This window comes from Oryza brachyantha, chromosome 3, assembly GCF_000231095.2.
Source record: "Oryza brachyantha chromosome 3, ObraRS2, whole genome shotgun sequence".
NCBI lineage: Eukaryota > Viridiplantae > Streptophyta > Magnoliopsida > Poales > Poaceae > Oryza > Oryza brachyantha.
In genome coordinates, this window is record NC_023165.2 from 12303194 (window position 1) to 12366609 (window position 63416).

General features: G+C 40.5%; 7 protein-coding genes across 9 annotated transcripts; all 7 read left to right on the forward strand.

Moving 5' to 3' along the window:
- The first annotated feature begins 4654 nt into the window (after positions 1 to 4654).
- Positions 4655 to 8901, forward strand: LOC102722099 (SWR1 complex subunit 6). Its single transcript, XM_006650054.3, has 4 exons — positions 4655 to 4876; positions 6222 to 6327; positions 8028 to 8131; positions 8202 to 8901. The coding sequence occupies exons 1-4, from the start codon at positions 4763 to 4765 to the stop codon at positions 8403 to 8405; spliced, it is 528 nt and encodes a 175-aa protein (XP_006650117.1). The 5' UTR covers positions 4655 to 4762; the 3' UTR covers positions 8406 to 8901.
- A 3869-nt stretch (positions 8902 to 12770) lies between these two features.
- Positions 12771 to 17916, forward strand: LOC102722379 (pyrrolidone-carboxylate peptidase-like). 3 transcript variants are annotated; one of them, XM_015835714.2, is made up of 6 exons: positions 12771 to 12959; positions 14013 to 14323; positions 14626 to 14730; positions 14826 to 14873; positions 15524 to 15782; positions 17722 to 17916. In XM_015835714.2, exons 2-5 carry the CDS (start codon positions 14057 to 14059, stop codon positions 15770 to 15772), a joined length of 669 nt encoding a protein of 222 aa, XP_015691200.1. In that variant the 5' UTR covers positions 12771 to 12959; positions 14013 to 14056; the 3' UTR covers positions 15773 to 15782; positions 17722 to 17916. The 3 variants fall into 3 exon arrangements, with proteins under 3 accessions (XP_015691200.1, XP_006650120.1, XP_006650118.1); XM_006650057.3 differs by lacking the exon at positions 17722 to 17916 and adding an exon at positions 15879 to 15994; XM_006650055.3 differs by lacking the exon at positions 17722 to 17916 and having other exon boundaries at positions 12774 to 12959; positions 15524 to 16002.
- A 7360-nt stretch (positions 17917 to 25276) lies between these two features.
- LOC102723031 (peroxidase 2-like) lies at positions 25277 to 26482 on the forward strand. The gene has a single exon (XM_040522720.1). The coding sequence runs from the start codon at positions 25324 to 25326 to the stop codon at positions 26299 to 26301; it is 978 nt and encodes a 325-aa protein (XP_040378654.1). The 5' UTR covers positions 25277 to 25323; the 3' UTR covers positions 26302 to 26482.
- A 10121-nt stretch (positions 26483 to 36603) lies between these two features.
- On the forward strand, positions 36604 to 37857 carry LOC102699481 (peroxidase 2-like). The gene is made up of 2 exons (XM_040522482.1): positions 36604 to 36819; positions 36910 to 37857. The coding sequence occupies exons 1-2, from the start codon at positions 36604 to 36606 to the stop codon at positions 37657 to 37659; spliced, it is 966 nt and encodes a 321-aa protein (XP_040378416.1). The 3' UTR covers positions 37660 to 37857.
- A 6868-nt stretch (positions 37858 to 44725) lies between these two features.
- On the forward strand, positions 44726 to 48342 carry LOC102713615 (peroxidase 2-like). Its single transcript, XM_040522514.1, has 3 exons — positions 44726 to 44743; positions 46695 to 46895; positions 47380 to 48342. Exons 1-3 carry the CDS (start codon positions 44726 to 44728, stop codon positions 48142 to 48144), a joined length of 984 nt encoding a protein of 327 aa, XP_040378448.1. The 3' UTR covers positions 48145 to 48342.
- Positions 48343 to 50449: 2107 nt separating this feature from the next.
- On the forward strand, positions 50450 to 52131 carry LOC102713890 (peroxidase 2-like). Its single transcript, XM_040521606.1, has 2 exons — positions 50450 to 50674; positions 51133 to 52131. The coding sequence occupies exons 1-2, from the start codon at positions 50450 to 50452 to the stop codon at positions 51895 to 51897; spliced, it is 990 nt and encodes a 329-aa protein (XP_040377540.1). The 3' UTR covers positions 51898 to 52131.
- A 6054-nt stretch (positions 52132 to 58185) lies between these two features.
- Positions 58186 to 59705, forward strand: LOC102699759 (peroxidase 2-like). Its single transcript, XM_006650058.2, has 2 exons — positions 58186 to 58551; positions 58649 to 59705. Exons 1-2 carry the CDS (start codon positions 58333 to 58335, stop codon positions 59423 to 59425), a joined length of 996 nt encoding a protein of 331 aa, XP_006650121.1. The 5' UTR covers positions 58186 to 58332; the 3' UTR covers positions 59426 to 59705.
- Positions 59706 to 63416: the final 3711 nt, after the last annotated feature.

Below are 63416 nucleotides of genomic sequence, written 5' to 3' on the forward strand. Positions count from 1 at the left end.
GGGGCCAGGTCGTCAGCCATCCCCTCTAGACCGTGGGCCCCACATGTCATTCTCTCCACCCTCCTCTCTGTCACTGACAAATGGGCCCCAGCTGTCAGCCGACATCCTTTCTCCTCTGTGCTGACGTCATCGTCTCCAATTAATTGCGCAATAATTCATTAAGATTTTCTGTTTAGCTTAAAAACACATTTAATCTTCTAAAATTGATAACTAATTCATCTAGTCTCTGTTTAAGTCCATTCAAATTTCATTAAATCCAGAAAAATGTCAAGAATCCATTAAAATAGTTTCTTTCTCTGTTTTAGTAGTTTTATAGCCTGTTTTTCTTGTTTTGCTCTGTTTGTCGTAAGTTTTTCGCCCGTTGAAGCGTCGTTCGTTCTCGAAGTCGTCGCCAAAGTTCCTCATGGGTCTGAGCAAGGCAAGTGGCACCCTATCCTTGAAGATATTGATGCCGTGATTATAAAATCCCCGTTCTACATTCAAACATGCATCGATTTTAAATGTATTTACTTTATTTATCTATTGGGAAATTACTTTTATATCCATTGATTCCCGCTCATTATTATTGTCATCCCAGAGTTAATTTGACTTGAAATAGGATTAGGCAATGCTTAGCCATGCTTAGTTCAACTAGCTCACAAATTATTATTTAATTATTGATTAGACTTTGATAGATCTTTAATGGTTATGATCATTATTATCTCCCGATGTGGATTAATATAACTAAAATATTGCTTATCTAGGCTGTGGGTGCATGGTTTTGAGAGTCATGCTCATGGCAATTAAGGACCGGTTCTTAGGAAACCCTGGAAGTCTTACACGTACTAACCATTGAAGTCCTAGGGAGACAGCCTAGAGGGGGGTGAATAGGTGTCCTAAAAAATTCATCGAAATCCCAGCGGCCAGTACAGGGGCCGGACCGTCCGGTCGGCACTCTCAGGTTGGGCCGAGAGCTCTGACTGGACTGTCCGGGTTAGAACACCGAACTGTCCGGTCAGTGAGAATAGCAGACGGGAGGTCTCCTTTTCCCGTGAAGTTCCTGAGAACGTGAGGTGATGGTGTGCAGAATAGACTTAGGAAGGTCACAGAAACAGAAAGAACACCAAAATCACAAAAGTGAAGACTCAAGAGATTTATCCTGAAGTTTGGATCTTTTGATCCTACTCTCCGTCAAGACGCTCCTGTGAGCGGGATCTCTCTCGATCCTTTCCCTCTCTTGGCTTCCTCCCACAAGGCCAACACGGGTCTCCGGATTCACACCTAAGTACTAGCAACCCATTCGATCGACCACCAAGGTCAAGATCAATGCGGCTTACTCAGCCCTAGGTTGCAATCCGCTCTACCCTGTAGCCCTCTATGAGAAAGCATAAGAATCCACTATCAATATTACCCTTTTCCTTGCGGAGGTTAGGCAACAACCTTCACAAACTTTCTCCCAGGCGATCCACACGGATTGGAGACTCACGGGCGACACCTATCTGTCTAGGAGATCAATCTCCAAGAGTAATAGGTCACCTTGACTCCACATGCATCCATCAATGCCCAAGAACAACACTATCACTCACTAACCTAAACACTCTCCCTAAAACATGATTCAACGATTAATCTCTCTAGGAAGAGTTTTGGGTTAGTGGGGAGGCTTGAGAGGTGCTAAACTTGCCCAAGCAACCAGTGAATTCGAACAGAAAGCCTCTCCAACGGCTAGATCTCAAGGGGCCTTTAAATAGGCTGGTAGACGTCACTTAGTCGTTGGAAAAGAAACCTAACCGGACTATCCGGCTAGGGGGCCGGACCGTCCGGTCGACACTTAGCTCACTCACTCAGAGCAGGAGCCAGACCAAGGTCTGGACTGTCCGGCCAAGGGTCGGACCGTCCGGTCCCTGTTGCTTAAGCAAGGCAGCAACTAACCTTCCACTCAACTAAGATTCAACCCTAATATCCTTGGATGCATGTTGAGCTCTCAGTGACCCCTCTTGATAGTACGGAGTTCCTATGACTCAAAAAGAAAAGTAGAAATTGTCTTCGAACATCTTCGTCTCCATAAAGCTCTCACTTTGGGTCACTCATGCTCCAAGTGAATTGAGTAATCCTTCAATTGAGTTTTATCCCTTTAACTTTTCTGCAATCACAACTCATTAGCGCACACATACTTGGCTAGTATTGTCATTAATCATCCAAAACTTCGTTTAGAGGCTAGATGCACTTTTAACCACAAGCCAGAGTGGGCAACAGTGAGACTTGTAGTCTAGCTTGTCCCTATTTGACGTACCTAGGCAAAGGTGGGCGTGATGGAGTATGGATAAGAGTCATGGTGTAACGATGGCCTATTGTAGGTAAAGTTGTACACCTCTGATCAGAGTAAAACTATTCGAATAGCCGTGCCCGTGATTATTGGGCAAACTAACAGATTCGGTATGATTAGTTGAACCTTTAATAACTTGATTAATTTTGGATCTGGTTTAACCCTGCGTAATGCGGTGTAACATTGGGCAGTGGTTTGGGTCTGTCGCAACGTGGTGTAACGTTGGGCAGAGGGTTGACCCTGTCGCTAAGTGGTGTAACGTTTGACAGCGGTCTGGGCCTGTTGCAACGTGGTATAATGTTCAACAGTGGATGATTACTTTAAATCTTTACTTTACTTGTTTTATTCTATTTTATCTATCTGTTTTGCTAATTACTGTCGCTTTGTGCAAGTTAACCTTAGCATATCCTTGATACTTTATTACATTTATTATTCTTCCTCTCTTGGGTGTTACTTGTTGAGTACGGTGGTTTGTACTCAGCCTTGCTTAATTTTCCTCCACCAGAGCAAGTGCCAGAGTTCCAGTCAGAAGGTTGTTCTCAGGGTTGAAGTGAGGTTCAGTCCACCGTCGAGAATGCCTATGGTGTGGAGCCGTCATCGCCAGCTAAAGCTGAAGATTAGATAGTTTAGCTTTGTTCCTTTTCCGCTGCATTTCGATAGATAATTGTTTTTATTTGTTTTTAAGTCGTGGAACTGTGTATTAATTTGTCATAGTATGTACTCGGGCTGATTCCTAGACCGAGATTCAATACATGTTATTGTTTAGAAATTGGTGTAAATTTCTGTGCGTGACATTTAGGCTGCGTTTGGTTGGTGGTCAATGTGGGATGGAATATGTCCATCCATATTTTTAGGGATATGGTGATACGGTTTTATGTTTGGTTAGATAGATGGGATGATCCAATTTTTTGTTTAGTTGACGGATGAGGATGGATGAGATGGACATATTGAATTACTAGTAAATAATAATATAAATTAATCATCATAGATCTTATCGTAATTAGTATAAATTATTAATAAAATATATCTATCATTATTAATAACACTAATTTAAACTTTTTAATTACTAATTAATGCCAAAACAAGCTAATTATCACTAAACAATCACTAATGATCACGATAAGTGAGGGTGGATGAGCTCATCCGGCCAATTTGATCGGATACACCCATCCAAGATCTTCGTGGAATATTCCCTTTCTGGGTCACCATATCCAGTTTTGCCCACGAACCAAACACATCAAAAATCTAGACGGCCATCTCTCATCCAGGCATATCCCACCTACCAAACACACCCTTAGTCACCTATCGGCTCGACAACCGATCGGATTGTTTTACTGTTCATCGTGTCAGTTGCACAATCAAACTGACTGGCACGCCCGCGCACCTTCTAAGAATTTAGGTCCTGCACTGGAGCATTCTAATAAATGACTCCTAGGTCTTTATGTGTGACACGTCAGCAAGCACATTTTTGACGTCAAAAAGCTCAGAGACCTTACCTATGCAGGCTTGAACGGGAGAAGAGAGAGGTCGAGAGACATTGGTGTCGGTGTCAGCTCCGGCGAGGTCGAGGTTGAGCAGCGTGTGCGCGCGGACCGCATGGCGCCGATGCATCGCGTGCGCATAGAGGGGGACGTTGGAGAGGGCGCCCTGGCATAAACCATTTCCTGCTATCCTCTCTGACGTTCGAGGTTGGATGCCGCGTCGGGGAGGTACGTGTCGGCATCCCTGCTACGGGAGACCGCGATGTTGAGGCGGCCGTCGGGGACAGCGAAGTCAACGCCCACCGCGGCTGAGGTACCTGGCCGCATCCCACGCCACTTAGGCGATGATTTGGCGCAGAGGCGACCGTCGATGACGACGCGAAATTGACACGGCGCAGCACACCCGAGATGCTAGAGTGGCAGAGGAAGCTCCCCACCCTCAACGCTCTCACCGCTACGGCGCGTAGGACGCTGGTAGCTCGTCAGAGTGGCACTAAGACGGGGGCCTCTCCCCAGACGGTGGGTCAATGGCGACGTAGGAGGGGAGAGCGGAGGGAGTTTTTATTTTTATTTTTTTATTTGACTTACATGTGGGTCCTACAAGCTGACCAATATGCCACATAATCTAAACCATCCTCGCATACTGCATGGAGATCTCTTTTGCATGATTTTTATGAGTTGGAGGTCTAATATTTATGGTATTGATGTTGAGTGAGATTTTGAAACTCGGTGCCAAGGTGAGGGATCTAAAATGAACTTATTCCATTCGCGAAACAGATAGGGACGTTGCGCTGATTGATGGGTCGGACAAGCAGGCCAGCCCAATTTATTTCTCCTCGAGCAACAGCGGCCAGCCGGCCCATCTCGATCTCGACCTTTTTCCCGTTCGTCCTCCTCGCAAGGGGCGCTCGAGGATCTCGACCTCTCTCGCCGGCCGCGCCGCCGCCGCCGCCGCTCGCCGCTCGCCACCGCCGCCGAGATGGAGGGGGACGAGGAGGAGAACGTGGGGCCGTTCCGCCGCACGAGCGCGCGGACGCGCCGGATGGCCACGCGCATGGCCTCCGCACTCGCCAGCTCCGACAACCGCGCGCAGGTTCGTCCCTCCCGAACGGGTCCGAGCTCGTCGTCCGATCCGTTCATGCCCTTCCCTCGATTCGAACTTTCTGGATCTTGCTCCCCCTTCTAGCAACAGCACTTTCTTGCTTGTTAGTTCTAGAGCTAGCTATTATTACCTCCTGATTAACACTGTATTATCTCCTTTTCTTCCTTCCTTCCCTATGTACATGCGTACTCGATTGCAGAGTGCGAGGAGCATACATTTCTCTAGCCATTTCATTCTTGGCAGGGAATCTCATATTCATCAAAGATTTCGTCATATTCGATTTTACAGCCATTCTGTTCTCACTTTTCACGGCTCTTCAGAAGGCAACAATATTAGCTCTAGATTAAGAAAATAAATAAATTGGTTCATCCTAGGCTTCGAAATGTACCTGTTTGATCTTGTGTCTACTCCTTATCGTTGCCTTCATTTCTCTGAACATTGTGTTTCTCTTCTTGCAATGAAAGCATGTAATGTACCATTTTCTTGTCAAAAGAGATTGAAACGTGTTAACATGGAGTATATTTGGAGTCATTGGACACCACTAGTTTATCCTAATTATTTTACTTTGATGTGAAAGGTGAAACCCCTCCAAATACGCTTCATTATTATTTTGAGTTATAGATGCAGAGTGAGTAAGTGTATTGAACCTTAACAGTAACAATACGTCTGCTCCATAGCTGGTTTGATTATTACTACCTCTGTTTTATAATGTAGATGTTTGATTTTTTTGGTCGCAACGTTTAACCATTCGTCTTATTCAGAAATTTAGTACAAATATAATAAATAACAGTTAGTGTTTAAAGTTCTTTTGATAATAAACTAAGTCACAAGAAAAATAAATAACATTTGCATAATTTTTTGAATAAGATAAATGGTCAAATATTGCAAGCAAAAAAGTCAAACATCTTACATTATGAAACGGAGGGAGTACTACAATATTAGGTACCACATGTTACACTTTTTATTTATGGTATAAAACAGAGCCATTGAAGGGATTGTGTCATTGTGAATGGTGGTAAATGAGCTCTGCAAGTGTCTACATGATGAGGAGTTGCGGTTAGAATTTATACTGCATATATATGTTGGCAAATATGTTTTGAATGAATTGTACCAGAAATTATGTTTTTCTTGGTACCCTTTCCCAAATAAGGAATTGTACCAGAAACTTATAGCTTTAATGTTGTTTAATTTTGTTTTTTCTCAGCTTCTGTTGAGAATAGAACATTTTCAGTGCAAAAGAAATTTTCTTGCTGATACATAGATGCTTCTAATTTGCTGATTCTCGTTTGTTTAGTTTCTTTAATTTGTGTGTATCCATTTATGTGATGGCATGCAGGCTGCACTAGCTCGTCTTGAAGCTCTTGAGAATGATAATGCTGGGCCTGAGGTAGTAGATCTTAATGATGATGATGAATATGGATCTGCAGATGAAGAAGATCATGGTGAGTTTCTCTTTATCCTTGTTTTTTGGTAACTATGAATCTACAAGTGTTACGGTGTCCTTGAGGATATTATCTATCATCACAGTCTGAAAGGGGTAGTGAATACAATGCTAGATGCACAAAAGTTACATCTTGCAGATGAATAAGTAAATTCTTCGGAACTACATTACTTGCACATAAAATTGATGTGTCTAAGTTGCTGTCAGAACTTCAAGTACTAATATTTCAGAAACAATCATCATTCTCTTTTTTGTTCTTGCAAACAGATTAATAAATAGGATCAGGATGATATTTTCATATAACAGTCTTCTGAAAACTATTTATTCATATCTAATACATAAGACAAATTTTGTGTGATGTGAGCCATTGTAGTCACTTTTTTTATGGAAGCTGTCTCTAATTGTCTTAAAGTCTATCATATATAGAGATTTAAGTACTCTCTTCATTCCATATTATAAGACTTTCTGGATTTACCTAGATTTATCCATGTTTTAGTATATATTTTTTTATATATGTGTCAAGATTTATTAGCACACATGAATCTAGGCAAGACCAAAAAGTCTTGTAATATAGAAAACGGGGAACATTAAATTAGAAGAGTAAAATACTCTGGCAATCCTTTGAGTTGTATGGGTGTCATCCAGGTCCATGCACTTGAAAAACACATCTTTAGACCCCTAAACATGCTTACCAACCCTAGTCCAAAATCCGACGTGGAATGCCACATAGACACTGACACGGCATTCCCACCAACCCTGTACTGACTGACAAAGAAAAAAGAAAAGGAAGCGGAGAAAAAAAGGGAAAATAAGAAATTTTGTGAGCAGGGACCACTTGTCAGTCGATGTAGTTTGGTGCTAGTATGGTGTGCCACATCAGATTTTGGACAGGAGTTGGTACATTAGCAAGTTTAGGGGTGGTCTAAAGATGCATTTTTGAAGTCTATGGACCAGATGACACCCACTTAGAAGTTCAAGGACTGCCAGTGTATTTTTACTCACATTAGAGTCTTTAGTTTTTTGTTTTTTGTAGAACTTCAAAAAATGCTATGTGCACATTAATATGTTACTCATAAAGCTTCGAAATTGGATATAACAACATTGTACTATTTCTACCAAATATGAAAAATATGGAAATCATTTAATTTGATGGAATGTGAAAACATAAATGTTCTATCACAGATTTTGTGCATGCAAATATTGGAATAGTCAATTAACTTAACTCTCCTATACTATCCCTCTTTGAATTGATGAGTATTTAGTTTTAAACATCACTTGTTCTTCAAGAAAATGTAAAATAATGAAAAAGTACCTATGATGTTGCGAAAGCTAGCTACCACGATATAAGATTTTAGCCATACATCCTTGATACATCTTATTTCACAGTTGCTGGTTTAATGTTACTTGTATTCTTCTTTTTTTGTAGCATGCGGCATCACCTTTTCCTCTCATGTAGCTAGAACACAGCGAAGCAGTCTTGTGCTCACCGATTCTGCAAACAACGCTTTCTCTATTTAGACTAGTATTGGCATATTGGAACTTTGGAAGGTCGATGAGTGTGAAGCCATTTGGATTTGTGGGCTTTTGTTCAATTAGAGTGCTCGGTAGTCCAGAGAACCAAAATTTCTAAAAAAAGTTTGATGTTGTACCGATCCAGTGTTACTGTGGTGATCTTTTGTTTTGTTACCTGCCTTTCTACAGTTCTCATGCAAAAGAAGCAGTCAAAGAACATGAAGCGCAAGACGAGGCAAGGGAAGGCGTTGGAGAAGAAGGCAGCAAGATCTTTCCTGGATGTGTTACATGAGGTACGCACAGCGCCCTAGATGAGGATGGGTCTCTGCCTGTTGCGTGTGAAACATTGCTTCTACTGACCAGGCGAGCCTGGAGCCTCCGCCGCCCCACGTCCCGACGTACTCCAGGGCGGCCGTCGGCCCGCCGAGCACGTCGTCGCGGCGGCACTACTGCTCGGTCTGCGGCAGCGCTGCGAACTACACCTGCGTCAGGTGCGGGACCAGGTTCTGCTCGTGCCGCTGCCAGGCCATCCACAACGACACCCGCTGCCTCAAGTTCGTGGCTTGAAGCTTTGATCGACCTGCGTTTACTTCTTCTGCACAGTCTGCACTCTCCCCTCGTCATGTTGGTAGGTTAGGTGTAGGGTCGTCTTGCTCGGTGCCTGACTGCTTCTGATAGCTAACGACGACAACGACAATCTTTGCTTGTCAAAGATGGGGACGATTTGTTGTTTGTACATATCATGTATGTACGAGGGATGGGGTCTGGAGATTGTTCGAGGTGAAGTTAATCTGTTGGCTGTAGCAAGATGAACGTTGACGGGGCTAGGTAGGAACCTTTTCCCTCAAAAAGCTTGATTCTGGTGCGAAATGATCGATATGTAGAATCCAAACAAGTAATTGTTGAGACTTGTGCCGGAACGTCCGGTTGCAGTTTAAAAGAAAGGGTAAAAAACATATTTATTCCGAATCAGACGGGAAATACACTAATTGTTTATCATGTGTCCGAATATCAATATAGTAATCTTCGTCGATTACTAAAAACAAGCCGTAAAAGAAAGGAAAAACATATCATTTTTCTTGCGACATGACCATGACAAAAAATATTTATGAACAAAAAATATGTACTCTTAACGATTTAAAGATTTAAAGGCATGGGGTAAAAAATAAATTATGACAAAAAAATTAATATCAACTCTAAATTTAAATTTAAGGTTAATAATTTAAAATTTGGTTTATAAGCATAAACAGAAGTGAAAGATGGGATGGACGTAATTAAGCCATGTATGACCATGCATTGGACCTGTGTCTACGTGTTAAAACCTATAAACCCAAAAGACTAAAGAAACCTAAGAAAGTCTGAAAAGCCTGAAAATCTCCAAAAAGTCCGACCTGGCCCGAGAGACCCAGGGGTCAGGCCAGGCCTGTGCTTTGATTTTTATGGAATTACAGGGCTTGAGCCGGTGTTTCTTGGCCAAGCTTTTCTAGCCCTGGCCTGAAGCCTGGCCTAGCTTGGGTTTGAATAGGCGTATCACTACAAAACGCAAATTAGGGCTCATAATAATGGTGGACAACATAGTTAGAGATGATTGATAAAGATAGTTGAACACAAAACTATACCATATTTATATTGCAGTCATATGAGAAAAGAACAATATATAAATCAAGGCATATACTAATATCTAAGATGGTATCTTATATTTAAAAATGAAGGAATGCCATATAATAAATAAATAAAATTGCATAAACTCTAACCGCTCACTATGTGTTAACGCCAGATTTTGGAAATTGCCGTTATGGATTAATGCATGATTAAATACCGAATCAGACGGGAGAAATGAAATCGGCTGGAATAAAAGATTGAAAACAATACGAGTTCAGCCGATAGAGTCTGAATCGGACAAAGATTGGAGTTCGATTGGGCCTGGGAGATTAGAGATAGGTTCGGTATTAATCATAGTTCGTGTAATTTAGTTTGTTTTTATCTTAGAGTTTATTTAGGATTTCATATCTAATTAGAGTTCGAATGTAATAGGTTAGTTATTAGCACATATCCTTATCTGGTTAGATTAGTTAGATTTCGGGATATAAATAGACTATCTCGCGGTCTTGTACAAATCATCAATCAGATCATCTACTCAAATTCGGCTCATCGCCAACATTCTCGACTGCATGAGCTCTCGGCGCGAGATTTGTCAGCTTCGTAATGTCAGTTCATGTTCGTCAAATCCATCGATCGGCCAGAACCGGATTGTCTCGATGAAGTTCAATCTCCTTCCTAGCTGGTCGACGGTTTACCGGAGTTCTTATTGTTACTTTGATCTATTCATAGCTTGAGGTAGTGGTAGGTTTTCGATCAAGTCTTCGCGAGTCACTTTATTCGAATTGTCAACATGAATCTGTTCGACTTGATTCTGTTAGATTGGATCTAGTTGACTGGTTTTGCGTTGTCAGATTGGATCAAGTGCTCGTGGGGGCTTATCGCTGGAGTTCTAGCCAACATTATCTCAAGTAATTTATCGGTTTGTTTATTAAACCCAAACGTTTGGTTGTTAATGTTTTGTACTAGTAATTGCTATATTAGTCTAGTTTACATTGAATTCCATGTTTAGCTTCCTATCGGTTGCTGACGGCATATGCGGTAAGCACCAGATCGGTTCGATCAGCTGATTAATCTTAAGACTGTCTCGGTTAGGTCTGATCTCTTAAAAGTAATTGGTTGATTGAATTATCTGATGGTTATCCTACTCTTGATTCAGTCGATCGGGCATATTATTATCTATCCTTATGAAATTGCTGTAAGCCGATCATCTAGTTCATCGGCTAGGTCCTAACACGGTATCAGCTATTCGGCCGATAGCGATTTTGGGTTTAACTGCTTTTTTCATGTTATATCTTGTCAGTTACAGGATCAAACTGATTGGCACGCCCAACGAATTTAAGAATTTAGGTCCTGCACTGGAGTGATCTTAGAGTAACTCACAGACCTTTGTGTGTGATACATTGTTGTTATTTTCAGCGTTAACACTATGGCACCGACGTCATGAACAACACACCACACAAGAATTGAGTAAGTAGCATGGACAAAACAAATTGAAAATATGTTAGGCGGGCAAGATACAAATATTTACAAACATGAGACGACGATCAATATCTTAGAGCAGGTACAATGGAGGTGCTAAGCTGACTTCAAAAAAAATACTACTGAGTTGGCAAAAACAAAGAAGGGGAGAGAAGATGGATGGATACTTAATTTAAAGCCAGGCTGCACACACAAACCAAGAAAAAGTACCACTTACAAGATAAAGAAAGAGATGTGATAGGGTACATAAAGAATATAATATTATTGTCATGATAGAATAAGCTAAAAATTAGAGTCTCGTATTATATGTGTGAGCTACAAAATTACTTGTGTATAACATGGAATGAAATTAGAGTAGACAACTCATGCTACTATTGATCTTGCTCTTATGCTCGTAATACTTCATTGCCCCGATGGGTTGATGGTAGACTGGTGACTAATGTGCTAGGGCCAAGATTAGTAGGGTGGTTGTAGGGCAGCATTGCCAGAGTTGAGTTGGTCGCCCCTTATACCCAATGGGTACGCATGTCTCTGTTTCATAATCAGATTTGGTTCGTCAATAAAACAATTTTCTGGAAAAGGATTAGCACGAGAAATTAGAGTTAGAGCCAAGCGAACAAAGTAACGCAATAACATCCCTCATTATTCTCGTTTCTTGGGAAATTTCAAAAGAGATAAGATTTTTTCGGCATGTCAAACCAACACTAAAGTTACTCCTTTGATAACAACACACATGCCTAAATATCAATAGAAACGTTACCTTTATAGCCCATAATAGTTAGCCAATACAAGCCCAAAAATCCGCATAACTGATATATGATTGATGCCTTTTGTTTTTACACACTTCTATGCATGGCGATTTATTATCTTCCTATAATTAATTAATTTTTAGCATTTTTCCATAAATTGTTAGAGCAAGTTCAATAGTATAGCTAACTGCTAGTTTCAATTCATCTATAGTCAATCTAATAGCCAACTCATACAATAGCTACATACAAAACATATATCATCATATCCCACATGTCATACACACATTGTGTATTGGAGTTCGTGCTGCAGCTGGCTACAAATTAGTAGCCCACTCCTCTTGTCTCTTGTCTCTTATCTCTTTAAAATATGTTTACAGTTGGCTTATAGCTTGCTATTGTACCTGCTCTTATGAATGAACTAGGAATACACCATAATCATTGGTCTATGCCAGCTAAGAGAATTACCGTGAGTTTTTTTTTAACACAAACTCTAAGATGTCATATATGATTAAATAATGAGTTTAAGGAGAGAAGATAAGAGAGAGGGAATGAGCCACCACTCGTACGAAGGAATAGAAAGATTAGTCTAGCTAATCAATGGTTAAAATTAATGTACTGGATGTAGTGTACATGTAATATGTTGATATTGTATATGTCAATTGCTTACTTGGATAAAATTAAAGTTGATATCCACCTTCATGGTAAAACTTGCTCTAAATAAACAAAAGTTCTATACCCATAGACCCATCTACTTACATCCAGGTTCAATCCCGGACGTATGACGCAGCACCGAGCAGAAAGACGCGGCGGCGGTGCACCCAGCAACACCACCAAAGCGGAGAGACGGAAACCGCAGCAGCAGCAGCCATCCGGGTTCTCTTCGCCGCCCAAAACCTGCGATGCAAAACCGACCCAAAAGCCGGAGGCGCCGCGAGAAGAAAAAAGACGACTTTGGCGACGCGACGCAGCCGTTTCCCCTCGGCCCGGCTTATCTCCTCGCCTTCCTCACGAGCCACGAGGCCACACGCCTACAGGTGGGCCCCGCGTCACTGTCACGTGGGCCCCACTCGCCTCCTCTCAATCGTCTCGGCCGATGAGTTAAGCAGGCCCCCGGCGATCTATTCCGGATTGCAGCCGCGCCTTTTAAGAAGAGGAAGACGAGGAGGCGGAGGAGGTCTGCGTGTGCCTTGCCTCTTCGATTCCTTCCGGTCTCTTCTTCTTCTTCTTCTGCTTTCTCGTTCGGAGCGCGAAAGGAGGTTGCTTTGCGTCGCTTCATCTCCGTCGTTGCAAGGTGAGACCGAGAGAGAGAGAGAGAGAGAGAGTTCAGGGCCAGCTCCGGGGCGGTTCTTGCCGCTAGGAGAGGGAGGGGGATGCTTGAGTTCTTGGTCGGTTTGGTTGATTCTTGGAACAATTTGGAGGGGGTTTCGAGAGGTACAAAGGTACCGCCTTTGGTTGGATTTTTAGTTTTTGTTCTGGGATACTGTTCTCCTCCTCTGCCGCGATTTGGCTGCTACAATCGAGCCTTGTGAGGGCGGTTGCGCGGTGGAGCGAGGAGCCTTTCTTGATGCTGCCCCTGCTACGAATTTGGCAAAAGTCTTTGCTGTGTCTACTGTGGACGGATTGAGCTCATCCGAACTAGCTACAGTGGTGCTGCATTCTTGTCGCGGCTTATGATTCCCTCTGCACTCTTCTCAGCTGATTTCTACTGAGAAAAATCTTGTCAACTCCTTGGGTTCTAGTGCGCTGTGAAACTCAGGTTTCGGCTGTTCCTTACAACCAAAACACTTTCAGTATTTTTTTTTTCGTACCTCGCAGCAGTCTTTGCCAAGATTAGTGTTTTTCTTTAATCCTTCGATTTACTCCAGAATTTGGCCATCCTGTAGACGCGATGCGATTGATTCTTTGCTTGTCCAACTTTTCTATTTTTTCCCTGCTGAGAGCGACGTCTGCTTCAATCGGTTTCAGAGAGTCTAAAAACGTGGTTTGGTTGCGCTCCGCGGCGTTGTGCCGATCACACAATTAAACAGCTGCTCCAAAGCACCTATTTAATTTTATTTTAAGACAACGACACCGCTAAATCGTCAGCGTTACTAACTGCTTACAAAAGTAGTACTACTTGCACTTGCATGTTGTATGTGTGCCAATGTCGTCTTCTTGGCTGTTGGGAGGTCAGCACTGTCAGCAATAATCTGCTGTACATTTTGTTTAACACACGACATTCTCCCATAGCCTCATAACAAGCATGTTTCCCTTTTCTGGTTTTAAGGCTATATTTATTGTCCTTATGCATTGATGAATTGCCAGGGAACTGCTTGCTTTACTGATATAAGCTTATGCATTGCAGGTTTTGGGACTGCATATTTTCTTTGGTAAACGATAGTTGGATAAATGGGTTCCGAAGGACCTTCTAGCGTTACTGTTCACATTACTGGATTTAAGAAGTTCCATGGAGTCGCGGAGAATCCGACTGAGAAGATTGTGAGCAATCTCGAGTCGTTTATGGAAAAGAGAGGGTTGCCGAAAGGTCTAATACTTGGAAGCTGCACTGTTCTTGAGACTGCTGGTCAGGGTGGGCTTGGTCCATTGTATGATGTGTTCGAGTCAGCTATTGTAGACAAAGAGTACGGATTGTCTGATCAGACGCAAGTGATTCTGGTCAGTTCTCATCTTTACAGCTTTATTCAATAGTACATTATTAGAAATTTAATCATGTTATCCTGAGAGGTCCACAATAATGACTTTACAAGCTTTATTATTTGTTCTTAAATACAGTTTGGATTCTTTAGTGAAACTTATTTGCACCTAGTTTACTCTTGATAAGAAATTATGAAAGTTTTTTGTATTCTAATTTTAAAGATCCATCAAGTTTCAATCTTAATATCTCTGCAGTGAAAAGAATTGCTTTTTAACTTTTTATTAGTCTGATTCAAACCCATTACTTTATGGAAATTTTGCAGCTCCATTTTGGAGTCAACAGTGGCACAACAAGGTTTGCCCTTGAGAACCAAGCTGTTAATGAAGCTACCTTCCGTTGCCCTGATGAGTTGGGATGGAAGCCACAGGTTACCTCAATTGCAGTTTCCCTTTATTATTTCCCATGGATACACATAAAGCCCTTCCATTCTTATCTGTTCCTTTCCCCTTTTCAACTTTGCAGCGGGCCCCTATTGTGTCATCTGATGGAAGTATCTCAAATACAAGAAAGGTAGAATTTTACAGTTGTTTCATGAGAATATTTTGTGTTCGAGTTAAATTCTCCGTCCTGTAACACAACTCCAGATACTGCTTGTCTGTTTTGGCTTTTGTTAATTTAGCATTGACTGATTTTGTATCATGTTATATTACTATAAAAACAAATTATATAACATGATAATATTGTGCAAGAAAAATCCAATTTGAACTAGTCACTATACTTTAAAGCATATATTAATGGTACACATTTTTCTACATTCACATGGATTCTTGATGAACTTTATTGGTGGATAGAGCAGTACCTTTGTTATTCGGTTACTCCTTGCCATTCGACAATCTTTGCATTCAAGGATTTTCAATTATTGTGTTATAATAGGTTATGCTTGGTTCATAATTCAGCATTGCTAGCCAAATCTTTTGAGTTGATTTTTTTCAAACAAATTTCGGTGTTTAGTTAAAATATTTTTAACTTGAATTGAAGAGTTTGGTGGCAAAGTTTTTCGTGCACAAAATGTGTGCTAAAATTGCTTATTGTGAGTGGCTTCTGTAAGGCTGTGATGGCCACAATGGCTTGTTCTCTAAAGTGCTTCTGCTTCCTACTAACTTATCTTAGCCTTTGTCATCTTAACCACATCTTGACCTAATTTTTTTATGAGCAAGCAGACCACCCTGCCCGTGGATGAAGTGAACAAATCCCTACAGCAGATGGGCTTCGATGTGGCGCCTTCAGATGACGCTGGTCGATTTGTCTGCAACTATGTCTACTACCAGTCTCTTAGGTTTGCAGAACAGCGTGGTATCAAGTCTTTGTTCGTCCATTTCCCCCTCTTCACGACAATTCGCGAGGAGGTTCAGATGAACTTCGTTGCTTCCCTTCTCGAAGTTCTTGCTTCCCTGAAATATGCACAGTAATATAATGGAGGTCAGCTCCTACTTTCTGAAGCTTCTTCTCCCCACCATTTTATTAGGAACTGCAAAGTGACAGACCTCTAGTGCTGTGTTTGTTGTCCGCCTGTAGGCCGCCGCATTTGCTGTGAAGATAAAGTTGGCGAGAATAAGATTGTAAAATCATTCATGACATTATCTCTTCTCCAAACTGTGTATAAAAAAAATGCTGATTAGAGCGTTTGATCTTGTGGTGATGTGGTCCAGTTGTCCAAATACTCGTGCCTTTTTTATGGTGGTGGATGTTGCACTCAGAACATTGGATAATACTCTTCTAGACCACTGAATACAGCTCCTTCCACTTGTTAAATGAAATGATTTTGCACAGGAATTAATTTTCAATATCACTACATAAAGCTGCTAGTAGTTGGCTCTTTACGCCCGTGAAATGATTTTTTTTTCCATAAACAGTCTGCTTTATGTCAAGTATGTAAGATGCGATCCTTCTCAACAATCTCTTCACTCCAGAATTTCCTGCATACTGCATTTTCTGTAGAGGGCTGGCTCTGCCACCGAGTATATGTGATTTCATCTGAATTTAGGAATTAGTGAGAAGTCCATATACCCTCGTAAATTCGGGCCCGTTTAGTTTAAAAAAACTTTTTTTAAAAAAACATCACATCAAATCTTTGAATATCTAAATAAAGCATTAAATATAAATGGAAAACAAAACTAATTATAAATACAACATTAAATATAGATGAAAAACAAAATTAATTACATAGTTAGGGGGAAATTATGAGACAAATCTTTTGATCCTAATTATGTTATAATTAACTATAAGTGCTACAGTACTCATATATTTTAATGACAGATTAATTAGGCTCAAAAGATTCGTCTAGCGGTTTCCGGATGAGCTATGAATTTCGCTTTTTCATTCGTATTAAAAACTCTTTCCATTATTCGGTCAAATATCCGATGTGACAATCAAAAAATTTTGTTTTCGTGAACTAAATAGGGCCTCAGATGAAATGAATATGACATTTAACATGCTGTAATTTTGTATATTTTGCAAGTTTGTCCTGTGTCACTTTAGTTAACAACTCGTAGAAAACAATAAACAAAATTACAGGAGAATTTGGTTGACTAGGAAACAATAAAGAAAGCTAGGCTGCTGATAAATAGCAAAGTAAATTTTATATCTTATATTTTTATTCCTTAATCTAGTAATAGTCTGATTGCAATATTTGTGACAAAATTTTCTTAGCTTTATGAAGCACCAGAATTCTGCTAGAACACTTCGAGTAAAAAAATGCAACATGGTAAATTTTACTAATAAATCATGATTACAAATCTTTTGCTTCTACGCATGTAACTTGGGTCTACAAAAGGTATCGAGATCCGGTGCTTTTAACCTTTTGCCACTCTTTATTAAGAGGGTTTAATCCCTCTGATAATATTTATGAGAGGAAAGTATCAATCTGTTATCACTCACCCATAAGAGTGCTAAAAGTTAAAATTTTTAAATTTCTATTGAGATCTTATGCAATTTGAATAGGAACGACAAGTTTACTAGTCTTAGGCCTTCACTGTCGTTAGATGAAAGATTCGAACGGTCAGGATTTACGGAGAGCACTTTTTAGCAGAATTTGCTATGGTGCGTGCTGGCCGTGTTTGCTACAGTAGTTCAGTGAAAACTACTCTTATGCCATCTAAGCTACTAGCACCGTTAAAGATATATTTCTCTCCGTTTCAAAATAAACCGATTTTTTATTTTTTACATTTAATTTTTAACTCTTCGTTTTATTCAAAAAAATTTTACGATTGATATTTTTGTTCTTATTAGATGATAAATCATAAATAGCACTTTACGTGTGACTAATTTTTTTTTCTAATTTCTTAAATTTTTTTCAAATAAGACGGATGGTCAAACGTTGGACATGAAAACTGAAGAATTCATTTTTTTTTTTTGACAGAGAATACCTAACTATTGGTGAGGTCAATCCCAAATTCCCAAGGAAAGGTACGTGACCAAGCTGTCCCGGCTTCAAGTTGGAGAACTTTCCACCATGCTTGCCTGCCTGTAGAGCACATTTCTAAGGAATGTGTCTAATGGTATCATACAGTAAAAACCAATTCTCGGTATGTCTGGAATTTTTCATCCGACCCTTCTGTCTCCCTAAGACTTGCTTGTTTTTTGGTATACCTCTGAGTTTTTATTTATATCATTTACATACATATTCTACTAGTTGACTGTTAGTTTTTGTATAAATAATTTTTTGCCCTCAGTATATTGCTAAAAATTAGAAATGTTTGACATATAAATTATTTTTGTTGTTAAAAATAAGGGATACATTACTAAATATTATTTTATAAATTTTAAAAAGAGAAACAAAATTTCATTAAAAAGATTCATTGTAAAAAAAAGCTTCCCAACAAATCTGAAAATCAATTTGAACAAATATGTAGTGAAGAGGATTCGTTGTCAAATAAGGGATGTAATTATTTTATCGCAAATTTAAAAGTGCACTAAAATTTTTAAAATAAATTTCAAATCAAATTTGATGAATTTCAAACATCTTCCTACAATTTAAACCCAAAAACAAATAGTTTTAGTTCTCATTTTCCTGGTGAAACTAATGTATAGATTTAATCATAATTTTAAAAAAATCAAAAAATCAAAATTGTTTTTCAAGTTTGGCAGTAAAATAACAATTCTATCCATTTATTTTACTATAATTTAACCTTTTCACGTGCAAATTATGGATTTGTGGCAATATGGCGCATAGCTATGAGAGGGGTAATATAGTCTTTTTAGAAATATTTAATGGTCAACTAGTTCTGTTGAACCCCACGTGGTTGCCAAACGAACATTGAGGTGTCATCTCACTCTATATAACTGACAATTAAGGCTAATCAGGTTTTTTTATTATCGTTCATTTCTTTTTCTTCCTTCTCCTCTTAATTTTCCCTTTTCTATTACCTCTCTCCCTCTCCCCCCCCCTCTCCTTTTTCTCTCCTTTTACCGAGGAAGATGACCACACGGTATCGCCAAGGAGGAATGGGACGACGAGAGCAACATGGGCCTCCGCCACAAATCGTTGCCCACGAGCTCAATTGCAGCCACTGCCCTCGAGCTCTTTGATATGGATTTTGTTAGGAGCTCAAGAAAGATTGTGGCAACAAGAGCGGAGCTAAAGTCTGGTTGGCACAAGCCGCTATTACGAGGTTGATAAAGATTGAGCCGACAGCCTCCAGATCAAACAACAGAGGGGCCGAAACAATGACAACCCGGCGAGTGGAAGCACATCCAAGTGGCGAGCTAGTCCCACGGACAGAGTTGGACGACGACGTCAACATGCCACTGGGAGGAAGACGCCCATGAGTTTGCCATGCCTGGGGGTCAAGTAACGCCTCGATTCTAGGGTTGTTAAAAACTATTTTAACGAAAGCTATACACGAAAATCTCAATTCTTTCTGTGTAATTAAGGATTAAAGTGCCAAGACATCGAGTTTCACTCTCTTTCTAAACCTCCAAAACATCTCTAAATTCCAATTCAAGTTCGAATCTAGGAATTTGAATTTTGTGATTCGAAATACCTCCAATAAATACTACCAAAACTTTTCCAAAAGTTCTTCAAAAATTCCTCCAAAAATCTCCCAAACTCAAAGTTCAACATCTAGGATTCAAATTCCAACTCCAAAATACAATTCTCCACAATCCCAAAAGTTTCCAAACTCTTTTCGGCCAAATATAGTCTCTTCTCTATTTCATTTTCCTCCTCCCTTCCTGTACCTGGCCCATCATCACCCTTTATTCCCTTTCTTCTCCTCTCCTTTCCCCTCTCGGGTCATTAACCCATAGTCGCAACCCACTGTACATCATCTCCCTCACGGCCTGTTTGGCTTTCTTTCCGCTATGCCCACCCATAGCCCACAACTACACTAGCCCACCCCCTCACCACTGCCGCTTGTCGATAGGGTTAGTCCCGCCTGAGAACACTCACTCGCCTAGGGCCCACCCGTAATCTACCACCCCGTCGTCTCCTTCCCCCCTCTCTCTCACGTCTCTTTGTCTCACTTTCTCGAGCAAGCCAAGGCCGACTGCCGCACCGCCGCGCTTATGCGGCTCTACCATCCCCCGCTATTTTTCGCCCACCTCACCGCCATCACAATCGCCCAATATCCTCTGCACATGACACGTTGCAGCATGTCAATAGTTGTGCCACCGCCTTAGCACACCGCCTCTTGGCCACCACCATACATTGACTATAAAAGCAAACATTCTCCACCCCTATCGTGCCACACCCATCGCCGAGCCAAGCTCAAGCTTGAGCTTCGTCGTTCACCATTGATGCCACTGCATTTCCCACTCGTGTGGTGAGCCCCGCTCAATTTTTCCCTTCCCTTTTCCAACTAACGTTCACCGCCCTCTGATTTCCCCACTCCTGGACCCCTTTGACCGCTTGGTTGCTTCCGTGGTTACCATCGGTGACTGCATCCTGCCGCTGCACCCGAACACACCCACCACTCGTCCCTAGGCCCCTCCCATCTCCTTTTCTTTCATTCAGGCCGGTCATTAGCTTCGCCCTCTCCTCCACCACCTTTTCCCCTGATGCCATGCCATCCCCCACTTCGCCACTGTTCACCGGTGCCCATGCGACCATCATCGGCCATTGATTCTACTCGGAAGTCAACCCTAGCTGGCCCTCTTTGATGTGGCATGCCATGTAACTGCCATGCCAGCCGACCAGGACCTGCTCCGCCACCTCACTTCCCCCGTGGATGAAAGCATTTCACGTGAATTGATTGAAAATACATAACATGATTAAAATGTATTAGCGAGCATTCATAGCAATAGCTGCATGAGATTTGTGTAGCAGCACACATTGACGATGACACGCCACAATTAATGAACAAAGACGCCGCCATGGTGGATGATGTCGAAGGGGACTGTTCCAGAAACATGCTATCCCAATTCGCTGAACTCAACGGGGTAGACAATGTGCAATGGCGTAGTATAGATGAGGTGACAAAACCCTAAGTTGTTCTTCGTGTGTGCTTTGTCGAGGTGATAACTTGATATTTATAGAGAGATCATGATGAATGTCTTATCTCTGCAACGCATAACCGAACCGGATTAGTCACACATAATCTTTCCGAACTCCATTTGGATCAGATAAAGAAGAATAAATCGAGCAAGATTTGTAGTGAAACATGTTTATACAAGAAAGTTGCGTCCGTGCAAGCATGAGCAGTCCATTTGGTGGAGCATTCACATGCATATCGCGTGCGCACGTCCTTGTGTGAAACGAGGCGAGCGTGCACATGTGTTTCTCTAGTTATTTTTCACACCATTGCTCAAAATTGTTAGGAGAGTATCCACTTTTTTAAGGAGGTCCCTTCTTTTAGGATAAGTAAGGTAAGATTAAAGTTCATATGTATGCATTACAGGATGGACTTTTAGGATTTTCTCAAAAAATATTTCTCTTAGAAGCTAAAGCTCATTGCCCAAATTCCAATAAGGATTAGTTTGTTGGAGCACCAGAGCAAGAGGGGCAGGTTGGGAGAAAAGGACAATAGAGAAGAGAAGGAAAATGGAACGCATAAAAATAAAAGAAGAAAAGGAGAGAAGGAAAAATAATAAAAGAGGAAATAAAATTTATGTGGTGCCATGCCACGTCAGCACTGGATTCTAAAAGGCCCGTGATAGTCTGGGCACCAAATTATACACTTTAAAAAAATCAGGGACCTAGGTATATATTTTGATATATTGTATATATAAAGACCTATGTGACATGGAAAAAGTTTATAGACAAATCATTGCACTCTACTCTAAAATAAAAATAAGATATATGCAGAATCTCTAAATTCTTCTTAAGCCTTTGTTACCCATTTAGAATGATATATGGGCCTACCTTTCTCTCTCTTATGAGGTTGAGACTTGAGGGCTGCTACTTAATTAGGCCCGTTCGAAGGTGCCGATCATCATAGCTAGCTCATTAAAGAGGTAATTACAGCATTACACAACGTTCCGGTGATAATCTAGCAGCTAAAGTTAACCATTTAAGACATGGCGCAAGCAAACCCCCCCCCCCTCCGGCGCAAAAAAAAACACACACACACACACTGGCAACGGAAAATTCATCTTGAAAACTTTTACAGAAGGTCGAGTTTACAATCCATTTCATTCCAAATATTTAATGAAGAAAAAAGTTGATTGTCCTTGCCTCTATCAAAAATATAAGTATTTCTAGGTGATTTATTAGGGGTAAGGTCGAGAGAAAATGACTGTTGTGCCCCTTAATAAATGAGGAGTGGAGAAACCGATTAAATGTGGTTAATTTTGAATAAAAGGTTATTAATATGACAAATAATAAATAGTGTCAAAAATACTTATTTTTCAGTAAAAGATTTAAATCCCGAGAGAATAGTTTGGTTATTAAGTTGCACAATATTTTAACTATGGAGTTGTCCAAGTTTGCATTTTGGGAGAGGAAACATAATTCGAAGTTTAGAAAGCAGCATATGCAGCATCCTGCGCGCGCATAAGTCTTTGTCTCAACAAACACACCGTGGTGGGTTGATGTCTGACATAGTATATCATAGAGAAGTAAATTTAATTAGTAAAAGACATTGGACCATTTGTGTTGTCAGTTTTAGAGCTGTTCTACTCAAAATTTATTTGCATTGCAAGTGGTTGCTATCTCTTTGACCATTTGTGTAATGACGTGTGTGCATGCATATCTTACTCGGAATCAAAAAGGTACTTTTTATCACACAAATTAATATATTTATTATTATTGGAGCCCTTTAAGATGCTCCTCTTACTATCATAGAGGTAAGAGTATTTCCGGTTGATACTTTATCCCATCCACTATTTTAAAAATATAGTATATGGGAAAAAAATATTACTCTAGCATATACTTCACTTCATCCTCCAAATAGAGTCCAGGTTGAAAAGAGAAAGTGTCTATCTTATAACTTCATATCTCAACATCTAATCTTAAGAGTAGAGATAAGAATAACACGGGGGAGGCGGTGATAAAATTTTAATAAAATATATATGGAGGATATAATGTGGATGTTCTATTAGAATGGTAACTGAGATGAATAAAAAAAATCTATTTTAGATGATCATCTAAATAATAATATAGATGATTTAGGAGGTTTACTAACAATCTAGGACATTGATTATTCACGAGTATTATACGGTGTAAAAAAATTACGTGCCCCTTCATTAATACACCACGGTAAAAAGAAACAAGTAACAATGGCAATAATTATCCATCCAAAATTAACTTTGCATGCAACGACGAGGCAATATCTATTACAAAATGGGTGCATGCATGCCAATGAAATAACTGAACATATAATGTTAAATTTGAGTATTTAATCAAACCATGAATGATGCATGTTTTATATTAATATTTTAGAAAAGTAATGACATAAATTTATAGTTGTAAGGAAATTATTTGTCATTTCAAATCTCAAATTAGTGCCCTGATAAAAAAAAGCTAAATATATGATTTGAAAGTTGTACTATAAAATGTAAATAAAACCAAAATATTTTCAATTTCAATCTAGTGATGCAATATAATTCAATTCTTTTACAACTTTAGCACTAGGCATCTATTAAATTACGAATTTCGTATCAACTTAGGAAAGTTTGTTACGGAGTACTTCCTTAATTATATGTACTAATTGCCATAAAAAGGTTAATTATATGGATTAATAAATGAAGTTAGCCATTGGATCAAACCTGAATGGACTAGCTCCAAAAAAGTTTTGGTGCACCTGATCGAAAACAAAACCAAAAATATATATATATATCTTTCTTCACGTTGGATCACGATTCAAGCGAGCTAGAGAGAATGGACTCCGCGCTGAATCTTTACTTCATGCACCGATATGCATGCATGATTCCTGTCTTCTCCACGTGGTTGGTTTGGTGAATCCGATGAATTAAGATACTGACCTAGTAGTAGAACTAATGAAAACTCCAACAACATGACCATGTGTCAAGGACCAAACTGAGTTTTCAGCTCGAAAACTAGAGGGACTAATTAAACTGACTAGTACATGAATTTTTATCCTTAACAAGATGCGAGCTTGTGGAGGACACGTTCTCTCGACGAATGAATTATTTTAAGCAAAGGATCAGCTAGCCAACGACCTCCTGATTTATTAATTAATTAGGAGCTGTGTGAGCTAAAAACCACACGCTAAACGATGGTACAAGACAGCCTCAGAGTGCCCATGAAATCCCAGCTAGGACATGCATGAATGAATGTTGCTGTGCCATGCCAGCTATATATAAACTAGCATAGAGCACACAATTAGCTTCTAACGACCTGCTCTTGTCTTTTTCCTCTTTAGATAATGAGATTTGCTCTTAATTAGTTCAATTGTGCTCTGCATTAGCTAATAGTTAATCATTAATCTGACCATAATAAATGAAACGTTCCAGAGACTCGGGTCGTAGAGTCTGATGAGCGGTTTGGACCAGTTAAGATGAACTCAAAGAGACAACTAATTGAATTGGTAGTAATCATAATTTGCAAGAATTTTTGCCAGAACATATATACACTTTCAGCAATTAGCTCAGTGCCAGACTAAACGCCGAGAAAGCTATTCCTATAGGGATACTTTTTTTTTTGGGGTTCATGTCGATATTTTGACTTTATGCATCCAACAGTGAGCAATAATGCTCATACGTATACAGAGCTCCATCAAATTAAGAAAACAAAAGAGTGAGAAAACTATTCATAAGTACATGACTATTCTGACTTTGCAAATCCAATAATTTGCAAATTGCAATAATGCTACAGTACAACCTAAGGGCGCTACAGCTCCATTCGAAGAAAACAACGAGCAAGTTGCCTTACATGCAGCAAACCATGCGATGGCGGCACTTTCTCTCGAAGAGGAAGGGAAAAGGGAAATTAATTCAGTATGCGCGCGCGTATACAGTTCACACAACGAGAGAATAAACTTGTAACTCCATCTTTTCGCTTTTGTCTATATTTATAATACAAAATTTAAATTATTAATCTTAAATTTAGAGCTGATTCTAAGGTCTTTTTATTGAACTTTATTTTTCAGTGTTGGTTTTTACATCGATAGAAATACATTTATACAACATTTTATTTATAAATTATTTTTTGTTTGCGAATATGTTGTTTATCTTTCTTTCTCACCCCTTAATTAATAGAATCACAAAGCGGACTACATGCATATCACGCAGCTAATTCGTTAGCCGTGGGCATGCATGGACTGATGGACCCATGCATGTTCATGCCAGCTAAGCTAATGTAAGATGTCTCTCACCACAAATGATTGATTGATTTCTCAATACAGCCACCAATCAATCAATCGGTATATCCAACGAATATATTAATTGAAGTAGCAACATCGAATCAGCCATCCTAATTAAGTGACCATATGATGTAAGTTCTATCTCTATAAATACAGCCATTCGGTCGAGCCTCACTTCATCGCCATTCACTACACTCCTAGCTAGTGATCTTCAGAGCAGAGAGCAGTAGCAGCTGACAGTGAGAGTAGCTTAGCTAGTAATGGCAGCTGCCGCCATGAAGGGGAAGCTCGCGGTGGCGGTGACATGCGCGCTGCTCCTCGCGTCGGCGTGCCATGGCCTGGAGCTGGGCTACTACAAGAAGTCGTGCCCTCGCGTGGAGGCCATCGTCAGGGACGCGGTCAAGAAGTTCGTCTACAAGGACGCCGGCATCGGCGCCGGCCTCATCCGCCTCGTCTTCCACGACTGCTTCGTCGAGGGATGTGATGCATCGGTGCTGCTGGACCCAACTCCGGCGAACCCCAAGCCGGAGAAGCTCAGCCCGCCCAACATGCCTAGCCTCCGTGGCTTCGAGGTCATTGACGCCGCCAAGGACGCCGTCGAGAGGGCCTGCCCCGGCGTGGTCTCGTGCGCCGACATCGTCGCCTTCGCCGCCCGCGACGCCGCCTACTTCCTCAGCAGGATGAGGGTCAAGATCAACGTGCCAGGTGGGCGCCTCGACGGCCGCCGCTCGCTCGACTCCGACGCGCTCAACAACCTGCCACCGCCGTCCTTTACCGTCAGCCAGCTCATCGCAGCCTTCGCCACCAAGGGCCTCGACGCCGAGGACATGGTGGTGCTCTCCGGCGCCCACACCGTCGGCCGCTCCCACTGCTCCTCCTTCGTCTCCGACCGCCTCGCCGCCCCCTCCGACATCAACGGCGGCTTCGCCAACTTCCTCAAGCAAAGGTGCCCGGCCAACCCGAGCTCCAGCAACGACCCGACCGTGAACCAGGACGTGGTCACCCCCAACGCGTTCGACAACCAGTACTACAAGAACGTCCTGTCGCACAAGGTGCTGTTCACGTCGGACGCGGCGCTGCTGACCTCGCCGGCGACGGCGAAGATGGTGTCGGACAACGCCAACATCCCCGGGTGGTGGGAGGACAAGTTCGCCAAGGCGTTCGTCAAGATGGCGTCCATCGAGGTGAAGACCGGATACCAGGGCGAGATCAGGAGGCACTGCAGGGTGGTCAACTAATATGGTCAAATTAATCAACGTGTGTTAATCATTTCCACTCAATTTTTTTTCACAGCTACCTTCATTTTTCGTATTTATTCATTCTTTTATCTACTATATTATGTCTTTCTTATCATGTGTTCTACAATGTAATTGTGTAATATGACACTGTATCGATCACGTCGTGATAACATTGGGAAACATTCTTTTTAATTGCCATGTTGGTAATAGGATATTTGCACTCGATCGTGCTTCATTTCAATGCAAAGAAAAAACAAAGAAACACAACTCGCAAAAACCTCCTTTCGATATACCATCACATGAAAGTGAAATCAACGTTCAAATTCTCGTGTCCATAAATATGGCTATATGGGTTTTTTTTTTTTGCACGGAGAAAATATCCCAATCACACGCAAGGCTCTCCTCCTACCATCGTAATCTAGGCATATGCATGATTCTGTCTCGTGCACTGTGTTTATGGGCAAGCATGGGGGAGGGCCCTCCTCGTATAGGGCCCAAGTCGTATTGGACATTGGGTCATCAACGGTATAAATACCAAGGCCTCCAGAAGAGAGGCCATGAGATCAAAATTTAGACAATCCAAACCGGAAGCGGTTTTTTTAGCACAGTTTTTTGAATGTCATCTAAATAGTCATAAAAATATAATAAAATTTAACAAGATAGATAAATATAAGTTATATCAATCTACAAACATACAAATTTAAATTTAACTTCTATAAATTATAGAAAAAATAACAAAAACAATTATATCCACGTGCTAAAAACTGTTTCCAATCCAAATCACATAAATTCAGTCGTTAGGATGATTTTGCTTGTAACCGTCGACTACGGTCGTTGACCACAGCTTCTCAGTTATTAGCTACTTGTTAGGCTAGATTAGACCCTAACTGCATATTGTACTTTAGTGTGGCCTTTTTGTCCATAGTACATATAAACTAGATCGGGCCTATAGGCCTACAGTCACCTTAGGCGTCTGAACCAATATAACATCTATATCACTTTCTTATTTACACGTTATCACAAATATCTTGGTACCATACAACCATATGTTCCTTAAATAGCATAATCGGGATACCACTTCTCGATAATATTAGTAATAAGCTGTGGAGTATTTTTTTTTTAAAGTTTCAGTTCTCTAAAAAGTACCATTTCAGTGCAGAGACTGAATTTTTAGCTACTTATTTCGTATAGTTCTAATGGCTTTTTATTTCAGTGAGAACTCAACGCCATATTGTCCAGTAAGTGATTGTTTTTACTACAAGAATTGTATGGTTTTTGGACGTATTTGGTATGACAACAGGATATAATGTCACTATATAATTCGTTTTATGGCATTATATAATACACATTTCAATTTAATGACAATAAAAAATCATATGTCACAACAAATATCATATAGGTATTGCAATATCACCCGGTGACGATATTTGCTTGTCATAAGGCCTATTTGGTAATTTCATAAATATATGACAAAGGTTGTGTGTCACAAAATACTTAATAAATTCTTGTTATTTTTTTTTGTCCATGTTGGCATCACTATTGCCACGTCAGAAGTTGTTTTTTCTTTGTTTTTTTTATTTATTTCAGCCCAACTTCGCTAACACCTATAATGTTCAACCACATGAGAAGTCAATGGGACGACATCCGCCACAACGCGGATCAAAAAATTAAATGATAATTTAAATCTAGAATTTATACTAAAGGTTAAAAGAATTAACAAGTGAAGGAAATACAAAAAATATATTTTTCGAAAGACAATTATGGTTGGATTTATTTAAATAACCAGAAATTATAAAATGATAATATAATATAATATAATATTTATAAAATTAATATATCACGACCCAAAAAATATTAATTGACAATTTATTTGTTTAATATTTTCTTTCGAATAAGTTTAAAATGCAAAAGCAAGGATAGGTTAAAATTTATAGAAACTTTTCCACGTGAAAATAGTCAATATAAAATTTTTTTAAATACTTTGTGTGCTCATCTATTTTCTAGATTTTTCTGGGAATTATTTGAGCATGTGAAGTATTCTTAACAAATAAAACATCATTCCAATGTTTAAATTAAATCTAAAATGTTTAAAAACTTTCCCATTTCTTTGGGCCATTTTCAGCCCTGCAACTCTCACCCTCTCCCCTCTTTCGGCCTGGTCACTAGAGCCCAACTCCCAACTCCCCTCTCTTCTCCTTGGTTTCAGCCCAAAGGAAGTCTATTCCTCGTCCCTCTCTTGTTTTCTTTTTTAGTTATTGCACCATTATATGAATAACACATAAAAATTTTATCTTATATATATCATTTTATTTTTCATATGTAATAGACTATGTATAATTTGTCTCTTATAAGTTTCAAAGAATTTCAGAGTTGATTTACTATTTTCTATATGTTAATTGAATTTCTACATGATTATGGAAATTAATTCAAAATTGAACTACAAGTGCATCTAATAAAATACCAAAAAATACATAAAAATAATATTTAGGCTCATATGTTACATTATAGCCCATGTCCTTGAGATAGATGAAAAATTAATTTGTCTTGGGAGTACAATTCAATTTTTTATCCCTTAATAAACATATAATAATTACAACAATACGTATATTTGGTCAGAAAATTATGTAAAATGACATGACAATATATTTTTGGTTCATAAGCTTACCATAAAAAATTAAATGATTTTAATAAAGTGAGACCATACATTATTCACAAATAGATACATTTGTCTTCACTTGTAAGAAACAACATGAGTGATCTATCAATTTGTGAACAATGTATGCTTCGATTTTATTAAAACCATTTAAGTTTTTTATGAAAAGATCGTGGACCAAAAATATGGTGTCATGTCAGTTTGCATAATTTTCTGACCAAATATAGATACTACTGTAATTACTATGCATTAATTTAGGGACAAAAATTGAATTGTCCTTATAAGACAATTTAGTTTTTCATCTATCTCTAGGATGTAAGCCAGAATGGAACACATAAGCCTAAATATATATTTTTTTTGCAATTTTTTTATCTTATAAGATGCACATGTAGTTCAATTTTAAATTAATTTGGATAATCGTGTAGAAATTCATTTAATGTATAGAAATTCATATGATGTATATAAAATTGCAGAAAAATAATATTTATGATCATATGTTCCATTATAGCTCATGTCCTACTAGGACATTATAGCTCATGTCCTAGAGAAAGATGGAAAATAAAATTATATTATGTGGACAATTTAATTTTCTAACCCCAAATTACAACATAATAATTACAATAATACATAAAATTGGTCTGAAAATTCTACGAACTGACATGACAATAAATTTTTGGTGAATAAGCTTTCCATTAAAAAATTAGTTGGTTTTAATAAAGTGGAACCATACATTATTCATAATTGATACATCTTTATTTGCTTGTAACTCAAAACAAATGTACATTTTGTGAACAATATTAAAAACCGCTTTGTCAGATGAAGAAATGACCCAAATAAAAGTTATAGATCTTGACGAGATATAAAACTTTGATGTTGATAAATTTTTCAGTTGAAATCATTTAGTATTTGAAAATATTGTTTGAAGTTGTCATAATTTGAAATTCAAATTTAAATTATTGAAACAGAGTCGTATAGCAAAATGACCAAAACAAAAGTTGTAGATATTGATGATTTATACAACTTTGTTGCTGATGACTTTTTTAGTTGGAATAATTTAATATTTAAAAATATTTTTTAAACTTGTCATAATTTGAAATTCAAATTTTATATAGTTTAGTCAAACTCGAATGGAGAAATGACCAAAAGAAAAATGGTAGATCTAAATGAGTTCTACAACTTTATTTTTTACAATTTTTTCATACGAGTTGATTTAGTGCCATAAAAATCAATTTAAAATTTTCAATAAAATTTTCCCTCCTCACCACATCAAAATTATTTTCTTTCCTCCCCCTCTCTCACTGATATTTAGTGGCGGCAGCCCAAAAAAATTTGCTGCACTACCGCCACCCCAAAAAATTTCCGAGTAGATTGACGCTACTACCCGTCCCCATCTGAAAAAATTACTAGATTCTGTTATACCATCCACCAAATTAGAAAGGGTAGCTTGGTCATTTCGCACCTGCTGTGTTCGATAACCCCCCGAAAACCTTAGGTCAGCCATCTCTCCTCCAGTTCCGTCGCCGCCTCACCCCCATCTCCTCCACCTCCACCCACGGCGCCCCCATCTCCTCCTCCACCTCCGTCGGCCGCCGCACCCCCGCGTCCGGAGGAGGTGGCTGCACCGCGCCCCCCCCCCTGGTGGCGGCAGCGGTTGCTGCTCCCTTGCACGGTGGCAGTGGCGGCGGATACTGCTCTCCTGCGTGGGGGCGGTTTCTTCCTGCACGCGGCGGCAGTTCCCAGGCAATGGGACTACTCCTATGCAGTGGCATCGATGGCTGCATCTGCACGGTGATTGTTTCTTCTTCACCCAGCAACACCACTCCAACTGCTTTAATGGCAGGCATATGCTCTTTCTTTTCTCTATCTCTCATCTCAGTAACATGCAAATGCCAAACCAGAAATCGTTGAGCGTAATTCAGAATTTTACCCAGTAATCTCAGTAACGTGCAAATGCCATACCAGAATTTTCTGTATGCTCTTCTCCGTTATTTTGCTTAAACAAATTTGTAAATCATTGTTTTGTTCCTAGCTAATGCAGGGAATCCCTTCAAATTACTGAAGATAAATGGCATCTATTTGTTCAATTAAGTTCGAGCAACAGTGGTCTTTATGTGTTGTTAAAATACCTATATGTAATACGGTGTACAGCCATATATATATATATTGATTAGCAAATGCATTGACTGAACTGGTACTGTTGACAAACTGATCTGTTTAAGTAACAATGAATTTGGATGCACCTCTGCATCTCTATGTTTCGGTAACATCAACAATATTAACAAGACTCCTTTCAGTATCGTGAAAGTCGCACATCACCTGGAGATGTGAATGGTGTTTTGGTCATCTGTTGTCGATCTGCCACTACTTCGTGCTTGCTGAATTGAACTGAGTTTTGCCTAGCTCCAATCCCTATAGCTGCTTGCTCTGAAGTTTGAACTTTTGCATGCATAAACAATTTTTTATCAGGATGGATTTCTCCTATAGGGAACTATTTGTTTAGAAAGAAATTTGTACGGTCTATTTAGGTGAAATTGAACCCTCAACTTTCAGTTTATACAAATTTGGAATGTACAGAGGATAGCATCTTTCCATGAGGCGTCTTTGCAAATTACATATATTGTTTTGAATTTTTGTTTACCTTTTTATGGAAGGAACCAGAATCCTAAATAAATGTAGGACTCCATAAGTCCCACGAGTGAATGCTTTTTTCTTCTTTTTTATAGGTTAGTTATATGATACTATGCTACTTGTGAAGGTCATAACCTGCAACCATTTGTCAGTAATTGCATTATTACTTGATTTCACCAGTTATATGATACTACTATGCTACTTGAATGCTGGAAGCTTTTGGCTGAAATTAAACCTTTCTCAGTTTTGACTACAATTTCTACAAGTTGTGCTGACATCCAGGCTGTATTAGTAGATCTATTTTTACAAGGGACATAATTGGCATCACGTTGTTTTTATTGAGTATGTTCATTTTTTGTTTTCCAACTCTTGTAACTAGTTTATTGCCTTTTATTCTATGAATGCCTGCATTGCCACAACTATGAGTATTGCCTAAGCTGTGTCCAAATTGCCATTCCTAATATATAAGGATTATGGCTCCACATATTTCCTATTTACTGTTAAACAGAATCATAGATTTTAACTAATTTGTGTACAGCTGGAACTTATAGACATGAAAGGCGAGAACTTTTTTATCCAGGTTTGTAGGTTCTGTGGAAATATTGTTCGAAGCAATCATTCTGAATGTGTTTGTGAACACGCCGTCTTTCTGATAGTTTGATATTGTATTGCAGGTCTTGCTAGTGTGGAGGAAACCTGAACCTGGACCTTCAATTTTTTCTGGTGCTGCAAGTGTTTTCAGGTGTTTGTTAAACCAAAACTGCAAGTGTTTTTAGTTGGTAGCTTGGTTCTGCTACACCATTTTTTGTTGCTTGATGTGGAACTATTGTTTGATTCTTTAAGCAGAGTATCTAAGACTGTATACGTTATTTGGTTTAATCTGAGATGAACTATTGTTTGAAATCCGTTGTATTCTGATTGTATCTGTTATTAGGTAAATCTGAGACGGTATGAAAAATTGGATTGAATTTGGTAGGTTCAAATTTAATGTGCCTGTTTGGTGGGCTTTAATTTGATTGTTGACAAAATGGGTCAATTCTTAAATGGGCATAGTTCTAAAATGGGCCTATTTTAAAATGGGCCAATTCTAAAAAAAAATAATGGTCGCCATTAAATAATTAATGGATCAATGTAAAAAATTAATGGGTTTTTAAACAATAATGGACTGTTTAAAAAATAATGGGCTGCTAAAACTAATGGGCTGTTTAAAAATATTTGCTGACGTGAGCTGTCACGTCATCAGTGACACGTAATTGCACATGTGTCAACGACCATGTCATATAACCTGCCAGCTGTTCGTCACGTGGCGAACCATATGTGAAGTTTAACTTCGTCATAAAGCTTTAGGATTTTATGACGTTAATTTTCCCTGCCATGTCAGCTTTTCATCCTACGTGGTATTTGTCTATGTGAAAAGGTCTAGGATTTTATGACGTCAATGTCACAGTACACTTCATATAGACGTCACAAAATAAATTTGTGACCGTGATTTTTAGACGTTTGGATTTTCGTCAACTAGATGTCACAAAGTTTATATTATGACATAAAAATTTTATGTATTATGACATAAGTACGACGTCAAAAAACCATACATGTCTTTGTAGTGTTTGGTTATATATTCTCCTGTTAACTCATGTTTATCAGTAACTGAAAGTGTAGCTAGCTGTAGAAAGTTGTCATAATTTTTCTTCGGTTCACAACTTTGATACAAACATAATTCTCCTAACGACAGTGACCTGTGTTAGGCTGTCTTATTTTGAAGGCTGCTTGGTTTATAAGCAATGATGGCTCCGTGCTCTGCTTTGTTTTCCAGAAAATAATATACACACCATTCTTTTCTCACATTCTGTAGGCAATTGTATACCAGGGCTGCATTTGTTTTGAGGAGAGATGGGTTAGTTATCCGGCATAGAAAACGTGGTAATAGATTAGTACATGATTAATTAATTATTAATTATTAAAAAAATATAAAATAGATTAATGTGATTTTTTAAAATAACTTTTCTATAGAAAACTTTTATAAAAAATACACCGTTTAACTGTTTGGAAAGCGTGCGACGTGAAAAAAAGAGAGAGGAATTAGATATCTAAATGGCTGGCCGAACACGGCCCACGTGGTTTCCCGGCCTGTCGGTTTATGTCCGCAATATCTCACGTCCTTGTGAGCTAGCAATGTCTCCTTTTGCAATTTCCCCAATCTAAAATAGCTCAGATAGCTGAGTTATTCTACCTTGAATTTGCTTGTAGGATATTTCATTTAAGTTTGAAACTTTTGGCTTGGATTTGGAATGTAGTGCTTGAAATTGTGAGTTTAATTATGGCTGAATTTATGTATTAGAAAAAATTGTCTTTGAATTGTCGTGGTGTTAAACTATATGTAAACATAGAGCTAGCGCGCGTATATGTTAGTTAGAATAGAAACGGGAATTAATGTGGCTGAGAAATAAGGGTTGTCGTTAGAATTAGGGTTATTTTTTCTTACTAATGCAGTCATGATTTTTATATCTTTCATGTTACAAGAAAAAAAAAATACCAGTCTTACAATACAAACACTATTTAATGTTACACATCTCTCATCATATTTTAGATATTATGCAGAAATTATTTCACATGGTTTCATTCTCTTTCTTCATCTACTCCATTGCCATATTATTTTTATCCTATATAACAACTTATTTAATTCTATGGACACAATTTTAGTAATTGCATTAATGTGAATATCCTGAACGGAGATAGTTATATTTGGCTTTTCGGGGCTCTAAAATGGAGGCTAGAGCTGTTTTTAGAGAAATTTGCAATTTTGAAGTTCAGTACTGAAATGGTATCAGTGGTATCATACCTGCCATGAGTTTAGTACTGAATTGTAGAAGAGTTCACCCTGTCCTTTGTGTTTCCTTGCAAGTCCCGTCAACTGAAAGGCCGCGTTGATCACTAGGAACATGGCAACATGCATGCCCAAAGTAGTTGATTAATTAGGCAACCGCCTGGATTAAGATGCTAAAACCATTTGCTAATTTCCGGCGCAAGAAGCAGAACAGCCAGCGTTGTTGTTGCCAGCTGCATGCAGTACGTTGTGGCTACAGTACAACCAACCTCTTCCACGTACTACTGTGTACATATATACGTATATGCTAATCCCAACTTGACACTCATAATTCATCTCATTGGACCGTATTGTGTAAAGTCAGAACGCAATGGAATGTTGGCTGGCGATAGCCGTTGACGGAATTTGGTTTATCGGAAATTAATTCGGAAGGGTCAAACACCGAGGCATTAAACACATGCCGCTGCTCCCTTCGCCCCAAAATAAGGCCCTGTTTGTTTCTTTCAGGCTGAGATTATTATAATCTAGATTATTGAGAGTAAACTGAAAAAAACAGACAACTTACTAAATTAGTTTATTATAATTAGAGCCCAACTTATTATAATCTGATAAGCTTAATTAGGTGAGCTTTTTCTAGCTTATTGGATAAAAAATTACCCACCATACCACCCACTCCTTCTTTAGACATGCAAATCCAAAATCTAGGCTCTAATAATCCAGGAAAGAAACAACTTACAGCTTATTCTACTACAGATTATAACAATCTAGCTTATAATAATCTAACGCAATAATCTAGATTATAATAATCTTAAGCTGAAAGAAACAGGACCTAAATCAACTCATAGAGTTTCAAATTTGTCCCAAAATAAATTAACTTTTCCACTATTATCTACCCCTGCTTCGTATGTATATTGGGAAATTTTATCCCTTCAATACCTCTCACCTGCCCATCCAGTAACGTTATTTTGCTATTACTGATGAGTATTTTGGTCATTTGGCTAACTCCTTAATTCTTTCCTAGGAAGCTAGGAATTGATTTTTTTAGGGACTGAGGGAGTACATAGTTTTCATGTTAGTGCCGTGGTTTGCTCAACACAATTTAATTGTGGCTTATACATATTATCATGTAGATATATACTTCCTCTATATTTTTTTTATATGACGCCGCTGACTTTTAGATCATGTTTGACCATTCGTCTTATTCAAAAAAATTATATAATTATTAATTATTTTGTTATAATATGACTTATTATTATAGAAACTTTAATTATGCATTATAATTTTGCATATTTGAATATAAATTTTGAATAAGACGAATGATCAAACATGATTCTAAAAGCCAACGGTGTCATACATAAAAATATGGACGGAGTAGTTAATTAGTTCCTTACAAATTATGTTGTAACTAGGTATATTGTTTTGCAAACTGGTGTGGCAGGATCACAGTCGTCTTTAATTTTTTTTTTGTTCGTTTGTTCAGTAAACCGGTGAAGAAAAGTACTGGTTCAAATTTTGTTTGTTTCAGCAAGATCAGACTGTCGCGTTGATTTCTTGACAGCATTACAAATTTATCCATGGATAAGTTCATTATACGAATCCAATGGATGATCAGTTAGATCAGCAACTGAGCCATCAAGAGCAGTGTTTGAAATTTCGACACGCGCTTTTATACCGGAGGACCGGAAATTTTGAATGAAAATTTTCAAATTTAAATGCTGGTAACGGTCGTTTTCTTTACCAAGCACATGAATGTTGAAAAAAATATAAATGATCATTTCAGAAATTTCGAAAAAAAAAATAGCGTTACCGGACACATAATTGCAAACCTGGTCAGGAGTTGGTTATCAACGAACCATGCATGAAGAATGGAAGGTTCTGCAGAAGAGAGAAAAGAACTCAGAAGCAGCAAAGTCAAATGCTAGCCCACATAAGTGCGTCGTCGACCCATGTTCCATTACAGCTGGATCAATTCCTGAGCGAGCTCCTGATTGCTCCTTCCATGATCAAGATCAAGTCGTCGAGTTACATCGATCAGAGGCCGGCCATGCACCAACACTAATCTCACATCTATAAATAGCCTGCCATGCATCCCTAAGTACCATCAGAAGCATCGCAGCTAAGCCACTTCACTTAGCATTCCATCGATCATCTCTAGCGAGCGAAGCAGCAGCTAGCGCTAGCTGAAGCCTGAACGATAATGGCGTTTGCCGCCATGACGGTGAAGCTCGCGGTGGCGGTGACATGCGCGCTGGTGCTCGCGTCGGCGTGCCATGGCCTGGAGCTGGGCTACTACAAGAAATCGTGCCCTCGCGTGGAGGCCATCGTCAGGGACCAGGTCAAGAAGTTCGTCTACAAGGACGCCGGCGTCGGCGCCGGCCTCATCCGCCTCGTCTTCCACGACTGCTTCGTCGAGGTACACACGTTCGATTTCTGCATTGCAATGCTTGGCAGTGAGATTGTGATCAGGAAAGATCAAGTGTGAGTAATGTGATAATGTCTATAGGGATGTGATGCATCGGTGCTCCTGGACCCAACTCCGGCGAACCCCAAGCCAGAGAAGCTCAGCCCGCCCAACTTCCCCAGCCTCCGTGGCTTCGACGTCATCGACGCTGCCAAGGACGCCGTCGAGAGGGTCTGCCCCGGCGTGGTCTCGTGCGCTGACATCGTCGCCTTCGCCGCCCGCGACGCCGCCTACTTCCTCAGCAGGATGAGGGTCAAGATCAACGTGCCAGGTGGGCGCCTCGACGGCCGCCGCTCCCTCGACTCCGACGCCCTCAACAACCTGCCACCGCCGTTCTTCAACGTGAACCAGCTCATCGGAGCCTTCGCCGCCAAGGGCCTCGACGCCGAGGACATGGTGGTGCTCTCCGGCGCCCACACCGTCGGCCGCTCCCACTGCTCCTCCTTCGTCTCCGACCGCCTCGCCGCCCCCTCCGACATCAACGGCGGCTTCGCCAACTTCCTCAAGCAAAGGTGCCCGGCCGGCAGCGACCCGACCGTGAACCAGGACGTGGTCACCCCCAACGCGTTCGACAACCAGTACTACAAGAACGTGCTGTCGCACAAGGTGCTGTTCACGTCGGACGCGGCGCTGCTGACCTCGCCGGCGACGGCGAAGATGGTGTCGGACAACGCCAACATCCCCGGGTGGTGGGAGGACAAGTTCGCCAAGGCGTTCGTCAAGATGGCGTCCATCGGTGTCAAGACCGGATACCAGGGCGAGATCAGGAGGCACTGCAGGGTTGTCAACTAGTGATCAAACTGGTACATTTGTTGATTCTACCTTGATTCGTTCGTTTCTTCAGGAATGTGTTCTTCTGATCTACTCGACGTGACTATGACGCACATTTGTTCGTTTTTTTTTTCTTTTGGCCGTTGGTACGGCCTGTACAGTTGTGCTACTCTATACCATTGTAAAACTACTATGACAGTGAACTGTACTTGAATAAAATCGTCTCCATAAATAATATAAGTTTCATTTCTTGATTAATTAGTAAATTAAACCACGAGTTATTTGTGTCTCGTTAGAAGCTGCATGAATCAAGTGAGGAAACAAAACAGAAAAAAAAACACCATGCGCGCCTTCCGAAAAGTAATCGGAGTCGGAGACTCGGAATTGGCGCGAAGAGTCCGAGTCGGAGAGTGCATCCATTGCCGCCGTCATAGGCAAGCAATCCATGACGATAAGTAGCAGCGCGCGTGCGTGCGTTCGTGGTTGCGAATTCTTTCATTTCACCCATCTATCGATCGTGTCCTGCTGCCCGGTGACGGAGAAGAAGATTTGACGACGACATCGCGATGGAGGAAACAGCAGAGGCTTTCCCGTCTTCCGCGGAGAGAGAGACGTCGACGGCGAGCACGCCGGGCAGGGAGCGCCTCGTCCTCCGCATCATGATCCCGCTCTCGCCGGCGTGGACGCCCGAGGAGGACGCGTGCCTGGCGCGCCTCGTTGCGGAGAACGGCTTCCGCCACTGGCGCCGCGTCGCCAGGGACATGCCTCCCACCGCCGGCGGGCGGCGCCGCCACCGCTCGCCGAGGCAGTGCCGCGACAGGTGGCGCGACCACCTCGCCCGCGACGTCTACCGCCGGCCCTTCACCGCCGACGACGACGCCGAGCTCGCCCGCCTCCTCCTCGCGCGCGACGACGGCGAGCGGTCGTGGAAGGACATCAGCAGGGCCGCGCACTGCCGCACCTCCCGCGGCATGCGGCGCCGCTGGAGGGAGCTCTGCGGCAGCGACGCGTTCCTCAGGAAGCTGTGGTGTCCTCTGCCGCCGGTGCAGCCGTCCGACTGACAGTGACAAAGACACGCCGGCGTCCTCGCCGTCGCCGTGGATCAATTGTTCGTTCGACTGCTCGGCAAGATTGTTCAGTCCATACGCAGATCAATGGAATTTTAGTCTTGTACTAGAACACACATGTAAATTTGTAATTTTTGTTTGGCTGCAGAATTCTGTATGATTCTTCTGTTTGAGCAGATTAACCTAGTAACATATCACGTCATTAGTCACAACCTAGTAGCATATCAGTATGACCTGTGAGAATGATGTACAGAGTTGGGTGCAGAGTCGAGCCCTCAACTGTCTTATTTTTCAGAAAAATTCCGTCTTACGTCCCGCAACAATGGTGTGAAATTCATCTGTGCCCCTCAACGGCAAAACAATAAACAGAGCATCATATAACTTCTGAAATCAATATGCAAATTTAGTCCCTTAACAGTATTGACGGTGGTTTTGGTTACGTTCTAGTTAGCGAAAATAAATAAAACACATTGGGTCAATTTTTTTTTATTTTTTAAACCTTTTTAAGAAATAATTTTACTACTGAGCCTCTAGGAAAAATATTTTCAAATTTAAACTTTTTGGCCACGCCACCAACATTGACGTGACAAGACAACGCTGCTACACAACCTTTTCGGTGTAGCATGGCGTGGCAAGACAATACTGCCACGCCACCGACAATGGCGTGGCAAGCCGTTTGGCCATGTAACGTTGGTGGCGTGGCCAAAAGGTTCATGTGGTGAAAATATTTTCTCCGGAGGTTTAATAATAAAATTACTTCATAAAAAAGTTTAAAAAATAAAAAAATTTCTATTAGGTCCTACATGTAAGCGGCTAACTCATCTTTTTTCTCATCATCTCTACTCTCTTCTCTCATTATGGTTTGCTAGCCACTTTACACATAAAAGCTTTTAGAGACCGTGGCACCGTAGAAGCACCGGAAGGTCATGGTGCCACGAGAGGTTGAGTTCCAGGACATCGTGGTGCCGCGAGAGGTTAACAGAGGTGATAGAGGAGCTCAATGAGGCTAGCGAGAAAGGAGCTTGAGGAGGTGCTTACCATTCTATTCTATCCCAACGACAGCCTTTATTTTCCATCTCCTCTGCCACCCTCCTTGCCGTTAAGACTTAATTAGAGACTCGTAAGAGGCATATGACAATGTTGGTGACCCATATCCCGATGGATCTAGAGGTTAGTGTGGATGAGCAATGGGAACACAAGTGAATGAAGATGTGGAATGAGCCCTCCACTAGGCGGTGGTGGAGACGGGTAGGAAAGACCAGTCGACATGAACAATTGGCATACCAGTGGCGGCGAGATAGCCGCAGGCCACACGAGGAAAGAAGGGCGGGGAGGACGGAGATGGAGCCCGAGGTGGAGGTGATCTGAAAGAAAATGGTTTCAATGTCCATCCATTGCATAGGGAAGACGGTGGCGCAACATGTGCCATTCTCCCCATTCCACACCCTGCTCCCCCTTCATCCACATCAACAGCCGCAATACTAGGTAATCGTCGAGCTCGTCACACTGCACCAATGACCTCGTCTCCTCTACATCCTCTCTCCCGAGAGCAGTGCCTATGATTAAACTTGAGAAGATTGCTCAGTCCTCCCATGCTCACACTGTTGCCTAACTGTCCTGCCTTCAGCGGAAGTGCATCAAGAGGCAGTGGTGGAGCTAGTCTGCACCAAGGCAACTGAACACGTTCAGGGAGGCTAGCTAAGGAGGGATAAGTGGAAGACAACCGTTACGAGCTTCTCTACGTCTCACTTACCGGCGACGATAAAGGGTGGAGAAAGAGAGAGGACGAAAGGCAGCGAGGTGGAGTGTGATCCACCGACATACATTTCTATGATTTAACTGGATGACACATGGATTGCATACTTTTTATTTTTACTTTTTTTCTCTTCCGTATCACATAAATACTATGTCATTGTCATATGGGACAAAGACTTGAGTCAACCTAGCTACGTAAGCACGTATAAGAAAACTGCTCTACAAATGGTACTTACACACTATTCGAGACTAAAGAAATAAAAAAAATCAAACGTAGGAGGAATCTATATAAGTCTCTATAAGAAAACTAAAAAAAATATGTGAGGTCCACGCGTCATCCTTTATCCCTTGGTACAGAGCTCGAGGTCGATGCTGCATGAACGAATCAATCAATTAAACGAAGAGTTTTTTTATCATCTTTAAAAAAGTAGCTCAAAGGTACCACTCTTTTTAGTGTAAAAAATTGAGATATCAAAAATTTGTACTAAATTTTTGGTAACTTAAGATATTTTTTAAGGATGGTAAAAAAGGCCTTAAACGAAAGTATGAAACATAACAGGAAAAAAAAAAGGCACAAATATGCGATTGCAAGTTTGCAGTGCCATCCGAATAGTAATCGGAGTCGGAAAATCGGGATTGGCGCGCAGAGTGTCGTTTTTTTCTTTCGTGAAAAAAAGGAAACGAAGGAAGGCAGACTCCGAGTCGGATGCATCCATGGCCGCCGTCGTTGCCAAGAAATCCTTGACGATAAGTAGAGCGAGCGTGCTTGCGTTCGAACTCTTGCATTCCACCCGTCGATCGATCGTGTCCAGCCGGTGACGGAGAAGAAGATTTGACGACGACATGGCGATGGAGTCGCACGCCATGGAGGAAACAGCAGAGGCTTTCCCGTCTTCCGCGGAGAGAGCGACGTCGACGTCGAGCCCGCCGGGCGGGGAGCGCATCGTCCTCCGCATCAGGCTCCCGCCGGCGTGGACGCCCGAGGAGGACGCGTGCCTGGCGCGCCTCGTTGCGGAGAACGGCTTCCGCCACTGGCGCCGCGTCGCCAGGGACATGCCTTCCGCCACCGCTCGCCAAGGCAGTGACGCAACAGGTGGCGCGACCACCTCGCCCGCGACGTGTACCACCGGCCCTTCACCGCCACCGACGACGCCGAGCTCGCCCGCCTCCTGCTCGCGCGCGACGGCGGCGAGCGGTCGTGGAAGGACATCAGCAGGGCCGCCCACTGCCGCACCTCCCGCGTCATGCGGCGCCGCTGGAGGGAGCTCCGCGGCAGCGACGCGTTCCTCAGGAAGCTGTGGTGCCCTGTCCCTGTGCCGCCGGTGCAGCAGCCGTCCTGCTGACAACGACAACAAGGACGCGCCAGCGCTGGCGGCGTCGCCGCCGCCCGCCGCCGTGCATGGATGATGGATCAGGCCGGGTTACGACTGCTCGTGGCAAGATTGTTCAGTTGCTCGCTGAGCGGATCAACTGGATTTTAGTCGTAGTGGTGGATTTCTCATTGAGCAGATAGATTAACCTTGTAGTAGATCATGTGATTAGTCATTACCTGCCAAGTAAGAATATATCTGATGGAGTTGTGACAGCGACAGTAATGCAAGCATTGTAGTAGATGTTTGGATCCATGGAGAGAATGTTTGGCTTCTCCTGCTGCGTAGTTGACTCAACCAGCACCAGCTGCATGGTCCTTTCATGTCTCGCAGTCGCACAAACGGAGTGTGTATGCATCATGGGTTGTGTTCTTTTATAGCTTTTAGATAGTTATTTAATAGTGTAAATGGTAGAATTAGTTAATACAAACTTACAAATATACTTTATAAAAATAAGATGATAAACTTTTGTGTAGAAGTATTTTACAAAAAATATACCGCGAAAAACCGAGAAAAAGTAAAAATAATCTAGAGTAAAGAATGCATCCTTAGGGGGAAAAGAAATCTGAGAAAGGTATGGCCAAAGTTGGCATGTTTATTAGTTATTACTACAAGCTGAGCACTTCATGTATGCAAAAAGAAAGAAAAAAAACATAGCCCATTATTCGCCTCCAGAAAACATAGCCCATTATTGCGAACCAGCCCAGTGCATTGTGTTTCCTAGAGAACAGAAGAACATAGCCCATACGAAATGCCAACAGCCACAGCCCGCAGGTTTCAGACCCATGCAATGATTTTTTATTGTTTCAATTAGATAGCAATCAATATAAGTTAGGATCCATAAATCACATTCAAACGAAGGGAGAGAGATGAGAAAGATAATGCATTTTAATTCATATATAGTTAAAGGTAGCTCATCCTATAAAGTCATAGGTACATTTTTTAATATCTCTTTCAATAGCTATTTTATTTCCTAATATCTCTTTCACTATCGACATATAAAGTTATAAGGAACATTTTTTGCACACATAGTGGATGTCCTTATTAAGCAAGATATGTAGACTAAACCATATTATTACTCCCTCTGTTTCATATTATAAAATTTTCTATTTTATCTAGATTCATCCATGTATTAATGCATATGTTTTATATATGTGCTTAGATTCATTAGCACACATATGAATCTAAGCAAAATCAAAAAGTTTTACAATATGAAACTGAGGAAATATTATTTTTTGAACGACCTAGCATATGATTGTGCAAATTTCATTATTTTTTGAACAACCTAGCATATGATTGTGCAAATTTCATTAAATAGATTAATCTGTTAATAACAGTTATATCAATCCTTCTTTTTGTGGGCCGGACCCCAACTTGTAATATTGATCATTCTATTTTAATTTGGTTGCTCTATAGCCCTTGGTGAGTATAATCAAGAAAATAACAACAACAAACCACCAATCACTGAAGTCATTTACACACACCACAGAACCGCCAGGGTTCCCTTACCGTTCTTCGCGCGAAAACCGCGGTACCGTACTCCCGCGGATCCCACAAGTTAACCGCAAAAACCGCAACGAATTTAAAACAAAAAATTTGAATTCAAAACCGCGTGGTAAACACGGTTACCACGCGGTTTTGCCCGGTAACCGCGGTAAGTTCTTGCTGAAACAGCCACATGAGAACGGAGGAAACCGTGGTTTTCTGCGTGGTTTTTGCAGCCGAAACCGTGGTTACCGCGAGAAAACCGCGGGTGTAATGTCAAAGAAAAAACATTAAAAAATCTTAAAAAATACATGAAAAAATGGAAAATATTTTGTGACTATATTTGTGAGTTGTGACATAGGAAAAATAGGAAAATAGAACATGTTTTAGCGAAAACAAGAAAATTTTTACATGATCTTTCTAAATTCTTGATATTGCAATATACAGACATGCACCGTCAAATGACTCATATCGCCCTTCAACAAATAATTCACACCAATAATAAGTAACAACAACTTCATTTTGATTGCTGCGTCACAACTATACCTACTACCAATTATTACTAATATGCACGTATAATTTTTTTCTATACATATTTTCCATATATCCAACGTTGTATATTTATATTTCAACATTATGTACCTTAGTGTCTAGTGTAAATTAATAATGACTTAACAACAAAATATTCTTAAGCATTTTCATATGAAATATTATTTGCAATAGGCTATTTTTTAATTTTGTTTCCCGAAATTCTCGTTTATGATTTTTAATTACACCGGAAATACATTTTTTAATCAATTTCTTTGACAAAACTACACTATATATCAACATATACAACATATATTTTTTTACTAAATTTCCTCAAATTTTTGAAATTCTCCTCAATTTAAACTCGGTTACCGTGGCTTACTGAAGTCGTGCCTCCGCGCAGAGGACACGGTTACCGTGGCGGTAACCGTGGTAACGCAAACCCTAGTCACCACATCGACGGCTGCTACGCGTGACCCAACGCCACCATGCACCCAATCTAAAAGGCCACAATTTTCTAAACAAATTTGCAACATAAATTGATGTGTGATATATCACTTTATAAATATACAACTTCAAATTCTACTTTTGTAAGTTGGAGAAAAGACGATAAATTTGAGCTTTCATGTTTAGTAAGTAATATATTACAAAACTTGCGAAATATTTTTAGATACTCTGATTACTTCTTGAGTGGGCATGCAAAATGAGGGATCATCCCCTAAGGGAAAAAAGAAGACTTTCGTGGGGTTAGTGTTAGAGTAAGTATAAGTATAATAGCAGACTATAAGTCGATTAAATGCTGAGATGAATGAGAGAGAGGAAAGAGAAGAGGAGTGAGTTATAAGCTTATAGCCGGCTGTGGCACAAGAACTAAGAAAATCTATGAGAGCAAGTTCAATAGTATAGCCAACTACTAGCTACAATTCATCTATAGTCAATCTAATAGCCAACTCATATAATAGTTAGCTATAAAATATTAATGCATGGTCCCATATGTCATACATAACGTGCTCTAGCTAGCTAGCTACAAATTAGTAGTCCACTGCTCTCTCCTCTTTTATATCTTTAAAATATGTTTATAGCTGACTTATCGTCTACTACTGCTCTGAGAGAGACAAGTGGGTACTATATTAATGATAAAGAGCTAACAAATATATGGGTGAGCTAAAAAAATTATATTATTAGTCTTGCTCTTATGCTAACTTATAGCATGTCATATATTTAAAACGAAAGGGCCAAACTCCATTTAAGCTTTAAAGCATCCAATTTTCTACAACTAGCATCCTAAGCCGCGTTCTTTTCCTCCCTTCAAGTTAACTTACCCCTTCGTTTTTCACGCGCACGCTTTCCGAACTGCTAAACGGTGTATTTTTTACAAAAAATTTCTATAGGAAAGTTGTTTTAAAAAATCATATTAATCTATTTTATATTTTTTAATAATTAATAATTAATTAATCATATACTAATTTATTACTATGTTTTTCGTGCCAGAAATAAATTAACTTTATCTCCTCCATTCAAACGCGGCCCTAGTACTATCTTAACCCCACTAGCTTGTCACTAGCTATTAGCTATCTAATACCGGAACGTGAACATTGCCGAGTCAGAATGTACCTAGGGAATGTAGTGACAACCATGACCTGCCTTAATTTGACTTGCAGGAGATAGAATTAACAATGTGTTATAATAATACACTTCTATAGTGCATGTAATTCAATTTTTTCTGACCACTAGATACTACCCAAGTGACAGCATCCTTAGCTTCGGAATATGATATATCAAAAGAAAACCTTAAAATAATAAACCATTATTTCCAGTAGTTTTTCTCTATCATCACATCGCCATTAATTATACTTCCATATTCCTTATTGCTGTATGTTGTTTTTTTTTTGTTCTGCCCAGGTTGTCTGTTGTATAATTGATGGTACATTCTCTCTTTACCCTCTATATGCCACCTAGGACCTTTATATGATATGGCAAATTGCTTAGAGACAGCCCAGCTATCTATAGATTGTTGAACATGTCCTAACATTCTGCTAAGAACAATAAACTGACCTGCTATGCTTACATATTCATTGAACCTAGTATATATCAACCCAGCAACTAATGCAATGAAAAATTTATCATCATTTAACTAGAAGAGAAAATATGAATTAAAATACATAAGTAGAACAGTAGACGGATTAAATACAGACTGATTCACAAAGCCTGGTGGTGATGTGAAAGTGAAGGAATTCTCATTTCACCCGAGTTTAAGCTAGATATCTTCAGTAGAATTCAAGAGTTCAGCAGCAGCTTCCTTGAATTTTTACCAGAACATCAATATATAATATATAAATGTTCAAAGGAGAATAAAAGTCCAATGGTATCTATGTCCATACATAGGGAATATTCTCATAGGTCATTGTCTTAAAAAAAAAAGTTGTATTCCATCCTCCGGATTAATTAATGTGACATAGCTCCAGAAAAAGAAATATAAAAGAGTAGGAGAGCATTAATCTAGATAAAAGTTTACTCCAAAACATATGTACCTCTGCACAAATACATTCTTATACCCAGTTTGTAGCAGCATTTGTGGCACCCATGTTCAGCAACACAGCTGTTTTGTGCCATAAGTATACTCCATCATTCATAATTAATCTGGTAATTAATCAACCAACAATGTCCAAGCGACTTTGTGGCTGGACAATATGTATATATCAATCAATCATTCATCAGCTCCTATAAATAGGCGTCATTACGGACTTAACACACCATCACCTCTCATCTCATCAGTTCTTGATCGACTGAGCCAGCACAAGAACTAACTAATCGAGCTACTACGGCAATGGCTGGCCAGACGACGATGAAGGAGCTCGCCGTGGCGGTGACATGCGCGGCGCTGCTCCTTGCGGCGGCGTGCAATGCCGACGCCCTGGAGGTTGGCTACTACAAGAAGTCGTGCCCCCGTGTGGAGACCATCGTGAGGGCGGAGGTGAAGAAGTTCGTCTACAAGAACGCCGGCGTCGGCGCCGGCCTCATCCGCTTGCTCTTCCATGACTGCTTCGTCGAGGTACATATATGTCTCAACCTGTATAGCTGGCTAGATGGAGATGCATTTGTTTTGAGAGACTTAATTTTCATGGTAATTGAAAGGCATTGAAAAGGTACATCAAGTACCTAGCTCCTGGCTCTGGTTGTATGAGGTATCGAATTTTATTTTTTAAAAAAATATTGTAACTCTAGTAGGATATGAAATCACTCTTATGTTTTTGTGCAAAATTATTTTAATTTTATTTATTAAGGTGGTACTAGGTTTTTTTTACCGTCCTTAAAAATTATCTTGAGTTACCAAACATTTTAATGTAAAGTTATGGTATCTCAAGTTACTAAAATTTTACGCTAAAAAATATGATACTTCGAGATATTTTTTTAAAGATGGTAAAATAGCTCAGCATCAAAATTAACATTTAATGGATGCATATTCGCATTTCAGTTAGCTCAGCTCCGGTGTCTCCCTAATTAACGCATCATATATCGTGCATGTATATACATAGGGATGTGATGGCTCGGTGCTCCTGGACCCAACTCCGGCGAACCCCGCACCGGAGAAGCTCAGCCCGCCCAACTTCCCCAGCCTACGCGGCTTCGACGTCATCGACGCCGCCAAGGACGCCGTCGAGAAGGCCTGCCCCGGCGTGGTCTCCTGCGCCGACATCGTCGCCTTCGCCGCCCGCGACGCCGCCTACTTCCTCAGCAGGATGAAGGTCAAGATCAACATGCCGGCGGGCCGCTTCGACGGCCGGCTGTCCAACTCCTCCCACGCCCTGGACAACCTGCCGCCGCCGTTCTTCAACCTCACCGAGCTCATCGACAGCTTCGCCACCAAGGGGCTCGACGCCGAGGACATGGTGGTGCTCTCCGGCGCCCACACCGTCGGCCGCTCCCACTGCTCCTCCTTCGTCCCCGACCGCCTCGCCGTCCCCTCCGACATCGACGGCGGCTTCGCCAGCTTCCTCCGGAGGAGGTGCCCGGCCAACCCGACCTCCAGCAACGACCCCACCGTGAACCAGGACGTGGTCACCCCCAACGCGTTCGACAACCAGTACTACAAGAACGTCCTGTCCCACAAGGTGCTCTTCACGTCGGACGCCGCGCTGCTGACCTCGCCGGCGACGGCGAAGATGGTGTCGGACAACGCCCACATCCCCGGGTGGTGGGAGGACAGGTTCAAGAAGGCGTTCGTCAAGATGGCCGCCATCGACGTCAAGAACAGCTACCAGGGCGAGATCAGGAAGAACTGCAGGGTGGTCAACTATTAATCAATTTGTGATTCAGATAATTTTCATCCGACCAAGTTATAACCATTTTTTTTGTTTCGTTCGATCGGATGCAACCATCCGCATTTTGCATGTTTTGTTTTGATTTCTGGGAGTTTGTCAGTGGGGATTATGCCCTGTAATAATTTCTTACCGTTTTGGTGTGTCGATTAATTTGTTGATTATTGATTCTTTTTGGGTGTCGTGGTGTTGCTTAATTGTACGATCATTTGATTTTGTTCATGAATAAAATCGTCAGCAATTATATATTTTAATTTATACTGTTGATGTTACATCGGATATCTATTTCAATTGCTGGCCCCCGGTGTGCTTAGGAATTCAGAGTTTCGCATCAATTGATTGATGTGTTGTTAAAGACAAACGCTATGGTGCTCTCTTAATACTATATGTGACTCATTATGGTGCTCTCTTAATACTACGTGACTCATTGGTTTATAAGGATATACTAGTACTTTACTAAATCAATTATTAATTAGGGCTAATATTAGTATTAATGATTTTATCAATTGTTTGTAAAAGGTTTTTAAAAAAATACCATTATAATTTACATAGTTGTAAATATGTCATTATAATTCTTTCTCTTCTAGAGAAATGCCATTGAAGGTTGTTGGACCTACTTGCAGACCACCGTATTTCCATATTGTCCAAAATGCCCCCACTTCATCTTTTTTTTGTATAGGAGGCATGATGCCCTCCGGTCGCCGCCATTGCCGCCTCCTCGCCTGTAATATTTCCAGCTGCTGCCATCACCGGAGGACCGACCCAGTCGAGCCGCTCTTCTGGCATCTTGCGCAAAAGCTGGCCTAGCAGCCCTCGTCGTCGTACGTGTTGCCGCCATCGGCTTAATTCGCCCGTCGCCGCCGCTCCCAACCTCCGACTTCCACGTGCTCGCCAGCCTCAGGGTGTTGCTTTCCACCCACCTAGACCCGATCTCAATCTGTGTCTGGGGCGTCTTGCTCAACCCTCCCACGGGAGCCGACGCCAATGACGCACTCCTCAGATTGGATTGGGGCAGAACTGATCTGATCTGATCGGGTCCTTCGTCGCATCGGGAAGGATCGATGCACTCGACGCCGGCGACAACGCACGCGCCATCAAGTTCCTATACCAGGCCAAGCGCCTCGACTCCTCCCTTCCATCGATCACCTCCTCAACCCTCTCCTCATCCAGGATGACATGCCCTCGCCCTCCTCGGCGGCCTCCTCGTCGTCGTCCCAACAAGCCCCACTGCCTCGGTCAGCAGTAGCGACAGCAGAGGAAGCAACTGGGAGTGATGGCATTAGGGAGAGGAAGCAGAAGGGCAAGGAGGAGGATGAGAGCCGTGGCAGCTCTGCCGACGTGATGGCGTACAGTACAGCACTGAGCAGATGGTGGTTGTGCCTTGTGCTCCAGATCAATAAACACATGAGGCTATTTTTGTCGGTACGAGATAATCAAGGTCAAGAGTGATCAATAGTACATATTCGGGCGTAGAAAGTGGTACAGAAGTAGTTTCGGTCTATTCGTAATGGTATATTTATAAATAGTTGAATTGTAATGATATTTTTCTAAATAGATAAATTTGTAATGGTATGGATATAATTAACCCTATTCTTTTGGACGATAATGCTTCTCTCTATGTTTTTGCTACAATTAAGTGAAGTTGTATTAAAAGTAGATCTGAATCGTTCGATTAAATTTGATCAGTGGTTCAGATTTATTTGTACTACTAGAGTGCTAGCGTCACAGTGAGACTAGATGTTCAAATTAACGAATAATGAATCAAGCGCCCCTCACGTAGAGGTGGGACACGGGCCGTGCCGTGCTAGTCACGGCCCGACCCGTTGGGCTTTGTGGCAAAATTAGTCGTGTTGGCCCGGCCCGACATGCTCACCGTGCCAGCCATGCCGGCACACGAGGGTGATGTCACGGCCCAAAAGCATATCGTGCCTATTTGGATCGTGCCGGCCCAAACACAACCCAGTATAGTTTGCGTAGATAAAAGTTTACTCCAAAACATATATGTACACTCTGCACAAATAAATTCTTATACCCAGTTTGTAGCAGCATTTGTGGCTTCCATGTTCAGCAACCAACACAGCTGTTCTGTCCCATAAGTATACTCCATCATTCATATTTAGTCTAGCTGTAATTAATTAACCAACAATGTCCAAGCGACTTTGTGGCTGGACAATATGTATATATCAATCAATCATTCATCAGCTCCTATAAATAGGCGTCATTACGGACTTAACACACCATCACCTCTCATCTCATCAGTTCATAAGCTAGCAATCGAGCTACGGCAATGGCTGGCCAGACGACGATGAAGAAGCTCGCCGTCGCGGCGACATGCGCGGCGCTGCTCCTTGCGGCGGCGTGCAATGCCGACGCCCTGGAGGTTGGCTACTACAAGAAGTCGTGCCCCCGCGTGGAGACCATCGTGAGGGCGGAGGTGAAGAAGTTCGTCTACAAGAACGCCGGCGTCGGCGCCGGCCTCATCCGCTTGCTCTTCCATGACTGCTTCGTCGAGGTACATGATCTGAACCTCTCTAGCTGGCTAGCTGGAGATGCGTTTATGTTTTGAGAAACTTAATTTTCATGGTACTTAAAAGGCATTGAAAAGGTACGTCATGTACCTAGCTCATGGCTCTGGTTGCATGAGGTATCGTATTTTATGTTTAAAAAATATTCTAACACTAGTAGGACATTAAATGACTCTTATGTTTTTTGTAAAATTATTTTAAATTTATTTATCGAGGTGGTATCCGATTTTTAAACTATCCTTAAAAATTATCATAAGGTATTAAAAATTTTAATATAAAATTATGATATCTTAAGATACCAAAATTTATACCTAAAGATATTGAGCACGTAAAAATAGCTCAACATCAAAATTAACATTTAATGGATGCATATTCGCATTTCAGTTAGCTCAGCTCCGGTGTCTCCCTAATTAACGCATCATATATCGTGCATGTATATACATAGGGATGTGATGGCTCGGTGCTCCTGGACCCAACTCCGGCGAACCCCGCACCGGAGAAGCTCAGCCCGCCCAACTTCCCCAGCCTCCGCGGCTTCGACGTCATCGACGCCGCCAAGGACGCCGTCGAGAAGGCCTGCCCCGGCGTGGTGTCCTGCGCCGACATCGTCGCCTTCGCCGCCCGCGACGCCGCCTACTTCCTCAGCAGGATGAGGGTCAAGATCAACATGCCGGCGGGCCGCTTCGACGGCCGGCTGTCCAACTCCTCCCACGCCCTGGACAACCTGCCGCCGCCGTTCTTCAACCTCACCGAGCTCATCGACAGCTTCGCCACCAAGGGGCTCGACGCCGAGGACATGGTGGTGCTCTCCGGCGCCCACACCGTCGGCCGCTCCCACTGCTCCTCCTTCGTCCCCGACCGCCTCGCCGTCCCCTCCGACATCGACGGCGGCTTCGCCAGCTTCCTCCGGAGGAGGTGCCCGGCCAACCCGACCTCCAGCAACGACCCCACCGTGAACCAGGACGTGGTCACCCCCAACGCGTTCGACAACCAGTACTACAAGAACGTCCTGTCCCACAAGGTGCTCTTCACGTCGGACGCCGCGCTGCTGACCTCGCCGGCGACGGCGAAGATGGTGTCGGACAACGCCCACATCCCCGGGTGGTGGGAGGACAGGTTCAAGAAGGCGTTCGTCAAGATGGCCGCCATCGACGTCAAGAACAGCTACCAGGGCGAGATCAGGAAGAACTGCAGGGTGGTCAACTATTAATCAATTTGTGATTCAGATAATTTCTATCCGACCAACTTATAACTTTTTTTTTGTTTAGTACGATCGGATGCAACCATCCGCATTTTGCATGTTTTCTTTTGATTTCTGGGAGTTGTGTTTTGTCAGTGGGGATTATGCCCTGGAATAATTTCTTTCCGTTTTGGTGTTTCGATTAATTTGTTGATTGATTCTTTTTGGGTATCGTGGTGTTGCTTAATTGTACGATCATTTGATTATGTTCATGAATAAAATCGTAAGCAATTATATGTTTTAATTTATACTGTTGATTTTAAATCGGGCATCTATTTCAATTGCTGGCCACCGGTGTGCGTAGGAATTCAGAGTTGTGCGTCAATTAATCGATGGGTTGTTGAAGAGTTATAAAACAGAAACGCTATGGTGCTCTCTTAACACTACAGGAGAATACTGCACTTTACTAACTCAATTATTAGGGATAATGTTTCAATTTATGATTTTATTAATTGTTTGCAAAAAGGTTGTTATCTATCTAATAGATCACATTGTTACCTACTGTACATAAGAGGACATGTCATTCCATTTTATCCCTATGAGCCCATAATGTTCCTCTTTGTTTCTGCTACTATTAAGTGAGGTTGTATTAGGAATATATCTGAATCACTCAATAAAATCATTGTTACCTTCGATCGGCAGGTTGGTTCCGTGAGCAGCCTCTATACAGGGTACTAAACTACCTAGCTACCTGAAGTTTGACCATCGTGTACGTGCAGCATCGTGTTCCAAATGATATGATGGTGGTGCACACCTTCACCACCTGCTAGCTATACATGCCACCATGTCATTCTTCGTATACGAAGTATATATATATCTCGGTGGTTACAATTTATACTGAGGGAATACGGTATCTTTCGACACTACTACCGAGGGGAAATGGGATATATAGCTATATAGAAGGAACTGGCTGATCGTTATCTTTGTGTTGGAAAGAAAGGCGCGGACGAAATCAGATGAGAAACAAGCTGGGTTTACGATTCAAACCCTGCTGATCTAGGTAGGTAAAAGATAAGAGTTTTTTTATCGTCTTTGAAAAAATAACATCTTTTATTATAAAAATTTAGTACTTTGAGATAAAATATATCTTAAAATATCTTAATTTTACACTAAAATTTTTAATAACTCAAGATACTTCTTAAAAATAATAAAAAAAGCCAAAAGATAAACATATGTTAATCTAACAAACTTCGATCGGCTAGTCTTTCTTAGTCGTGCCCAAGGGTCATTTACAGATGTGGTAAAATTATCCACTTTCCTATGTGTTGTGGACCAGTAAAGACTAGAGATAGTTGATTGGAAGCACGGATTGGAAAAAAAAAAAAGACCGGGTCGACCGTTTAACTGAAAAAGACCAGAAAAAGAGAATGCCGATGGTCCAGTTGTACCAAAACATGGAAATTAACTCCAATTTCTCGACAGGACGTCTGCTCTTTTTTTTTTATGTCATCAAACAATTATAAAATATATTTAAAAAATTGATTAAATATATTAGTACATATCTCTATAAGCATGAAGTTTTAAAGCAGAACAAATTAACATATAATTATATATATATTCAGATTCATATTTGCAAAAGTTTTTGATCTTATGTGTTTTGTAGAAGCGTGATGACTTCAGGATTCTTTAGGATTTGTCGGTCTATGTTCGGAGGTGCGTTCGGAGGTGCTTGTAGAGAGTTTTGCGTGCGTGTATTCTTAGAGAAGAGTGTGCATACGTTGTGAGAGTCTGCGTACTGTGTTCTTAAAAAAATATCTATCATATTTTTTTAAAAAAAATTATATCAATTTAGGTTCGAGTAATTAAAATGTTTTCCTCGAAAGATTGACCATACATTCGAACCGTTGTGTACTAATTGAACCGGGTTATTCTTCTAACCGGTGGACCGGTGAATCGATCGAGAGAGTGACCAAATCCCCTACAGGTCTGGATGGCCCACCGCACGAAAGTGAATAGCTAGACGGCACGGCCCATATGAGAATGGGCCCAAATGGGAGATGGGCCAAATATGCTTGGGTCAATTCAATCAGCTTTGCTAAATTGTCTGCGTGATTGAATTCTCGTTCGTGTAGTACAGGGCCGTAAGATGTATCTATCGAATGGGTTAAGTATGCATGCCTTTAACGCATCTGCAGCAAAAATAATCAAGCATCTGTTCCGATGGAAAATTAAAACAAGATGAATAAAAACACAGAATTGATCTAATCGACCAACCGATTTTTTGACCCCCTATCAGTATTTCTTTTACCCTTTACCACCTACTTTTATTGTTTGGAGCCGTTAAATTTTTAGTTATTCGTTTTGTTCAATTTAAGTTATGCTTGAAGTTTATTTAAAGATAAAATAAATCATAACAAAGTAAATAATAATTATATATTTTTTTAATAAAACACACCATCACATGTAATTATATACTTAAAGTTAACCACGTCAACCATAAAAAAAATCAAAAACAGTACTGTTAATTAACAATGTCAAGCGCATGCACCTTTGTCCGGCTGAGATAATTTTCTGCTTCTCACGCCTAATTAACTAGATTTTCATACCCCCTAGTGTGTGTGTATATATATGAGCGCCATACTAACCTAACAAGAGATATTCGACTGAAATTGCAATCAAATTAATTAAATTAGCATCACTTTTCAGCAATTTCGATTAGAAGAAATCGCACTTCTGTTGATATGTACGCATAACGGTAACATATCAGTGGTGGGGTCACAGAAATTGGATCATCCATTTGTTCCAGAAGGAAGATTTTTAAAATGAACGCAACACTAACTGCTATGATCCTCATCACAATGCATTATTAGTGGCAGCCTAGTTACACGTCCGATTAGTTAACTTTAACAAATTAAAGTTCAGCTAGCTCAAAAGTGACAAATGGTTAGGTCAAAGACGACGCGAGTCTTAGTAGCTTAATTTGTGACGCCTTTTGACAGTACGTTTCACCTGCAGGTGGCCATAAGAACATTTAATAAATGTACTAATAAAAAAATATCCAAGGATGGATATGATGAAACTAATTTAGTGTTGTATATGATAGTACTGTTTATATAAATTTAGTTAAAATTCAGCAGATTTGATTTATTATAAATCTAAAGTGACTTATAATATAAAGGATTATAAAACAAAATGACTACTTAATTTTATTACAAGTATATATTTTTTTAGAGAAATTTTTGTAAAATTCTACGAAATATCCTCATTACTACACAACCCTCAATCAATAGTTGATGCATCATAGATGTCGGTTATATTAAACCAACACATGTAAATACAAGAACCCATAACAAATTGAACGGCTGTTATGTCATCTAAATAGTTAAAAAATAAACTAAAGTTTTTTCAAAGATATTGCTGTGTGATATATTATGTGATATATTACTAAAGTATAAATATGTAGGATTAAATTTGGCCTCTATATGTTAAAAAAATGACTGTGAATATGCGCATAGTACTCGGAGCTTAATTTGTTCTTTGTTACAACAAAGATTGTGAATTTTGATGCATGTTTGTATAGTGTTGGATGACATATCAATGTATTTTGTCAAAAAGGAAATGACATCACTTCGAGGAACTAGAGTTCATTTCAATATTCGGACTAAGAGCGAATTTGACCATGGCCATACGCCATAGGCCCCTAGCGGTTCTTAAATGAGCAAAGTAAATACTCCGGTTTTTTTTACGCCGTTGACTTTTAATTTAATTTGACCTTTCATCTTATTCAAAAATTTTATCCAAATATACAAAATTATAAATAATATTTAAAGTTACTTTATTAATAAACCAAATCATAATAAAATTGTCAATAATTATATAAGTTTTTGAATAAGGCGAAGGGTCAAACGTATTAAAAAGTTAAGGACGTCAAACGAAAAATCGGAGAGAGTAGTTAAACTTGTGTACTTATGTCCTTTAGGTCCTCAAACTCTCAAAATACATATTTAAGTCTTAGAATCTATTAAAGTATGTTATTCTGCTCCCAAACTGCAATGACACCTTTGAATCAAGCGTGGCGCTGACATGGTATATATGCGGCCTTACAATTTTCATTTTCATTACTTCTTCTTTTGTTTTTCCTTATCTCTTTTCTTCCTTTTATTTTGTCATTTTTTTCTTCTCTTTATTTTTCTTTTTCTCCCACCACCTGCTTCTCACCATCACTACTACAACAGGATCCAAGCAACTCCACCCAACTCCATAGACGACACATCCTCCTCGTCCTAAACCCTCGTCCACTAGACGCCGCAACATCTCCTACCAGCTACTACCCTAATGGTAGGGCGAGCTTGGTGACGACCTCCATGGTAAAGCCGAGATTGAAGCGTACTCCTCATGGAGGCACCACCAACTAGCACATTGACACCAATCTTGCCATGTGGTCATCTCTACCTCTACCCATAACAACTCTACATTTGGCTGCACACCCTGATCGACTTGCCATCCATGCCCTCAACCCCGACCCATCTTCTCTACCGTCGACATTAAGCATGCCGCCTTTAGTTCAGTGATAGAGGAAAAACCGAGCTCACCAGTTGTCATCGCCGTGTTCTTTCATGTCATCACCATGGAGCTTGCCTTGTCGCTACCATAAAGCTCTCCTAGACATTGCATACCATGCCCTGTAGCTGTCATGGAGCTTCTGTGATCACCGTTGAGCTCACCCTATCTCTCCCTTGTCAGTGGTCACCATCTAACACATCCTCATTTTACGGTTGCAAGTGCCGAGCTCTCCCATATTGTGAAAGAAGTGAAAACAAAAGGAAGAAAAAAAAAGAAAAGAGACAAGCAAAAGAAGAGGAGGACAAAGGAATAAAAAGAGGTGGCAACACGTCAACACCAAGGAGGTTCTTAGAGGGGTCGTGGCAATTTAGAACTAGGACGATACACCTTAACCGTTTGTACGACTTAGATATGCATTTTAAGAATTCAGGGATTTAGGTGACACATACGAATAAGTTTAAAGTTAACTATTCACTTTACTCTGGTGTATATATATATATATATATATATATATATATATATATATATATATATATATATATATATATATATATATATATATATATATATATATATATATATAGTACATAGCATGATAGCAACCTCACTTTACAGTGAATCATACGCTTGTTGATCGAATATTTCAATGGACACATGAATTTAAAAACTAATCGATTGACCAGCCTATGATGAAGTGGGGTTAATTCCTAGCACGCGCGCGTTCCCATCTGATGCCACGTCAGACGAAACGCGCTCTGAAGACGATCCTGACATGGCAACGACCGGGAGAAGATCCATCGCCATCTGCAACGGGTAGAATTGAAACGTACAGATTCAATAGAAATTTGCAAGGAGTGAAGAAACACGGGGCCATAACTAATTTTCTTAATTAATCAATTAACTAACTCTTCTCCTAAGTAGCAAGCTTGCATATGGCCTCTGTGTGCAAATAAGTATGCACTGAACCAGCCTAGTCAACGCACTAACCATTATATGTCCATCAAGAGGGTCAGTGAACCACTGTCTCTATTGGTGCAATATAATGGATAACAGCTAGCCTTAACTGCTGCAAAATGTGGCTCTTGGTTAATTGTTTTAATTTCGGTTTGTTATCAGAATTTGTTTTTGGTTTTGGCTGCTTGTCGGCTAGTTGACTTATTTTTCCTAAATCTTCCATTTGTTATATCATCTAAAAGCTAAAGTCGATTTATGAACATAAGGTCGGCATGAAAATTGGGTGGAGCCGTGGAGATATATATGTGAAGAGAGCTTTGCTCTGATCCTTTCTTTTGTAGTGAGAGGTACTGAATTTTTTACTCATGTTACCCATCTCAGATTAAACTGGTACTAAAATACTAACCGGTAGTTATGATAGATGGAACGATTACAATTTCATAATATCTCGAGATACTAACTTGATCATGAAGTGAATAGCACGAGTGAGTATATTAGTACATTATGATACCACTTTACCTTCCGGAAAAAAAGAAGGACCGAAGCAAAGCAGATAGCCCCAGTTGACAAATCCCGTTTTGTTAGCTTCACACTGAAAAACAACAAATCTCCCAACTAAAAGGTTCATCGCAGCATGCTATAATATCTCAGTTAATTAACGGGGGAATCATATGGCATTACTTAGCTATATACAACTACGTATGCAGACCGAATATCCTAGCTATGTAGCTTGTTGATACGGTCAATGCATGCACATATGCAACTAGCTATTTGTCTCCTATAAATACATGCTTACTTGAGATATCATGAGCATCGATCAGGTCTTCTCTTCTCTTCATTAAGCAACTAGCTAGCTTAAGCACAAGGGGACAGTGAGCCTAAGCACAGATTAGTGCATTCGCAGTAAGTAAGCAAGCTGAGCTAGAGCTAGCTAATTAAGGCGGCGCCATGGCTGCACCTAGTCTGCCGTTGGTGACGTGTGCCCTGCTGCTGCTCGCCGTGGCATGTCGGGCTCACCCCTACTGGCCGCTGGAGTTGGCGTACTACCGCGACAAGTGCCCCCAGGCCGAGGCCGTCGTCAAGTCCGTCGTCGGCCAGGCCGTCCACCAGAACCCCGGCCTCGGCGCCGCCGTCATCCGCATGCTCTTCCACGACTGCTTCGTCGAGGTACGCACGCAGATCGTACAGTAGCTAGCTTCTTCTCCGGCGAGCGAGCTCGTAGCTGAGATGGATTGTGCATGGCGGTGGTGGTGGTGGTGGTTAGGGTTGTGACGCTTCCATCCTGCTGGACCCGACGCCGTTCAGCCCGACGCCGGAGAAGCTGAGCGCGCCGAACAACCCGTCCATGCGCGGGTTCGACCTCATCGACGCGATCAAGTCCGCCGTCGAGGCGGCCTGCCCGGGCGTCGTCTCCTGCGCCGATATCATCGCCTTCGCCGCGCGCGACGCGACCTACTTCCTGAGCAACGGCAAGGTCTACTTCGACATGCCGTCGGGCCGCCGCGACGGCAGCTTCTCCAACGACTCCGGCCCGATCAACTTCCTCCCGCCGCCCACGTCCAACCTCAGCGACCTCATCTCCAGCTTCGCCGTCAAGGGCCTCTCCGTGGAGGACATGGTGGTGCTCTCCGGCGCCCACACCGTCGGCCGCTCCCACTGCTCGTCCTTCGTCCCCGACCGCCTCAACGCCTCCGTCTTCTCCGACATCGACGGCGGGTTCGCCTGGTTCCTCAAGTCGCAGTGCCCGCTCGACGCGACGCCCGGCGGCAGCAACGACCCCACGGTGATGCAGGACTTCGTGACGCCCAACACGCTGGACAACCAGTACTACAAGAACGTGCTCGCCCACAAGGTGCTCTTCACCTCCGACGCGGCGCTCCTGACGTCGCCGGAGACGGCGAAGATGGTGTCGGACAACGCGAACATCCCCGGGTGGTGGGAGGACAAGTTCAAGGCGGCCATGGTGAAGATGGCGAGCATCCAGGTGAAGACCGGGTACCAGGGCCAGATCAGGAAGAACTGCAGAGCTATCAACTACTGATAATTACGTACTCCACCATTGATCGAGTCGCAAGCGTGTTCATGTTTGTGATTTGGCGATTTAAGTGCGTGTGTTTGTGACTTTTTCCTTCTCAGTTTGTGTTTTTTTTTGTTCCTTTTAATTTGCTCCTTTTCTTTTCGTCACTATTGTTTAATTCGTCAATTTGTATCCACCCAAGATGTAGATGCGGATGCCGTCCATTTCCCACATGGATTTTCTTTGCTTAATTTACAGCTGTTTCCAATAATTTCATATATATATAAATACGTACTTTTGGAATAATCGTAAATTATATGTGGCTTTTGGAACGAGTGCTATTGTCAATTAATGCTGCTGGGAGCTGCTTAATTACTGTTTAATTAAATTTGGCTAACCCGAGATGATATGGTGTTTAGAGATGAGTTGCTAACTACTACACCACTGATGTTTATACACAAAATTATCTCGATGATTTTGCAATAGTGACCATTGCTGTCTGAAGTGGGCGTGATGAAACTGATGACGCTACAGGAAGCTCTCCAGGTGATGATGAACACTGCTCGATATGCAATTGGATCGATGGCTTGAGTCTAGCCGTTGTCCCTTTTGTTTTTCTATAGCATTTACTCTGTCTGTTTCATGTTATAAGATATTTTAGTTTTATCTAGATTCATGTTTGAATTAATATATATATATATATATATTTTTATATATATGCATGTCTAGATTTATTACTATTTATATAAATCTAACAAAAATCAAAATATTTTATAACCTGAGGAGAAGGATATAGTTTAGAAGTTCCTGGTTCTTTGTAGGGGTTTTTTTTTCTCACGGTTCTGTTAGCCTATTAGTATTACTCACCTGCTGCAGGTTCTGTTGTATCCCTAATGTTGGAAGATTATGTACGACTTCTGAGTGTAAAAATTCATAAATAGACGTGGCTTTTACCAATTTAGTGTTCAAGATTTCTACATCCTTAAGGAAAAACCACACAACACTAGGAGGAAAACAAGCAAGATTAGTTAGCACTAAATGAATAAACCATAACTTCTTAAAGAACTATAGAAAAAAAAATCTTTTTAGCATTCGTATAGCCAATGGGAGTGCATACAAACATTTTTTTTTTGTTTTTGCGTATAGTTTATACGAAAGAAACTCTTTTTTTACCACTTGAAGTTTATAAGTTTTCTTACGTACCCCACACATATAATCTGTCCTCTATATACTTTGAAATGTCATGTCAAAAAATCAATAACATTATACAGAGGCAGTATTACCTAATAATAGAATGGCACACTTTGTTGTAAACAACTAAACAAGTTGTTGTGATAGGAGAACACTTCAAAGTCTAAACAAAGCAAGTGAAATGTCGTTAGCTACCGTACGTTTTCATTGGCTGGTTAGCTTGCTTAATTCCTCCGTTCATGCATGCGTTATACTATTTTTTTTAAAAAAAATATAAATATTTATAGGTTGTTTACTGGAGGTTAAAGTTGACAAGAAAAAAATTATGGTTGCTCGTCAATAAATGACAAGAAATAGATGGTGTGTGAGGGTAGTTGGGACAAAATGAGAACAATTTTATATAGAAAATGATTGATGTGACAAGCAATTTAAAACAAGATTCAATTAATAGATCGAAGTGCTTGTATTTTAAAACGAAGAGTATATAGCTACCAGGGTCACTTAAAAACTGGCAGAGTAAAACCTAATTAACCAATCAACCCCGACCATCGTTATAATTTCGCCCGGCTAATGGTACGTAGAAAAGAAATGCAGGATCGTATATTTGATTACCTTATGCTTTTAGAGTATATAAGATGTACATGTCACGAATACGCATGCGTTATTTAATTATGCACGGGATTACGTACAAATACTCACTCATTCAAACTTTTAATCCTCTCGTGTTAAATATTATTCTTTCCAACGTGTTGGTTAATTACTGTAATCCATTAACTAATCAATCTAACTGATGTAACACCGACCTTTTCTGTAAAATGATTGTGACAAAATTTAAGTCCTAACATATTTGAGTTGGGGGTGCTCGTTTTCTTGGCCACACTTTCTGTGGCCTTAGGTATATGATCGATTGTTTGTTGAATAAATGATATGGACACACTCTATCTCTAGATATCTCTCAGTGCACATAATTTTTGTATGAAATTCTACTACAATATTTGCAAGGATATCAAAATTTAAAACTTTCCTCCAAACAAGGGCTAAACTTAAGTTTTAAAATTGTTTACAATATTGTAGTCATTTGTCCCCCTCACTATTTCCTTGAATTAATTAGCACTTAGTTGCTAAATAGAAAACAATTATGGTGAACAATTAGTTGTTCTCTATACGGACCAGGCCCACTTGGATTAGCTAGCCGAGTTGACATGTATGCTTCAGACATTCAGTTCACCTTGATTCAGTTGGACTACAATAATACCATTTTCGTTCATACTGGTCGATCAGAACATCACTAGTGAACAATTTCTCGAATTTAACTAGTAATTGAGAGCAAATAGCTACACTATAGATTATTACTTTCGTCCCAAAATAAGTGAGAGATTTTTATGACCCAACAATGGTCGAGATCGAGTACACATGGCCCGTGAGGGTAGGAAACCATAATCACTTTGCTGGTTTATTCACTCACGGACGATGTATTTGTAAATGAAATATAATTTATAAATAAAAATTTTGTATACCTATTCTTAGCGATCTAAAAGTCAAGACTAGAAAATAAACTTTAATTTTAAAATTATCTTTAAATTTAAGGTTGAAAATTTAAATTTAACTTGTAAGCGAAAAGATAAGGGTGGTCATGAATTACTTTGCTGGTTATTTTTCTGAACGACACTCATGTAGTGATATGGATCGATACGGTGTTTTGTGATAGTGATGCTTGCTTTGGTGTTTTTCACTGGAACTAAATGTATTCTTCGCGATCGTTATTCTGCTTAAAGTTTCTCTTGCTGTTTTAAAATAATTTTATTAGTGTATCTTTGTTCCCGTAAAAGATATATTAACTCCGGTCATTAATATAATGACATTGGGAGTACTAAATTTATAACTCCGGGAGTAAAAGTAATTAATGTCTTCCAACATTCCTTGCAAGCTACTCATCTGTTCATCTGTTTTAGGGTATAACATAAGATATTTTGGGTTTCTCTATATTCACTTATATACCAGTACAGTACGTGTGTTTATTAGTATTCATATACATTTAGAAAAAGTTTAGTAACATAGATGGAAGCATTTTTTCACTAATCATCGAGCTTTATATTATATTATATCTATATTAATATACTTGCGGCGTGTGGCACCGGTTCCAGCAGGTATATACTGTACGTAAGATGCACAGATTCTCGATACCACAGGGAAAAAGGAGGAACTTTCAAACACATACAGAGATAAAGTAGAAAAATCATGCATTGTACATGTTGGTGGACTGGATGCATGAAGCATTCAACCTAGCTAGCTATCTGCTCCCTCTGTCTCTAAATATTTAATGCCGTTGACTTTTTTATATACGTTTGACTATTCGTTTTATTCAAAAGATTTACATAATTATTAATTATTTTTATATTATTTTATTTATTGTTAAATATACTTTTATGCATATGCATAGCTTTACATATTTTGCAAAAAAATTTAAATAGAACGACCGGTCAATCATATATCAAAAATCAACAGCGTCAAACATTTAGGGACGGAGGTATTATATATCATACTAATTAATATAATTAAACTATTTTGTTAATTTCTTGGGTCGTCGTTCGAATTGAACAAGCTAGCTATGGTTGCTAATCTTAATTAAGGCGCGCCGCTCAATCATACTAAGTCAAGGTTTTCACTTGTTCTACATCTTCTGAAAAAGAACTTGTTAATTTGTACCCACTTGCCAGAACTTGTTTCATCACGCAACTGTTCTACCAAATCCCTTTCTATAACCCAGTTGCAACGTTTGATGTATACAGCTATATATAGTGACTATTAATTTTATTGCAGCATA

What these genes read in the sequence shown, in the direction of transcription:
- LOC102713890 (XM_040521606.1), top strand. Translation starts at nt 50,450, where the DNA reads ATGGCTGGCCAGACGACGATGAAGAAGCTCGCCGTCGCGGCGACATGC. An exon ending in TCCATGACTGCTTCGTCGAG is followed by an intron (nt 50,675 to 51,132) that starts GTACATGATCTG and finishes GTATATACATAG; the next exon opens with GGATGTGATGGCTCGGTGCT.
- LOC102722379 (XM_015835714.2), top strand. Translation starts at nt 14,057, where the DNA reads ATGGGTTCCGAAGGACCTTCTAGCGTTACTGTTCACATTACTGGATTT. An exon ending in AGTTGGGATGGAAGCCACAG is followed by an intron (nt 14,731 to 14,825) that starts GTTACCTCAATT and finishes TCAACTTTGCAG; the next exon opens with CGGGCCCCTATTGTGTCATC. An exon ending in GTATCTCAAATACAAGAAAG is followed by an intron (nt 14,874 to 15,523) that starts GTAGAATTTTAC and finishes ATGAGCAAGCAG; the next exon opens with ACCACCCTGCCCGTGGATGA.
- LOC102699481 (XM_040522482.1), top strand. Translation starts at nt 36,604, where the DNA reads ATGGCGTTTGCCGCCATGACGGTGAAGCTCGCGGTGGCGGTGACATGC. An exon ending in TCCACGACTGCTTCGTCGAG is followed by an intron (nt 36,820 to 36,909) that starts GTACACACGTTC and finishes TAATGTCTATAG; the next exon opens with GGATGTGATGCATCGGTGCT.
- LOC102713615 (XM_040522514.1), top strand. An exon ending in TCCATGACTGCTTCGTCGAG is followed by an intron (nt 46,896 to 47,379) that starts GTACATATATGT and finishes GTATATACATAG; the next exon opens with GGATGTGATGGCTCGGTGCT.
- LOC102723031 (XM_040522720.1), top strand. Translation starts at nt 25,324, where the DNA reads ATGGCAGCTGCCGCCATGAAGGGGAAGCTCGCGGTGGCGGTGACATGC.
- LOC102699759 (XM_006650058.2), top strand. Translation starts at nt 58,333, where the DNA reads ATGGCTGCACCTAGTCTGCCGTTGGTGACGTGTGCCCTGCTGCTGCTC. An exon ending in TCCACGACTGCTTCGTCGAG is followed by an intron (nt 58,552 to 58,648) that starts GTACGCACGCAG and finishes GGTGGTGGTTAG; the next exon opens with GGTTGTGACGCTTCCATCCT.
- LOC102722099 (XM_006650054.3), top strand. Translation starts at nt 4,763, where the DNA reads ATGGAGGGGGACGAGGAGGAGAACGTGGGGCCGTTCCGCCGCACGAGC. An exon ending in GCTCCGACAACCGCGCGCAG is followed by an intron (nt 4,877 to 6,221) that starts GTTCGTCCCTCC and finishes GATGGCATGCAG; the next exon opens with GCTGCACTAGCTCGTCTTGA. An exon ending in TCCTGGATGTGTTACATGAG is followed by an intron (nt 8,132 to 8,201) that starts GTACGCACAGCG and finishes TCTACTGACCAG; the next exon opens with GCGAGCCTGGAGCCTCCGCC.